Below are 72,089 nucleotides of genomic sequence, written 5' to 3' on the forward strand. Positions count from 1 at the left end.
GGAGATCATTACATCAAAAATAAAATCAACAGAAACTTCACAAGCATCTCTGTAGAAATTTCCCTTTCCTAAGCATACACTTGTCTATGAAATGTGTGAGCCAGCTCATTCCAAAACAGAGCTTGGCAATAGGAATGATGTATCTGTCTCTTATGATAAGGGTGTGAGTTCTTCTTTGCACCCTTTAGATAAATTCACATCTCAGATTCTGCAAAGCATAATAAGAGTAAATATTTATTGAGTGTCTATTCTATGCCAGCTACTGTTCTACATATTTTATTCAGTTAATCATCTCAATCTTAGGAGGTAGGTATTACCTTTATCCCCATTTCACATGAACACTGCAGCTCAGAGAAGTTAGGTAACTTTGCCTACAGTGACAAAGCAATCTAAGTGGGCAAGCCTGGAGCTGAACTCAACCACATTCCAGTGTCTGTGCCCTTACACTGCATACTACCATGGAAATAAGATGTTTATACTTAATCACGTCCAAGGAATTAACTTGTCTTCTGATTTCCACATAATTAAATCAATAGCTGGGCTCCAGAAGAAGAGGGGGAAAAGAAGACACAGGGGAGAAAGAGAGGACTGTGTGAATAGTATCCTAAGCAGAATCTAAGTTGTTTAAGTGGTTCCTCTGGATAAAGTCTCTAAGCTTCAGAGTGTGGACTGCAAGTCCTCTTTTAACTGTGCAGCAAACTTCTTGATTCATGGTTGTGCTCTGAAAAACTGAGGTTGCCAGAGAGTGTCCACTATATAGGGATGACTCAGTCAGTTAAGTGTCCAACTTTGGCTCAGGTCATGATCTCACAGTTTGTGATTCAAGCCTGGTGATGGGCTCTGTGCTGACAGCTTGGAGCCTGGAGCCTACTTCGGATTCTGTCTCCCTCTCTCTCTCTACTCCTCCCCCTCTTGAACTCTGTATCGCTCTCAAAAAAATTAAATAAACATTAAATAATAATAATAATAATAAATAAAAACACACAGTAGTGTTGCCTGGGTGGCTCAGTCGGTTAAGCATCCAAGTCTTGATTTCATCTCAAGTCATGATCTCACGGTGGTAAGATGGAGCCCTGTGTTGGGCTCTGAGCTGGACACAGAGTTTGCTTGGGATTCTCTCTCTCCCTCTCCTTCTGCCCCTCCCCTGCTCACATGCACGCACATGCAAACTCTCTTCCTCTCTCTCTCTCTCAAAAAAAAAAAAAAAAAAAAAAAAAAAATATATATATATATATATATATATATATATATATATATATAAGCAGAATAATGTGTTCCTTGTCACAGGCTAATGGAAAGAAAATAGATGTAGATGTAATAGATAAATCATTCAATTTACACCAAGTTACATGGTAACCTTTCTCCATTCCTCATTCCACCCTGGGCTCACTCACTCTGTGCAAGCTAAACTCATATTGTCCAGAAATGTCAGCTCTCCTAGAAGTCCTTGACAACCTTGTTTCTCTTCCTTCACTCACCATCTGCCCTACATGAAGACTGATATGGTTAACATTTGCATAACCCTTTACAACTTTTTTTCCTTTTTATTTTTATTTTAGACAGACAGACAGCATGAGTGGGGAAGAGGGGCAGAGTGAGAGAGAGAGAATCTTAAGCAGTCTCCACGCCCAGCTAGAACCCATCTCAGGGCTCGATTTCACAACAGGGATCATGACCTAAGGCAGAAATCAAGAGTCGGATGCTTAACCAAGTGAGCCACCCAGGCACCCCCAGTGACTGATCATCCTTGAGTACAGCACGTGGAGCTGGTTTAGGGGCTGAGCTATTGCACAGGATGGATCAGTGAGAAGAAAGTTAGGGAAAAAGAAGGAATGGCTGGCATGGGGCACAGGGCCAGGAGGGAAGAGGTGTTCCAGGTGGCATCACACTACAATCCTAAATTAGCCCTATGTTATCTCAAATTCATTTCAAAACTCACAAGAAACTTTGCTGCTTAAAATGCAGAAGAAGAAACAGAACCAGAAGCAGGAGGAGTAAAGGTAAGTAGGCTGCCTTTCCCATGGGATTGATCCCAAAAGAACTCCAACTAGAATGTGCAGAGCATGCCAGGATGCCTCCTTCCTGTCATTCAGCAGAGGGAGTGACAGATTCAGCCTGCAATGACGCATTTCCAGGGGGGGCTACGGATGGACAGTAGAGCTGAAAACAGCAATTCAGAACTCTGTAACACATCACATATTCCAAATGTAGGTAAGAACTAGGAAATAAGCAGAAATGTGGCTGAACCGCCAATATAGTTTGTCTACTGCACTTCATGCATTTTCTCAGAGAAGCAACACGTGCTCTTTTCTGTATCCACTTACTGGTTTTTTATGCAAAACTCTATCAAGTGTAACATCTACATTCAAGCCCTCAACAGATTAGAAGCAGGAGAAAAACCAACACACTAATTTCCATGAGAAATAGCAGACAAGAGTTTGATATGGTAGGAAGAAAGAAAAAAATCAGAAGCCTAATAGTCTGACGTTTCATCTAAAGGCAAAGAGCAAAAAAAATCTTACACATCTCAATAGTCCCATGACACCATTAAGTTAGAACAAATCATAATGAAAGAATTGCTCAATTTATATACTCAAAAGTATTTATTCAGCACCTAGTATGTGTCAAGAAGTGGGCTAGTTGCTTGAGACATAACCGTAAATGAGACAAAGGTCCTATTCATAAGGAAGGTTTCATCTAAATGACAAAATATAACATTTTAATGCAATACAGTTGATGGTGGAGAAAAGCAAAGAATGCTATTACAACACAGAGGACCAACATAAAACTTCACAGAAGAAGCTCAGAAGAGACTTTTCAGAGACATTGGGGTCTACGCCAGAGCTTGAGGGATACGTAGGAGTTAGAAGGGGAAGGAGAGGAAGGAGAGAGGATATCCCAAGCAACAAGAACACAATGTGCAAAAGTCCAGAGGCAAATAATGGCACAGGGTCAGTTTGATGGGCATGCAACCCGTCCTCAGATTCCCTATTCAGAAGCCTGACCCCCGGCCATTTGGTTTAATATTCTACTTTCACCGTCTTGAAATTCTTGATGATTTTATCTTTGAACTTGCAGACCAATGGATAATGGGGCATGTGCTCGCGCAGAGGAGACACAACATACAGTGGGTGCCCACCATCACTTGCTGCTCCATTCGCCTACAGCATTCATCTGATGAGCACAGAATTTCAGTAGATCCACAAAATGTGGAAGTTCAGCAAGACAAGACCCAAAGCAATTTCAAAATAAGTATGTTAATCTTTGATTGGGTGAGTGAGGACTCTAATGGCCCCAAGAGGCTACATGTTCTGTTGCAACCAGAACTTGCTTCAAGTGGAGAAAGAAGGCAATGGTGTTCTAAGAAATATCACTGACCAAAGACACTTAAGATATCTTTTCTTACTGTTACTTCTCTGTATTAGTGAATGACTTAAGCTGAAAATAACGACGTCAAAAGAAAGGGAAATAAAAGGTAACTCACAGTTCTTTATAATTTCAGTCTTTCCTTACTCGTCAGTAGATGAGTAAGGTGCTGGTAGAATGTGTGTCAAAAAGCCAAAGAGGAACAGTTGAGTTGGTTTTGTGAAGTGTTTCCACTGTACTGAAGAAAACCAAATATGTATGCATGTATGAACTACAAAATACAACCTGTATAATTTCAATGATTAAGTGTACAAGATAAATGCTATTATATATATTTAAAAACTGTCATGACATGATATAAAATGAAAGATAAAAATCATGATGATTCAAAATTTCAATTTTTCTTTACTTACAATGACATTAGGTGGCAAATAAAAACACTGTACAATTGAATAGAGAGACTGTGGAAGAAAGGAAAAACTATATATTTCTCCTGCTTTTGGAAAAAGGACCCCACATTTTCAGTTTGTACTTGGCCATGCAAATTACGTAGCTGGCAGTGACAACATAAGAAGTTTGTGTGATCTAGAGAGGAGACTGGGTGGCTCAGTTGGTTAAGCGTCCGACTTTGGCTCAGGTCATGATCGATCTCATGGCTCGTGAGTTCAAGCCCCACATCAGGCTCTGTGCTGACAGCTAAAACCTGGAGCCTGCTTCAGATTCTGTGTCTCTGTCTGTCTCTGCCCCTTTCCCTGCTTATTCTCTCTTTCTCTCTCTCAAAAATAAACATTAAAAAAAAGGAAGTTTATGTGACACAGAGAATTCTGAGTTAGAGAAATATACAATATGTATATCTGTGGTTGTGGGAAGGAAGGAGAGATTCAAGTCAGGAAAGACCATCCAGCGATCTGGTTGTAAGGGGAGAACAGTGACTGAATATCAGTGAGAAAATACCAATTTTCAGAATCAAATAATGGAGGAAGACTGATAGGAATTTTAGAAGGGCTAAGGTCTTGCCAAAAATTCACCTAAGGGTAAAAGACACTGATTAAAGAAAAACAGTCAAACAGATTTGCAGATGGAAAGACTACTTCCATGGCCACCACAGGGAAAAAATGGTACATGTGTTCCATGGGGTATATACATAAATATTTATAGCACAGTGTTAATGATAGTCCCGAACTGGAAATAATCCAAATGACCATCAACAGCAGGATGATGAATCCATAGCAGCACAAGCATACAGGGGAATGCTACTCAGCAACTAATGGACTACCACTACCGTGCAATGACAAACAATGTTGGACCCCAAAAAAGGAAGTTGCAGAAGAATAATGAAATACAGTAATTCCATTTATCAAGCTCAAGTATAGGCAAAATTAAATTAGGTATTCTTAAAATTAAATTTTTTTAATGTTTATTTATTTTTGAGACAGAGAGAGACAGAGCATGAATGGGGAAGGGTCAGAGAGAGAGGGAGACACAGAATCCAAAGCAGGCTCCAGGCTCTGAGCTGTCAGCACAGAGCCTGATGTGGGGCTCAAACCCACAGACCGTGAGATCATGACCTGAGCTGAAGTCAGAAGCTCAACCGACTGAGCCACCCAGGCGCCCCATAAATTAGGTATTCTTAAGATATGTACATTGACAGTGAGACCATAAAGAAAACAAACCATTAACATAAGTGTTAGGATAATAATTACCAATGGGAAGAAAGGAGGGAAGTCTCAGTGGGCTTCTAAGAGACTTTAACTGACAAATGAGTTGATGCAAGGGTATTAATTCTAATATTGTTCTTTGGACTGTGCATACATACTTTAGAGACTTTTTTCTATGTATGATGTATTTTTCGATGAAAAAGTTTAATATAACCATTTTATTAGACATATAAAAACATTTGCTTTTTAAAAAAATTCTTTCGGCAAGCTAGGTATAGAAAAAAAACTTCTTCATTCTAATGAAAGCTAATCAGAAACCTGCATTAAGCATCACAAGTAAGAACAGAACATTAAAAGCATCCCCAGTAGGGTCAGGGGAGGTACAAGGCTGCACTGTCACTCCTAGTCTTCATCCTGGAGGAGACGCATATAATTTTTTTATAAACTTGAAAACATCTAATTCACTAAAGAGTAGTTGGTACTTATTCCATTTATCATATTGACAAAAAGTAGTCTGACATTCTCATCACAATGTGACTTTGCCTTATTCCCAGGAACAATTACAATTATGCATTCCGACTGCATTGAATAATGAACTAATTGTTCCAACAATACTAATTGTTTGAACTGAGCTTTGTGGACTTGTAATTCTATTTCTCTGCTTCTTTTGACCACGGATTACCTTTTAGAGATCCATGAGATTCATCCAAGATGAAACGGTGAAGCAATTTGGTATAGCAAAAATGTGTAGACCTTGAAGTCAGTCAGGTGTATGTGCAAATCCAGCTCAATCACTTTCGAGTTGGGTGTGACCAAGGGCATATCACTTAATATTTCCATTCTTCCGCTTGATATCTTAAAAACTGAGGATAATAGTATAGACTTCAAAGTCTACTTTGCAGAAATGTCACCAACCTTTGAAATCATACATGGTAATAATACAAACCTAGATATGAAAGATGATTCAAAACAGTGTAGTTGAAAGTTGCCTGGCTCACTCAGTCATTAGAGCATGCAACTCTTGACATCAGGGTTGTAAGTTCAAGCCCCATGTTGGGTGTAGAGATTACTTTAAAACAATAAAATATTTTTAAAAATAAAATAAAGGGCACCTGGTTGGCTCAGTTATTTAAACGATTGACTCTTGATTTTGGGTCAGGTCATGATTTCATGCTTGATGAGACTGAGCCCCACCTTGAGCTCTGTGCTGACAACATGGAGCTTGGGATTCTGTCTCCCTCTCTCTCAGCCCCTCCCCTGCTTGCACCTTCTCTCTAAATAAATAAATAAATAAATAAATAAATAAACATTTTTTAAAATAAAAATAAATACATACATACATACATACATAAAATCATGTAGTTATGATTATTTTCTTAATTTCATAAGAACCAGCCTCCTAAGTTCCTAAAACCAACTCACAAAATGCTGCCTAAGAGTCCTGAACAGAACTCTGCTGTGCTGCCTCTGTATTTGCTGACTTTCTCGTATTCAACATGTTTACCAATAGCGTGAGACATGGATGGAATGGTTATTACATTTCTAGATGACATGAAACTAGACCAGATAAATAAAACAATTCAGTGGTCCCAACAACACTGGGACCAGAACCAATGAGGTAAAATTCGATGTGAGTGGAAGGAAGGCCCCGTGCTCAATCTTTCTGGCATTTGCGCCTCACCCTACACTAGCAGCCAGTCGTGTCTGAAAGACCTACGTGGCTTTGAGTTTGATATGAGCTAACATGAGAGCCCTGTCACAGATGAAAATTTAGACTGCAGTAGTCCTTCTTGTCCACAGGGGTACATTCCAAGACCCATAGTGGATGCCTGAAACCATGGATAGTAAGACCCTGTATATATTATGTTTTTTTCCTATACAGACATACCTATGACAAAGTTCAATTTATAAATTAGGCCTAGTAACAAATAATTATTTTATTATTAGTTATAATAGAATAGTATACTGTAATAAAAGTTATGTGAATATAGTCTCTCTCTCTCTCTCAAAATGTCTAAGTGTACTGTACTCACCCTTCTTGAGATGATGTGAGACTATAAAACGCCTACATCGTGCATGAGATGAAGTGAGATGAATGATACAAGCTTTGTGACATTAGCATCAGGCTACTACTGACTTTCGGATGATACAGCAGTAGGAGGATCATCTGCTTGTGGATCACAGTTGACCGTGTGTAACTAAAGCTGTAAATAAGGAAGGACTACCGTACTCAAGACAGGCAGTGTCCTGGAGGAAGCAACAGAGACACATGATGTGGCAGGCCCCAGAGCAACAGGCAGGGAAGGAAGCTCTCTGCTCATCACAGTCCTATTACTCTCCTTAAAGGTCCATGTAAAATGGTGGTGGGAACATGCAGACTTGGATTACATGGATATCGATCCAGTTTTTAAACTACTGAAGTGTCAGGGGCACCTGGGTGGCTCAGTCAGTTAAGCAGCTGACTTCGGCTCAGGTCATGATCTCACGGTTCCTAGGTTCAAGCCCTGCATCAGACTCTGTGCTAACAGCTCAGAGCCTGGAGCCTGCTTCAGATTCTGTGTCTCTGTTTCTGTCTCTCTCTGTCTCTGCCCCTCCCTCACTCACCCTCTGTCTCTCTCTCTCCTTCAAAATTAAACACTTTTTAAAAATTAAAAACATGAACTACTGAAGTGTCCATTTCAATAACAGCCTCAGGGGGTGCCTGGGTGGCTCAGGTGGTTGAGCACCGACTCAGGCTTAGGTGGTGATCCCGGGGTCGTGGGATCGAGTCCCACCTTGGGCTCTGCACTGGATATAGAGCCTGTTTAAGATTCTCTCTCTGTCTCTCCCTCTGTCCCTCTCCCTCTCTCCTCACTCACACTCTCTTTCTCTCTCAAGAAACAAAAAGAAAAGTTATTAACAGCCTCAGTGAATAGACACTACAAACTATCACAAAACTCAGGTTTAGATTTTGGGGGGTGTTTGTTTTTGTTTTAACACATGGCAGCAACAATATAATAAAATGTCATGAAATAACCAAAGAAACAAAAGCAAAGAGAATGAAAAGGTAAGAAATACAGTCATGGTGATCGCAATGACCTCTTCATATGCCAACTTTGGAATCACCAGTTTCCTCAGTTCATTTCAAAGAAAACTAATCAATTATTTCTAATATTTTCCTCCAAGTAATTTTTTTTACGTTTTTGGCCACATATTGCCACTGGGTGGTGCTCAATGTCCACAAAAGCACCTTGGGGTTGCGGAAAGCAAGTAAATAAAAGACAGCCACTGACTGGTTTTCAGACACACACAAAACATTTAAAACATTTTGTCTCTTGTGTTGATGCATAAAGGAGCACAAACACCAAAGGAGAGGAAGTGGCCATCTTTATAAAGAAAAAAAGCCTCTCCGCTACTGAAGGGGAAAAAAACAAAAAACAAAAAACCAGCCAGCTATGAAAGAGGTTGCTGAAGCAGTTTTCAGAGATCAATAATGTGCAATCTCCTGAAGGTGTGATCGGTGGCTTTCAATAGTGACGGAATTGTGCTTATACAGAGATTTGTTTATTTTTTATTCAGCTTTTTCACTTGCACAGAGGCGCTTGCCTCTTTTGAAGCTATGTTTTGCATATAGACATTGTGTGGATATGTTCTTCTTTTTGAGTATATGTTAAATGCATTCCTGCAAAGAAGGCCAGGGGATGCCCTTGGGGTCCAGACTGTCTGTCTGGCTCCAGTATCTATCCCTTTGGGAAAAGCAAATACAAAATGTCGCCTGGACAACCAATTATTGCACTGTTATAGATGAGGCAACTTGCACTTTCCCCCGTTGTCAAATTCCTGAAAGCAAGTGTTGCAAACCAGAGAAGAAAAGAATAATGAGCTTTTCATTACCTATAGAGCGTGTGCTGAAAGGTCCTTTGACAAAGAGAAGATGGAAGTCGATGTGTCTTCATTGGCTCTCGCGTTTTCTTTTGTAGCTAGAATGACATTTTTCTTCAATTTTCAGTTTCCTTTTATTGTAATGATTTACCTAATAAGGTTTAACAAAATACAGTTGAGTAATAACAAAATGCTGGTGGTGCTGGGTAATAATAATAATAATTTTAAAAAGCTGACACTTAATGAGCTTTTATTACATGCCTGGTGCTAAGCAATTTACTTCCTCATTCCCTTTAATACAACAATCCTATAAGGAAGGAATTATTATCTACACTTTGCAAGTATAGAAATGAAATCTCAGCAACGTTAAGTAACTTATGCAGGACACACAGCTGGGAAATGGCAGTACCTGGCTCAGATGCATCTCTGCACCAAAACACATGCTCTTCCTTTTCTATAAGTCCATTTCACTGAGATTTCAGGATGTCCTAGTTAATGCACTGAGCCTGAGGGAAGGTGTCCTGGTTATGAGCTACTTTGCTGGCCCCACCCTGTCAGCTCCTTGGTCCCACAGAGCAGCACTGTGATCTGAGGGTAAAGGGAAACCTGGCTTTCCGGTAGGACTTTTCTTTTTCTTTTCTTTTTTTAATGTTTATTCATTTTGAGAGACAGAGTAGGGGAAGGGCAGAGAGGGAGGGGGACAGAGGATCCAAAGCTGACTCTGAGGTGACAGAGGTAAGCCTGATGCAGGGCTCCAACTCATGAACCCTGAGATCATGACCTGAGCCAAAGTCAGATTCTCAACCAACTGAGCCACACAGGCTCCCCTCCAGTGGGACTTTTCACCCAAAATAAGCTCCGCATCCCCTTTGCTCCCAAAGGGACTCAGTGGAGTCTAGATTCTGCTGACTTTAATTTCCATCCATTGTAGTCACTGGAGAGCACCTAAATCTAACTAGCTGCAAGGTTACATAACCTCACTTGTGCTTTTCTTCTTTGTTTTTTTTTCCTTTGATTTTTTTGTTTTTGTTGTTGTTGTTGTTTTTTGGGGTTTTTTTTGCTTTTGTTTTCGTTTTTGTTGCGTTGTCATTTTGAGAAAGGGAGGGAGCACGAACAGAGGAGAAGGGCAGAGGGAGAAAGAGAGAAAATTTTAAGCAGATTAATCTTAATCTCCACACTCAGCTCAGAGCCTGAGGTGGGGTTCAATCCCACGACCCTGGGATCATGACCTGAGCCGAAATCAAAAGTCAGACGTTCAAATGAGTGTGCCACCGAGGCACCCCATGTTTTTGTATCTTTGAAACACAAATCATAACAATACCTACCACTTAGGTTGTTGTGAGAATTGAATGAATTAATGTATATAACATTGCCTGACACACTATACAAGCTAACAAATGTTGACCATTGATTATCAGTATCATTGATCCTACATCTCCAGATTTGCATCCCTTTTTCTTTTTATTTTTTTAAGTAAGCTCCATGCTTACTCCCAACATGGGGCTTGAATTCACAATGCTGAGACAGAGAGTCAGATAATTGAGCCACCCAGGTGCCTCTGCACCACATTTTCTAATCACAGCCTCTCTACCTGCCACCTCTCTGCACACACGACTGCTGGTCTACCATGGAAGCATCCACACTTCCAGCCCACCCCCGTCTCCAAAGAATCTTGCAGCTAGCTGACAAGATTCACATCACTAAAATGCCACCAGCTTCCTCACACTCTCCATATTAAGTAATAATGATAATTCTCCATTAGCTGGAGAGTAAAGTTTTCTGTCCTTAGTCCACTACCCAATGCCTTCTACAATCTGCTTCCAACTTATCTTTCCAAGGTTTTCTCCCCAGTTCTTGCTTTATTTCAGTCATGCCTCATGACCATACCAAGCCTTTATACACACCATTTTACATATCTGTATACCCACCCCCATTTGTCAGAAGTTGACTTACCACTTAAGACATAGATTAAATTCTACTTTCCACCAGCCTGAAATAACCTTTTTCTAATAAGAATTCCCAAAGCTTTCTTTTTTCACCACTCATTTATTTCTCTGCACTTATTCATTCACTTTATTGTTATCCTACCCTTGCTTTATGGCTTTTTCCCCAGGTAGATTATAAGCAGAATGAGGGCAGGGACTGTTGAAATTGTATATATTAATTTCCATAGCTTAAAGGTCCCAAGCTGGTATATGAGAAACTCTGAAAGAATTATTTACCAGAACAAACTTCCTCCCCCAGACTAACAGGAGTCAATATTTGTTGTCCTGAGAGCCTGAAAGCATAAATGGAAGCTTCTAAGAAGGTGGATGTGAGTCCAGGACTCTGGATTTCCTGAGATAACAAAGTCTTGTTGGAATTGCCAAAGGGAGAAAATAGCAACCTCTCTGGCATCAAGCACTGAGCCGATTAATTCTTCCTGAAGGCTCTGGTCAACAAAACACTCCAGCAACCTCTAAGGATGTCATAGGAACTGCTGTTAGCAGGAAATTTTAGAAATAACTAAGCAAGGACATACAGCATTTTTTTTAAATGATTTTAACATTCTTGAATATGGAGCTATTCTCTAACTAAGTGCCAGAGTCTTCTGGCCCAAAAGTTTGTGAAATAAAATGTGTGTTATTTTATTTTATTTTATTTTATTTTATTTTATTTTATTTTATTTTATTTTATTTATTTTCATTTTCTGTATCTATGAATTTCATTGCTTTAAGTTGTACCTCCCCCTACAGGTTTCATTTTGATGTTCCAAACACTGATCACTCTAAAGAAAACATAGCAAATGAGCCCATGTCTTGGGGAATTTTTTGGTACCTTATAATGCTTACATTGGTCAAGTCTAGGTAGGCAGTTCTAGTGTGGTCAATCCCAAAATTTCAGTGGCTCAGTAGAACTAAGCTTAATTTTTTTACTCGTGTTACATGTCCATTGCAGCTGGGGAGCCCTGGTGCATACAGTTACCCAGGGACCCAGACTCAGAGAGTCTCCATCATCTGGAAATTCACCCTGGAACAGTCCAGTGGGAGGCAAAGAGAATGTATAGGAAAGTCACTTCACTCCTATTTAATCTATTTAATTGGTCAGAAATGGTCATATGGCTCTACCCACCTGTAAGCATGAAATATACTTGGACCTCTTGGTGGGCATTACTGTATTCATACAAGACACACTGATCTAGATTTCTCCTCTAGTGGATATCAGTTTTTGTTGCTTCTGTAAAAAGGTACAAGAAATTCAATAATGTTACTTCAGTAAGTGAACACAGTGGGGAGAACAGATATCCAAGCAGATGACTTCAGTATTCTTAATTCCTGGATCAAGAAATTAAATTACTTCTGAATCCCACCAGTATGTGTCTCTTTGAGTTAAAATAGTCATCGAGGCCTTCTTTGATATTTTGATTAATGGAATGATCACAGAATGTGACTAAGTGGAACATTTTCTCTTTCCCTTCTAAATAGAGAATGGACAGACAATACACAATTGAATTTATTTGGTCAAGAACAAGGTTAAAGACTTAATATTTTCCTTTGTGCTATGACTTCATGGAGTTGTTGTTTGTGGTAGCAGTGATTTTTTTTTATTTCCTGCAACCTATGAGAAAGAATATGCCTTAATGAGAATCCCCTAACCAACTTTCTTCACATAAAAATGTGAAGTGACATGACAAGTGAATCTACTGGGAAATTCCTCTAATTTGAGTACAGCCAAAAAACTACAGGGACTAAACACAATAATCATTGCTGCTTTCTCTTGCTAAAACTTAGCCCAAGATGTTTATTCAAGAGAGTTAGGGGGGAAAATGCAAAATAAAGGATTTTCAAGAAGTACGTCAAAATTAAGATGGAATGTCCTTGAGGGAAGCAATTTCAGAAATAAAAATAGTTAACACCAGTCCCCATTCTTATTTGCATTCTTACAGCAAATACGACTTTTATAATCATCTGAAACACCATTTTTCAAGAAATGATGGACATTAGAAACACCTGTGGAGGGTTGCCTGGCTGGCTCAGTCAATAGAGCATGCAACTCTTGATCTCTGGGTTGTGAGTTCAAGCCCTGCGTTGGGCGTAGAGATTACTTAGAAATAAAATTTTAATAAACACCTGTGGAGTTTTAAAGTACGCATATACTTGACCTCAAAAAACTAGGGATACTGATTCATTGGGTCTGGGGTTGGGCACCAGGATCTAAAATTTTTTTTAAGTCTTATATGAGATTATGATTTTTTTATTTTTTTACTTTTATTTTCTTTAATATATGAAATTTATTGTCAAATTGGTTTCCATACAACGCCCAGTGCTCATCCCAAAAGGTGCCCTCCTCAATACCCATCACCCACACTCCCCTCCCTCCCACCCCCCGTCAACCCTCAGTTTGTTCTCAGTTTTTAAGAGTCTCTTATGCTTTGGCTCTCTCCCACTCTAACCTCTTTTTTTTTTTTTCCTTCCCCTCCCCCATGGGTTTCTGTTAAGTTTCTCAGGATCCACATAAGAGTGAAACCATATGGTATCTGTCTTTCTTTGTATGGCTTATTTCACTTAGCATCACACTCTCCAGTTCCATCCATGTTGCTACAAAAGGCCATATTATATTTTTTCTCATTGCCACGTAGTATTCCATTGTGTATACAAACCACAATTTCTTTATCCATTCATCAGTTGATGGACACTTAGGCTATTTCCACAATTTGGCTATTGTTGAGAGTGCTGCTATAAACATTGGGGTACAGTGCCCCTATGCATCAGTACTCCTGTATCTCTTGGGTAAATTCCTAGCAGTGCTATTGCTGGGTCATAGGGTAGGTCTATTTTTAATTTTCTGAGGAACCTCCACACTGCTTTCCAGAGCGGCTGCACCAATTTGCATTCCCACCAACAGTGCAAGAGGGTTCCCGTTTCTCCACATCCTCTCCAGCATCTATAGTCTCCTGATTTGTTCATTTTGGCCACTCTGACTGGCGTGAGGTGATACCTGAGTGTGGTTTTGATTTGTATTTCCCTGATAAGGAGCGACGCTGAATATCTTTTCATGTGCCTGTTGGCCATCCGGATGTCTTCTTTAGAGAAATGTCTATTCATGTTTTCTGCCCATTTCTTCACTGGGTTATTTGTTTTTCGGGTGTGGAGTTTGGTGAGCTCTTTATAGATTTGGGATACTAGCCCTTTGTCCGATATGTCATTTGCAAATATCTTTTCCCATTCCATTGGTTGCCTTTTAGTTTTGTTGGTTGTTTCCTTTGCTGTGCAGAAGCTTTTTATCTTCATAAGGTCCCAGTAGGTCACTTTTGCTTTTAATTCCCTTGCCTTTGGGGATGTATCAAGTAAGAGATTGCTACGGCTGAGGTCAGAGAGGTCTTTTCCTGCTTTCTCGTCTAGGGTTTTGATGGTTTCCTGTCTCACATTCAGGTCCTTTATCCATTTTGAGTTTATTTTTGTGAATGGTGTGAGAAAGTGGTCTAGTTTCAACCTTCTGCATGTTGCTGTCCAGTTCTCCCAGCACCATTTGTTAAAGAGACTGTCTTTGTTCCATTGGATGTTCTTTCCTGCTTTGTCAAAGATGAGCTGGCCATACGTTTGTGGGTCTAGTTCTGGGGTTTCTATTCTATTCCATTGGTCTATGGGTCTGTTTTTGTGCCAATACCATGCTGTCTTGATGATGACAGCTTTGTAGTAGAGGCTAAAGTCTGGGATTGTGATGCCTCCTGCTTTGGTCTTCTTCTTCAAGATTACCTTGGCTATTTGGGGCCTTTTGTGGTTCCATATGAATTTTAGGATTGCTTGTTCTAGTTTTGAGAAGAATGCTGGTGCAATTTTGATTGGGATTGCATTGAATGTGTAGATAGCTTTGGGTAGTATTGACATTTTCACAATATTTATTCTTCCAATCCATGAGCAGGGAATGTCTTTCCATTTCTTTATATCTTCTTTAATTTCTTTGATAAGCTTTCTATAGTTTTCAGCATACAGATCTTTTACATCTTTGGTTAGATTTATTCCTAGGTATTTTATGCTTCTTGGTGCAATTGTGAATGGGATCAGTTTCTTTATTTGTCTTTCTGTTGCTTCATTGTTAGTGTATAAGAACGCAACTGATTTCTGTACATTGATTTTGTATCCTGCAACTTTGCTGAATTCATGTATCAGTTCTAGCAGACTTTTGGTGGAGTCTATCGGATTTTCCGTGTATAATATCATGTCATCTGCAAAAAGTGAAAGCTTGACTTCATCTTTGCCAATTTGGATGCCTTTGATTTCCTTTTGTTGTCTGATTGCTGATGCTAGAACTTCCAATACTATGTTAAACAACAGCGGTGAGAGTGGGCATCCCTGTCGTGTTCCTGATCTCAGGGAAAAAGTTCTCAGTTTTTCCCCATTGAGGATGATGTTAGCTGTGGGCCTTTCCTAAATGGCTTTTATGATCTTTAAGTATGTTTCTTCTATCCCGACTTTCTCGAGGGTTTTTATTAAGAAAGGTTGCTGAATTTTGTCAAAGGCCTTCTCTGCATTGATTGACAGGATCATATGGTTCTTCTCTTTTCTTTTAGTAATGTGATGTAACACTGATTGATTTGTGAATGTTGAACCAGCCCTGAATCCCAGGAATGAATCCCATTTGATCATGGTGAATAATTCTTTTGATACACTGTTGAATTAGATTTGCTAGTACCTTATTGAGAATGTTTGCATCCATATTCATCAGGGATATTGGCCTGTAGTTCTCTTTTTTTACTGGGTCTCTGTCTGGTTTAGGAATCAAAGTAATACTGGCTTCATAGAATGAGTCTGGGAGTTTTCCTTCCCTTTCTATTTCTTGGAATAGCTTGAGAAGGATAGGTATTATCTCTGCTTTAAACGTCTGGTAGAACTCCCCTGGGAAGCCATCTGGTCCTGGACTCTTATTTGTTGGGAGATTTTTGATAACTGATTCAATTTCTTCGCTGGTTATGGGTCTGTTCAAGCTTTCTATTTCCTCCTGATTGAGTTTTGGAAGAGTGTGGGTGTTCAGGAATTTGTCCATTTCTTCCAGGTTGTCCAATTTGTTGGCATATAATTTTTCATAGTATTCCCTGATAATTGTTTGTATCTCTGAGGGATTGGTTGTAATAATTCCATTTTCATTCATGATTTTATCTATTTGGGTCATCTCCCTTTTCTTTTTGAGAAGCCTGGCTAGAGGTTTGTCAATTTTGTTTATTTTTTCAAAAAACCAACTCTTGGTTTCGTTGATCTGCTCTACAGTTTTTTGAGATTCTATATTGTTTATTTCTGCTCTGATCTTTATTATTTCTCTTCTTGTGCTGGGTTTAGGCTGCCTTAGGCTGAGAACAGCTAGTTCTCAGTTCTGCTTCTAGTTCCTTTAGTTGTGCTGTTAGATTTTGTATTTGGGATTTTTCTTGTTTCTTGAGATAGGCCTGGATTGCGATGTATTTTGTTTTCAGGACTGCCTTCGCTGCATCCCAAAGCATCTGGATTGTTGTATTTTCATTTTCGTTTGTTTCCATGTACTTTTTAATTTCTTCTCTAATTGCCTGGTTGACCCACTCATTCTTTAGTAGGGTGTTCTTTAACCTCCATGCTTTTGGAGGTTTTCCAGACTTTTTTCTGTGGTTGATTTCAAGCTTCATAGCATTGTGGTCTGAAAGTATGCATGGTATAATTTCAATTCTTGTAAACTTATGAAGGGCTGTTTTGTGACCCAGTATATGATCTATCTTGGAGAATGTTCCATGTGCACTCGAGAAGAAAGTATATTCTGTTGCTTTGGGATGCAGAGTTCTAAATATATCTGTCAAGTCGATCTGATCCAATGTCTCATTCAGGGCCCTTGTTTCTTTATTGACCGTGTGTCTAGATGATCTATCCATTTCTGTAAGTGGGGTGTTAAAGTCCCCTGCATTACCACATTCTTATCAATAAGGTTGCTTATGTTTATGAGTAATTGTTTTATATATTTGGGGGCTCCGGTATTCGGCACATAGACAATAATAATTGTTGGCTCTTCCTGATGGATAGACCCTGTAATTATTATATAATGCCCTTCTTCATCTCTTGTTACAGCCTTTAATTTAAAGTCTAGTTTGTCTGATATAAGTATGGCTACTCCAGCTTTCTTTTGGCTTCCAGTCGCATGATAAATAGTTCTCCATCCCCTCACTCTCAATCTAAAGGTGTCCTCAGGTCTAAAATGAGTCTCTTCTAGACAGCAAATAGATGGGTCTTGTTTTTTTATCCATTCTGATACCCTATGTCTTTTGCTTGGTGCATTTAATCCATTTACATTCAGTGTTATTATAGAAAGATACGGGTTTAGAGTCATTGTGATGTCTGTATGTTTTATGCTTGTAGTGATGTCTCTGGTACTTTGTCTCACAGGATCCCCCTTAGGATCTCTTGTAGGGCTGGTTTAGTGGTGACGAATTCCTTCAGTTTTTGTTTGTTTGGGAAGACTTTTATCTCTCCTTCTATTCTAAATGACAGACTTGCTGGATAGAGGATTCTCGGCTGCATATTTTTTCTGTTTAGCACACTGAAGATATCGTGCCAATTCTTTCTGGCCTGCCAAGTTTCAAAAGAGAGATCAGTCACGAGTCTTATAGGTCTCCCTTTATACGTGAGGGCACGTTTATCCCTTGCTGCTTTCAGAATTTTCTCTTTATCCTTGTATTTTGCCAGTTTCACTATGATATGTCGTGCAGAAGATCGATTCAAGTTACGTCTGAAGGGAGTTCTCTGTGCCTCTTGGATTTCAATGCCTTTTTCCTTCCCCAGTTCAGGGAAGTTCTCAGCTCTAATTTCTTCAAGTACCCCTTCAGCACCTTTCCCTCTCTCTTCCTCCTCTGGGATACCAATTATGCGTATATTATTTCTTTTTAGTGTATCACTTAGTTCTCTAATTTTCCCCTCATACTCCTGGATTTTGTTATCTCTTTCTCTCAGCTTCCTCTTTTTCCGTAACTTTATCTTCTAGTTCACCTATTCTCTCCTCTGCCTCTTCAATCCGAGCTGTGTTGGTTTCCATTTTGTTTTGCATTTCATTTAAAGCGTTTTTCAGCTCCTCGTGACTGTTCCTTAGTCCCTTGATCTCTGTAGCAACAGATTCTCTGCTGTCCTGTATACTGTTTTCAAGCCCAGCGATTAATTTTATGACTATTATTCTAAATTCACTTTCTGTTATATTATTTAAATCCTTTTTGATCAGCTCATTAGCTGTTGTTATTTCCTGGAGATTCTTCTGAGGGGAATTCTTCCGCTTGGTCATTTTGGATAGTCCCTGGCGTGGTGAGGACCTGCAGGGCACTTCCCCTGTGCTGTGGTGTATAACTGGAGTTGGTGGGCGGGCCGCAGTCAGACCTGATGTCTGCCCCCAGCCCACCGCTGGGGCCACAGTCAGACTGGTGTGTGCCTTCTCTTCCCCTCTCCTAGGGGCGGGATTCACTGTGGGGTGGCGTGGCCCGTCTGGGCTACTTGCACACTGCCAGGCTTGTGATGCTGGGGATCTGGCGTATTAGCTGGGGTGGGTAGCCAAGGTGCACAGGGGCAGGAGGGGCAGGCTTAGCCCGCTTCTCCTTAGGTGATCCACTTCAGGAGGGGCCCTGTGGCAGCGGGAGAGAGTCAGATCTGCTGCCGGAGGTTTGGCTCCGCTGAAGCACAGAGTTGGGTGTTTGCGCGGAGCGAGCAAGTTCCCTGGCAGGAACTGGTTCCCTTTGGGATTTTGGCTGGGGGATGGGCGGGGGAGATGGCGCTGGCGAGCGCCTTTGTTCCCCACCAAACTGAGCTCTGTCGTCAGGGGGCTCAGCAGCTCTCCCTCCCTTTGTCCTCCAGCCTTCCCGCTCTCCGAGCAGAGCTGTTAACTTATGACCTCCCAGACGCTAAGTTGCGCTTGCTGTCGGAACACAGTCCGTCAGGCCCCTCCGCTTTTGCAAGCCAGACTCGGGGGCTCTGCTTGGCCGGCGAGCCGCCCCTCCGCCCCGGCTCCCTCCCGCCAGTCCGTGGAGCGCGCACCGCCTCGCCGCCCTTCCTACCCTCTTCCGTGGGCCTCTCGTCTGCGTTTGGCTCCGGCGACTCCGTTCTGCTAATCCTCTGGTGGTTTTCTGGGTTATTTAGGCAGGTGTAGGTGGAATCTAAGTGATCAGCAGGACGCGCGGTGAGCCCAGCGTCCTCCTACGCCGCCATCTTCCCTCTCCGGTAGGCTCTGTACTCTGTCTAATCCTTACAACCCTGCAGAAGACCAAGCATGAAGCCCATGTTGCAGAAGAGGAAACTGAGGCTTGCTCGAGACCACATGGCTTGTTGGTGTCAGAACCAGTCAAAGAAGGATATGGGATGCCTGACTGAGAATCTGAGGTCTGGATTAGCTCACTTCATCAAAACATTTCTCGGGTGGGGAAAAAAAAAATTCTTGCCAGTTTAGTGCTGGGTGCCGAGGACACCAGCCGACTGAGACAGCCCCTTCAAATGTTACACTCCAGGCAGAGTGTCGAGATTATGCTTTTTTTAATTAGAAAACGCATCTAAAGGCATGACCTCTATTACCTAAAGGAACATGGCATTCTGCCTTTTATTCTCCAGTGCAATTTCTAATCACTAATGTATGCTCCATTTATTGAACTAAGGAAACTGAGTCAGGCCACCAAGGGAAATAGTCATTATTAGAGCTAAAATTACACCTAGGATTTTCTTAACCAACAATCATTTACCCATTATTTGCAGCCACATAAGTGATAATTAAATCCTGCTTATCAAAGTTACTCTCTGAACTGTGTATGGTCTTTATCTGGCTATGAGCAGATTGTCAGTACAAGACAACACAATAACTGGCATTTATCTTCTTTCTATACTTGGAACAAAAGCAAATCCTTTGTGATGTGACCCCTGCCTACCTTCACTCATTCCAGCCATACCATCCAGCTTTGGCTATTTCAACATGTCAGCTGGACTTTAAAAGGTGGGGAAGGAACATGGACTAGATTCCCCCTGTGTGGAACAGGTGCCAGGGCAGGGACCCAGCTGTGGCCCTGGGAGCAGTCCTGTCTGGCTGAAAGGACATGTGCTTTACTGAGAAGGGGCCCATCAGTATCAGGACGATCCACCACAAATTAACATGTGTGAGGAGAACACAGTCACCAGGAATTCAGAGGTAATTGAAACCTGGAGAGCCATTAGCAGCTAGACTTTCAGAGTCTGGAAAGGCATTGAATTAGGACCCATGGCTGGTCCTGAGTCTCCTCAAAACTAAGGCGAAGAGACAACAAGCTGATTTTCATAAGATTCATTTTCTGCTCTAATAAACATAGAAAAGTATCTTAGATAGATGCTTAATAAGATTGAAAGTAGCAAGAGTCTGTGATTAAAGAACAATTAAGCCCCTTAATTGAATTTCTTTACTAATCTTTTTAATGAAAACACAAATAATTCTTTCACTGACCCCTTTGCATAGATTGAGAACAAAACTCAATTGAGAACAAAATAATTTCCTTAGAGCAGCCCCTTTGTCATGTCTCCCGTACAGACTTAGCCAGGGCTCCACATTCCCCAGCCCACAGCACCGAACTACTGTGCCAATGTGCCGGACTACTCCCTCACTCACACCAGCTCACAGAGCCCCAGAGCACATGGACGAGCCTTTGCCTCTGGCTGGAATGTCCTTGGTTTTCCTTTCCTGCCTTGTGAAGCTATGTTTCTCCACCAAAGACTGCCTCAGATATTACCACCCATGTAAAGTGATCCTTGCCCCAACCTCCTGTCCCAGGCAGAGCTGAATACCCGACATCACCACATTGTGCTAGGACGCCTCAAGGCATTTTCATGGGCAGCCACAGTTGAGAATCATTGCCTTATTACTAGTATCTAGTATATATTTGTTTGAAAGTCGACAATTCTCTTTTTCACTTAGGTTGAATCCAAATGAAACTGAAATAAAACAGCATATACAGTGTGGCCATGTTAGTATGTATATTTATTCTTCTTTTTATGTACATATTAAAATATCTGATTATGATTATTGTTTCTGAGTGGTGGAACTATGAGCAATTTTTTGCACTGATTTTTGAATTTTCCATATTAACCAAATTGTTTTTTTATATATTTTTTTTTAACGTTTATTTATTTTTGAGACAGAGAAAGACAGAGCATGAATGGGGGAGGGTCAGAGAGAGAGGGAGACACAGAATCCGAAACAGGCCCCAGGTTCTGAGCTGTCAGCACAGAGCCTGACGCGGGGCTCGAACCCACGGACCGTGAGATCATGACCTGAGCCGAAGTTGGACGCTTAACCGACCAAGCCACCCAGGCGCCCCTAACCAAATTGTTTTAATAAGGATGTTTTCATAAAATTAACACTCATTTTAAAAAAGACCTTCTCAGGGGCACCTTCTCAGGGGTGAATCAGTCTGTTAAGCAACTGACTCTTGATTTCAACTCATTTCAGAATCTCATAGTTCGTGAGATCAAGCCCTGCATTGGGCTCTGCACTAAATGTGGAGAGTGGAGCCTGCTTGGGATTCTCTATCTCTGACTCTCTCTCTCCCCCTCCCCAGCTCCTGCTCTCTCTCACTCTGTCTCTCCCAAAATAAATAAACATTAAAAAATCATAAAACAAAAGAAAAGAACCATATGATCCTGTCAATCGATGCAGAAAAGGCCTTTGACAAAATTCAGCAACTTTCTTAATAAAAACCCTCGAGAAAGTTGGGATAGAAGGAACATACTTAAACATCATAAAAGCCATTTATGAAAAGCCCACAGCTAACATCATCCTCAATGGGGAAAAACTGAGAGCTTTTCCCCTGAGATCAGGAAGACAACAGGGATGCCCACTCTCACCGCTGTTGTTTACCATAGCGTTGGAAGTTCTAGCATCAACAATCAGACAACAAAAGGAAATCAAAGGCATCCAAATTGGCAAAGATGAAGTCAAGCTTTCACTTTTTGGAGATGACATGATATTATACATGGAAAACCAGACACACTCCACCAAAAGTCTGCTAGAACTGATACATGAATTCAGCAACGTCGCAGGATAAAAAATTAATGTACGCAAATCAGTTGCGTTCTTATACACTAATAAGGAAGCAACAGAAGACAAATAAAGAAACTGATCCCATTCACAATTGCACCAAGAAGCATAAAATACCTAGGAATAAATCTAACCAAAGATGTAAAAGATCTGTATGCTGAAAACTATAGAAAGCTTATCAAGGAAATTAAAGAAGATATAAAGAAATGGAAAAACATTCCATGCTCATGGATTGGAAGAACAAATATTGTCAAAATGTCAATACTACCCAAAGCTATCTACACATTCAATGCAATCCCAATCAAAATTGCACCAGCATTCTTCTCAAAACTAGAACAAGCAATCCTAAAATTCATATGGAACCACAAAAGGCCCCAAATAGCCAAAGTAATCTTGAAGAAGACCAAAGCAGGAGGCATCACAATCCCAGACTTTAGCCTCTACTACAAAGCTGTCATCATCAAGACAGCATGGTATTGGCACAAAAACAGACACATAGACCAAGGGAATAGAATAGAAACCCCAGAACTAGACCCACAAACGTATGGCCAACTCATCTTTGACAAAGCAGGAAAGAATATCCAATGGAACAAAGACGGTCTCTTTAACAAATGGTGCTGGGAGAACTGGACAGCAACATGCAGAAGATTGAAACTAGACCACTTTCTCACACCATTCACAAAAATAAACTCAAAATGGATAAAGGACCTGAATGTGAGACAGGAAACCATCAAAACCCTAGAGGAGAAAGCAGGAAAAGACCTCTCTGACCTCAGCCGTAGCAATTTCTTACTCGACACATCCCCAAAGGCAAGGGAATTAAAAGCAAAAGTGAACTACTGGGACCTTATGAAGATAAAAAGCTTCTGCACAGCAAAGGAAACAACCAACAAAACTAAAAGGCAACCAATGGAATGGGAAAAGATATTCGCAAATGATATATCGGACAAAGGGCTAGTATCCCAAATCTATAAAGAGCTCACCAAACTCCACACCCGAAAAACAAATAACCCAGTGAAGAAATGGGCAGAAAACATGAACAGACACTTCTCTAAAGAAGACATCCGGATGGCCAACAGGCACATGAAAAGATGCTCAACGTTGCTCCTCATCAGGGAAATACAAATCAAAACCACACTCAGGTATCACCTCACACCAGTCAGAGTGGCCAAAATGAACAAATCAGGAGACCATAGATGCTGGAGAGGATGTGGAGAAACGGGAACTCTCTTGCACTGTTGGTGAAAATGCAAATTGGTGCAGCCACTCTGGAAAACATGGAGGTTCCTCAAAAAATTAAAAATAGACCTACTCTATTACCCAGCTGGGAATTTACCCAAGGGACACAGGAGTACTGATGCATAGGGGCACTTGTACCCCAATGTTCATAGCAGCACTCTCAACAATAGCCAAATTATGGAAAGAGCCTAAATGTCCATCAACTGATGAATGGATAAAAAATTGTGGTTTATATATACAATGGAGTACTACATGGCAATGAGAAAGAATGAAATATGGCCTTTTGTAGCAATGTGGATGGAACTGGAGAGTGTGATGCTAAGTGAAATAAGCCATACAGAGAAAGACAGATACCATATGGTTTCACTCTTGTGTGGATCCTGAGAAACTTAACAGAAACCCATGGGGGAGGGGAAGAAAAAAAAAAAGAGGTTAGAGTGGGAGAGAGCCAAAACATAAGAGACTCTTAAAAACTGAGAACAAACTGAGGGTTGACAGGGGGTGGGAGGGAGGGGAGTGTGGGTGATGGGTATTGAGGAGGGCACCTTTTGGGATGAGCACGGGTGTTGTATGGAAACCAATTTGACAATAAACTTCATATATTGAAAAAAATAAAAATAAAAAATCATAAAACAAAGAGACATTCTGTTTCATAAAAACGTCTAATATACCCTCACCCCATTATTCTCTATCACTTCATGACATTGGTTTTCTTAATAGCCCTTACCACTATTTGTAGTTACATACTTACTAATTTATTTGTTTCTTTGTTTATTTTCTGTCTTTGCCTCTTGCCTATAAACTCCTCAAGGGAAGAACTATGTTATTTCACTCCATGTATACACAAAACCTAGCTCAGTGCCTGGTACAGAGCAGCTGCTCCAAAATCTTTATTGCTTGATGGATGGGTGGACAAACAAATATGATGTAAGAGAAGGGAGTGCAGCATGCCTTCAGGAAAAAAGAAGAGAATGAATACTGTTAGAGAAGATCAAAGAAAGCATCACAGAGAAGACGACACATGAACCGAGTGTGGAACAATTAATAGGATTCGGGGCAGTGAAGAAGGAAAGCTATATAGGCAGTGAGAATATCCAGAGCAAGGGTACAGAAGCATGAAAGCATATAAGTGTTTGTGAAACACAAGTTGGGTGTGGCCGGAAGGTAGGTAGAATTATACAAAAAACTGAGGCAGAAGGGTTGGTTTGGAGCCCACTGTGAAGAGCCTGTCATTACACAGGGGAATTTTAATGGGAATTTTAATTTACAAGGCAACCTTAGAGCCTAGATCTAAAAGGAAAGGAGGGCAAAGGCCAAAACTCTGGGAAATACCTTCTTGAGAGACATAGAAAGGAAATGGGTTTAAATAGAACAGTTGGAGAGAAGGATGTGATGTGAGGAGAGAAGAAAGTGTTATATGACGCAAGGAAAAAGAGGTTCATTTTCAAGGTTTATTTGTTTATTTGGGGGAGGACAGAGGGAGGGACAGAGAGGGAGAGAGGGGATCCCAAGTGGGCTCTGAGGCAGATTCAGATGATCTCACAAACCATAAGATCATGACCTGAGCCAAAATCCAGCATGGGATGCTTAACCACTGAGCCACCCAGGGGTCCCTGAAAAGAAAAAGAGATTTAAGGAGTAAGGGCCCAGAGGATCAGATGTTGCAAAGAGACAAAAAAAAACATTGGACTTTGGCACATAAACAAATCGGTAATGACCATAAAGAGACTCAATACAGTAGAGGAGGGGATACAGGACTATGATCCTAAGAAGGATTTCTGTGAACTTTTTACTAAAATAATTTAGATCGGCAGAAAAGTAGGAAAGTAGAACAGAGTTCCCATATACCCCTCACTCGCCTCCCGCTAATGTACATCTTGCATAACCATAGTGCAATTATCAAAACCAAGAAATTAACATTTGCACAATACTATTAACTGAAGTACTGACTTTATTTGGATTTCACCAATTTTTCACTAATGTTCTTTTTGTGTTCTGCAGTCTAAGCCGAGAACCCCACTTTGCAATTTGTTGTTGTATCTCCTCAGTCTTCTCCCATCTGTGATGGTTTCTCATCTCTCCATGACTTTCATGACCTTGACATTTTTAAAAAGAACTGGTCCGTTATTTTGTAGGTTGTCCCTCAATTTGGGTTTGTCTGATGCTTTCGTATGAAAGCAAAATTCAAGGTTATGAATTTTTGGCCCTTCTCAGCACGTCATTTTGGGGGCTTTGATATTGATAACACCTGATTACTGGTGTAAAGTTATGACTTTCCCCTTTGTAATGAGTAAGTGTCTTTGAGTAAATACTTTTTGATAAAGTAATATCCTGTATTTCCTCAAAGTTCTGCCCACTAATTTTAGCGTCCAACAGTGGACCTACCTATGATTATTACTGTGGTGGTGACTTTCTATTTTTATCATTCTTTCCTCATCTATTAATTGGGATTCTGCCATAAGGAGAAGCTGTTTCTTGTCCTCATTTACATACACAGTTAAGCATTTGTATTAGCATGGATTCATAGATATTTGTACAATGGGTTTAATCAATTATTATTGTTATTTATTTTGTTACTCAAATTCTTCCAGCTTTGGTCATTGGCAGTTCTTTTAGGTTGGTTCCTGTGCTTTTCAAATGCTCTATCAGGTGGAGTTTCTAATCTAAAGATTTGATTTCAGCTTTTAAAATAAAATCAGCTTTTGGGCATGTGGATGGTTCAGTTGGTTAAGCATCCAACTGCTGATTTCAGTTCAGGTCGTGATCTCAAGGCTATGAGATCGAGTCCCACTTCGGGTTCTGTGCTGGGCATGGAGACTGCTTAAGATTCTCTCTCTCTCTCTCTCTCTCTCTCTCTCTCTCTCTGTCTCTCGCCTCTCTACCTCTCTACCTCTCTCTCTCCCTCCCCCCTACAGGCTCTCTCTCTCTCTAAAAACATAAAATCAGCCTTGTAGAAAGATTGCACTATAATGCTCTACTCTGATAAAACTCTCCACTCATTTCCTTCCCAAACCTTAGGACAGATTGACTGGGAGCCTTGGATAATGTCGAAGGCTGTTATAAAGCAGCCAGTATGATTTTAAATTATCTGCTTCCATCTTACAGGTGGATGAGAGGAGGCACATTCTCCCAGAGGGAGGGTCAGAATCACCTGTGGGGCCCCAACCACAGCACCTCCTTCAAAGCTGCAGTGAGCACCTGTTACTAATGTATGTATACAATCCTTCATGTCAGTTGTGATGGGCAGGAGAGTAAAGGTAGAGAAACACACTAATATAGGAAATTCTGGAAATGAGAACACAGTTGTTTGTTGTTAAACCCCCTTCTAACCTGCCTTTGGCCTTAGATTTATTGTCTTTTTAAAACATAACTTTAATCTACAACTCTCTTGAATTCCCAGGCTCATCAGCCCTCCTACGGCAATTCTGAAAGGCAAAGGGACCATCTGGGACGCAAGTGGACCTGTCTGGGGAGCCAGAAGAGCTTCAGAGATTTTAATATTCCTGGTGTGGGGTAAGCATCAGCCTTCAGGAAGTTCTCCTCCACCCCCAACTTTCACCACAAATTGCTGCTTCCCATTTTTATGATGAAACTGGTCATGCCAAAAGGTGAAAGTACATTGTTTTTATTCTAAATTTGTGATAAAAAATTTACTGAGGTTCTGATATCTGGAATAAAACAGCCTAAAAATTTCAAAAGTTATTGCAACTGGAGATGCCCTTAGAGAAATTATGGAATTGATAACAGAATTTCTTCCAAGACATGGGGTAGAATTCTTTGAGAAGGAAGTTTGTGACGTGTCCAGTGAGAGCCCATAAACCTGCCCAACTTCGGTCTTTATCTACCACTCCTTTACTTCCTTTTCCTTCTCTTCCCTTCATGTCCTGAGGGAGTAGGAATGGCCAATTAGGGCAGCAAAGGGGTCCAGCTATAACCTCTCCCCCCCTAGCAAACAGTGGATAGGTGGAGAGAAACTATTCCCTTCAAAGTTCAGGAGTTAAATAAATCCTGGGGATGTAATGTACAGCAGGGCAACGAAGTTAACAATAATAACAATACTGTACTGTGTATTTGAAAGTTGCTAAGAGAGTATACTTTAAAAGTTTTCATCACATGCAAAACATTTAACTCTGTGAGGTGATGGATGTTAACTTACAGCAGGCAATCACTTCACAGTAAACATGTATCAAGTCATTATGTTGCATACATTAAACTAATTCAATGTTTTATGTCAAATATATCTCAGTAAAAGTGGGGAAAAAACAAATGAATTAAAAAGCATAGTGGTTTTCAACAATATCTCCTGAATAAACTAATTAAGAATTTAATGTTATGAAAAAAAAAAAAAAAGCCACGATCACTGGTCACAATTTATCTGTTATTTATCTGTACAGTAAACTGGGCTCAGAACTCTCTGAATTCTGGGGTGCCTGGGTGGTTTAGTTGGTTAAGTGCCTGACTCTTGATTTCAGCTAAGGTCATGACATCACAATTCATGAGATCCAGCCCCTTGTCAGATTCTGCACTGACAGAACGGAGCCTGCTTGGGATTTTCTCTCCCTCTCTCTGCCCCTCCCCTACTTGTGCTCACTTGCGCTCTCTCTCTCTCTCTCTCTCTCTCTCAAAATACATTTTAAAACTTTAAAAGAAGAACTCTCTGAATCCTTGTTAACAAGTCATTCTCACCATCTTATCCAAATTCAGCTCTCAAATGAGTAAATGAGCCCATAAAGATGAAGAGATATTTAGTGGCCCTTTTTCCAGCCACAGAGAGAAAATGGACTTGGCAGAATGAACGTATGAAGGCACTTAATGAATATTTTTATGTTCACTAGTGTAAAACAATAAAGACAGCAAAACAAATGAAGATAATGTTAATGGCATTTCACACATCTTAAATTATCTAATTTAAATTATCTAATTATATACATTACTATAGAATTATTCTATTTCCCATCCTTATCTTGCTAAACATTTTTCAGGATCTCTCCTGAATGTTCAGTAGATGCATTTGTGTATGCTTTGTTATAGATGACAACCAGTCTTTCTTTGTCTTTTTTTTTTTTTAATCTTGTCTTTTATCCTACTGCTTCCTAACCTTTCATGTCAAGCAAGACACACAGAAAAAAAAAGTAGGACGAACTAGGGCATTTTGGAGATGCCCATATGGGGCTTGATTTTTAAAAAGGTGGGGGGGGGGCACCTGGGTGGCTCAGTTGGTTGAGCGTCTGACTTCGGCTCAGGTCATGATCTCACGGTCTGTGAGTTCAAGCCCCACTTCGGGCTCTGTGCTGACAGCTCAGAGCCTGGAGCCTGCTTTGGATTCTGTGTCTCCCTCTCTCTGCCCCTCCCCCATTCACACTCTCTCTTTCTCTCTCTCAAAAATAATAAACATTAAAGAAAATCCTTAAAAAAAAAAAGGTGGAGGGCATCTGGGTGGTTTAGTTGGTTAAGCATCTGACTCTTGATCTCTGTCAGCTCAGGTTTGATCTCAGGGTTGTGAGTTCAAGCCCGTATTAGGTTCCATGCAGCCTACTTGTAAAAAATAAATTAACTAAATTAAATTAAAACTAAAAGAGGAAATGTGAAATTCATCATCAAGACTTTTTCATGAAAATCTCTTCAAATTCTTGATAGTCCTCACCAAATAAAAACTTTGTTCATGTAAGGAATTTTAAAAAATTTTAAGCCATTATTTCACAAGCATGCAAAATTTTATAATAATTTAAACTAAATGTAAAGGACCCAATGGCTTTTCCTTTTCTTTCATTGACAATTGTCACATTGAAATTCATGTAATAATGTGAATAGATTTTGAGCTTTAACTTTAGCTCATCAAATATTTCTGAAGAATGTTGAAGCTACAATTTGCTGAGTGCCCATGCATTGAAGCTGTCCCCCTGCAGCTAGTTGAATGTGTCTAAAAGGGCACATGAAGAGGTAAATGAACAGAAGGATCCCATCAACATAAAGACAAATGTACCCAGTCAGCTGGACCCATCCTGCCAGGCCTCCCTGGAAAACACACAGGCTCCCTCCCCAGCCTCACCCACCAACTCTTCCAAAAGCTCAATGTGCCTCTTGTCCACTAGGGCCAGCGGCACCTCTGCTTCTGATTGATGGACTGGAGGAGTCCACCACGTAGGGGAGCACCTCTCTTTGGTCAGGCTCAGCTTCATAACGCTGTGGTGAGCACTTGTGTCTTCAGCTTCAGTCCCCACTAGGGCGCACCTTCAGAGGTCTCTCTGTCTCAGCAAATGGTGAACACATCCCTGATGTTACGACCGTCTTCCATATTACAGAGTGATACTAGAGACACAGTCACTAGACTAACCATACTTTAATTTAAATAGTTAATAAGTTCTATCCTTATTACCCAAAGTTAAGGCTTTAATTCCTCCCACCATAACTTCAACCTAAGCTTCTGCCAGCAACCTCTTCCACGCACACACACACACACACACACACACACACACACCACTTCCTCCATGCTCACAAAGCTGCAGTGCATTTGTAGGTCAAGCCCTGGTTTCCTTTCTTCCTCTTCGTTCATCCCTCTGAAACTATCCTGGGCAAACCACCACTTCTGCTTTGCCTCCCCGTTCTCCTGTTTCCTCGGCCTAGCCCTAATGCTGCCTTTTTCTAATTACTCTGAACGTGAGTTGCAACTGAGAAAAAGGTGTGTGTCAGGAAATCTGTACATGCTGAAATCCTACTGTCAACTCAGTTGAGAATCAATTACTGTTACAGACAATTTACAGATGAATAAGTGACTAGAAGTCAAACACACTTTCTGATCAAGAGCGTTTAGAGAAAATTAATACAGCTTCTTGTGCTTTCCCCTTTACTATCCTACTCTTCTGCGACAATTTCATTAATGGAAATGGCCTTAAGACAGCAGAACATCTTCACTGGAAACATTCTTACCAATTTTCAGTTGTGTGCCAAACTTTCTGGTTGCTTCTTCAAAGAGTCCTCCCTGACCCCCATTTTCCTCATTCTCTTTCCAAAGCTTGCAAATCCTTCAGATGAGTGAGCTCTGGAAGTCAGGTTCAATAGGAAAGTACTTATCAGAGCGTGAGCTTCTCTAGGGTTCAGAAGGGAAATTCATTAAAAAAACATCCAACCATCATTTCCTTTTTATGTCTCCCATTTTGAAGTTTGATGCAATAATTAACTTCTCTCTTTGCTTCAAGCAGACTCAGATTTGGCTTCAGTTCTTTACGAAAACAGCATTTAATATTTACAATTCCACATGCTACACAGTTTTGAATAGGAGAATATGGAAATCCTACTTGGGTTTCAGAAGAGAAAATCTCTTTGTGTTTCTCCTAATCCAGTTCAAAAAGAAAGTGTCTGGAGGATATATTGAATGAACCAAAAAGTGTAATAAAGGTAAAACTGAAGTTCAAGCTTCCAGACAAAACATCAATGGACGATTCATAGTTCAGACTTCATTTCTTTTAATACGATGGCTTTTCACCTTGGGCAATCTGCAAGAGAGTTCTATTCAGTACCCAGGGAGAAATAGGTTCTTTGTAGTTAAAGCAAAAACTTCATACCTTGAGAAGAAATTGGAATTCGAAAGAAGCAGCACAAAACTGGACATGGGGAACCCCGTTGGTTCCATACATTCTCAGTCCTGTACAACTAAAGTTCCTTGTGCCTCCATTTATCCAACTGTCGGATAGAGACAGTGCCACCAGCCTTGACCTGCAGTCCACAAGAGGCTGAGTCAGACTCACCGATATTAGACACAGAAATCTCTGAGAAAGTAAAAGTGCTATACTATTGTCAGGTGGTTTGATGTCGATTAACTTTTTATCAAGTAAGGGGACCTCTCTGGACCTCTTGAGGTTTGTGGTCCTAACCACCTTCGTCATATCAGCTCCATGGTCATTTACACGTGGATTCTTTGGTTTTACCTTCCTATTGGACCAGATTATGAGCAACTCTACTAGTTTCCCTATAGCTAGTAAAAGTGAAACCAAACTATTTGGGGCAATATTTTCTCCAGAAGCCTCCCAGCCGTATGTAGATAATTAGGAATCAACAGTTGGAATCTCAGATGTCAACTAAGATTCTCACCAATTTAAGACATGATCTCCCATGGTCATATTAGGATAAAGAGATTGTGATCAGGGCTGCCATGTAAGATTGCACAGTGTGTATGCTACACAAAGATGCCCAGCCAGGGATTAAGAACTGACTAATACTCACTTTTCTGTGCCCTTTAGTTATGAAGCCATTTACTCAAGGTGCTCTGCCTGCCCAGAGAGGGTGTCTTTGTCCATTTGCACAAAGGCTCCATATAGGCCAGAGGTCTTGACTGTGGGTGATTACTTAGATTCCGGCAGTGGTGGGGGAAGAGGCGGAGGTATGCAGAGCCATGGCTTTCTCCTCTTGCCCTAGTCCAGGACAGCCACCTCTGAGACCGCAGACTCCTCCAGCACCTTTTCTTGCCTCTCCGCCTTCCTTCTTACACATTTTTCCTGCCCCGTCTTTTTCTGTCCCCTCATTCTTTTTTTTCCTCTTCTCTTCCCCCTGGCTCTTTTCCTTTCATCTTTGCCTGCCCTTTCCTCCCACTCTCAGGGGACAGACTGATGCACAGGAGCCATCCCTGTTCCCTTGACCTCTTCCTTGAGCCCTAAGCATCAGTGACATCGCTGTAATCACTTAGGGGTCAATTCTGGACACAACTACAAAGTAACAGAAGTCTTGCTGCTTTGTCCTTTTATCACTCTGCCTGACACCCCTCTCTCCCTGGTGACCAGGGTCCCAGACCCATGCAGACAGACCTAGTGGTCCGTTTCACTTATCTTGTGGTGTTACCTCAGTCAGATGCGTTATCATTTTGTTTGTTTGTTTGTTTGCTTGCTTTTTGGGTTTGTTTTTTGTTTGGGGTGTGTGTGTGTGTTTGGTTTTTTAGAGGCGTTATCATTTAAAAGCAAGGTGCCTGGGATACTGTGTTTTAGTCCAAAAGAGAGAATCTCAAATGGGAGAATTTCAGGCAGCATTCTGGCTGAGATAAATGATTGAGAATTTTTTGATAGAATAACACCTCAAACACCTCATTCTACCTCTTTCTTTCAGGAATTTTTCAGATAGACTTTTAAAAAATGCCCAGCCTTGGGGCGCCTGGGTGACCCAGTTGGTTGAGCATCCGACTTCGGCTCAGCTCATGATATCACATTTCGCAGGTTCAGGCCCCATACTGGGCTCTGTGCTGACAGCTCAGAGAGTGGAGCCTGCTTCAGATTCTCTCTCTCTCTCTCTCTCTCTCTCTCTCTGCCACTCACCTGCTCACCCTGTCTCTCTCTCTTTCTCAAAAATAAATAAAATATTTTTAATAAATGTTTAGATGTCCAGCCTCTACACTTGTCTCTCTTTCTCCTTGCTACTTATATACTTGAGGGTATAATCTTTTCTCTAGAGCGCTCATATCAGGGCTTTCAAATTGACTGTCCCACAAGACAACAATCATTTTGTCAGCCAGGCTGGCCCATGTCTATCCTCGGTGGTTCAACATCTTCTCTTCTCCACACCTCTCACACCCTCCTGAACAATCCTAGCCACCCCCTGTGCTTTTGGCACCACCGACAACTGATAAGCCTCAAGCCTGTACCTCCAGGCTGGAATTCTTTCCTTAGCCTCCTATCACTGTACATGATGCTTATCAAACATGTTCACCTGGTACTTCTTAGACACTTCAACTGAGAAGGCTCCAGAGTGAACGTCATCTTCCCACTCTCCTACCATGCAAACTGTTTCCATTTCCCAGTTATTGACATGATCATCCACCAGCCACCAAAAAACAAAACAAAACAAACAAAAAACAGGAGCCACACCCACAATTACTTCTTCATTTCCTCCCAATTCCTCCCAAATCTGTCCCTTTCTCTTATCCTCACCCTCACTGCCAGTAGACCAAGACATCTCTCTTGCCAAGACATCTCTTGCCAAGACAACTGAAAGGACCCCAACTTGTGATCCTGTGCCCAGTCTCTCTTTTTCAAATCACCCTTTGCTTGCTGCCAGAATGATTTTTCTAAAGTGTAAAGCTGACCAAATTATTTCTTTAATAGTAGCTTCTCCACTTAAGTATTCCTAAAGAAGAAAAGTGCAGGAGCTTCCAACAGTCTTCAGAGAGGCAAGATCTTGGATGCTCCACCTTGCTTTTTTAATCCCATTTTTGCAATTTTGCATTCTATTTAAAATGTATCAGTTTTTGTTTTAAAATTAAAATAACATCTTCCCAAATCTTCAAGCAAAATTGATCCTGTAGAAAAGTGCATGTTTGGGGCTCCTGGGTGGTTCAGTCAGTTAGGCATCAGGCTCTTGATTTCAACTCAGATCATGGTCTCCCAGTCCATGAGATAGAGCCCCTCATTGGGTTCTGTGCTTACAGCGTGGAGCACGCTTGGGATTCTCTCTCTCTCTCTCTCTCTCTCTCTCTCTCCCTCTCTCTGTCCCTTCCCTGCTCCCACATGTGTTCTTTCTCTCAAAGTAAATAAACAGAAGAAGAAGAAGAAGAAGAAGAAGAAGAAGAAGAAGAAGAAGAAGAAGAAGAAAGATGCACGTTTATTGTGTGGCTTCAGGAAACTTCAGGCCCTCCAGTTTGAGAAGCTAGGATCCCCACTGGAATGCACGTTTCTCTGCATATTATACAAGGAACTTCTTGACAGCTATCTATTTGTCTCTGCAGCTCCAGCCCTCCACCCATCTCCTAGCAATACAGTCACACTGAACTTCTTGCAATTCTGTGATCATCATACTGGTTACCATCTCAGGATGTTTTCTTATGCTCTTTTCCTCAAACTAAGCTGAGCCCCTCTCCCATCTTGCTACTTAGCTTCTAGACCCAACTCAAGTATCACCTGCCCTGGGAAGCTCTCCATGACAAACCCTACCAGGCTGAGTTAACCATCCCTGTTTCTGTGCTACCAAAGTCCACACCTCTCCCATAGCATGCATCTCATTAGATTATAATTCTTCATTTATGCCTCTCTTTCCCACTGGACTATGGATTGCTTCAGAGCAAGGTCTGTGTCTTATTCATCTTGACCTTCCCAAGACCAGCACCATACCTGGCACATGCTCAGATAAGACATCAGTATGGCCAATACATTTCATCCTAGTGCTCTCCAGGGTTGATCTGACTTATCTGAATGACCTTGAAGATGTCTCCTTCCCCTCTGTCAATTAGATGATCCCAGATGGACAAGGACACTCTGATCAAGGCTTTCCTCTCCTGCTGAATCCTCCCTTGAGCTCTCAAGACCTGACACATAGTAGATTCTCAATGAATATCTATTAAATGTCTGGATGAACTAATGATCAGCACCACTGTTCTCTCAATCAAGCTGCATTATATTTTCTCAATCTTATCTTTCAAAGAATCCTGTTATCTCTGAATCCCCATGATGTAGCAATGTGCCAGCACTTACTAGACACTAAAAAAAAAGTGTAACAAATGAATGAAAAAATGAAGTAATGTCTTCATCTGTTTTTCTTTAAAAGTATATGCACTCATTCTCGTTTTTCATCCTGACACCTGGTGCATTTACCAACCTGTTAGGAACTAGCTTTTCACTTAGAAATGGAATCTTGACAAATTGGTGATAACTGAAAAATTTTTTGAAAACCTTATCTGTGACCAGTGTGAATTTTTTTTAAATTTCAGCCTCCTTTAGAAGTAGATTTTTTTGAGTGGCTTTGATCTCTTCCATAGCTAACATAATTTAATGTATAAAACTATAATCCTCAGAGTAGGGAGTATCTGTTTTTAAAATATAAATTCTCAATAAATGTGGCACTGCTCTTATGCATTTGGATAGAACTACACAAAATTCTACTAAAGTAAAAAGCTTGGCACCCTACCTGGCCCGCAGCGAGTGTTCAGTGAGTATTTCGCTCATCATTTATTCATTCCCACCTAGGCTTGAATGTGGAGTATAAGAGCCAATGCCTCTGGAATATCAGAGCAACGCCCAATTTTAGTTGAGGACAACAATGCCCTTTCCTTAGCCACTATTCGATTATAACCTAGTTGCCAGAGACTAATAAAATGTGCTTCTATTTGGCTAGATATAAGCCAAGTGGATAGAAATTTCAGGGTGGGAAGGATTTTTTTTGTCTTGCTCAAAACTTAGAGCAGTGTTCTCTAATTTTTTTTTTATTTTTCACACTTCTACCAGTAAAAAGTACCTGACCACATATCCTCAATATGTGCATAATTATTTATTTATAAATTTTATACGTTTATTGTCATACTCATGTATATGTACTTTTACAAAAACTCATCAGAGGGGAATATAATAACGAATAGCAGTAGAAGTTCTTGTTTTCTTTCCTCACTCAAACAAATTGCTTTATAACTAGACCACTGGCTAGGGTGCTGGGGTGGCTCATTAGGTTAAGCAAACTGCCTCCTGATCTAGACTCAGGTCATGGTCTCACAGTTCATGAATTCAACCCCTCTTGGGATTCTCTCTCTCCCTCTCTCTCAAAATAAATAAACTTCAGAAAAAATAATAACCAGACCACTGGCTGAAGGATATACAGCTTGTTCTAGAAGCCTTGGTAGGGGCAAGGTCTTCCAGGGTAAGTTCACTGAGTGCATGGGACCCCCACTCACCCATTGACCCACTCCCTTCAATTAGTCCTATCAAAAGTAACTGACTTTAAACTCTTAAGGGATGCCTGGGTGGCTCAGTCAGTTAAGTGTCAGACTTTAGCTCAGGTCATGATCTCATGGTTCATGAGTTCAAGTCCCGCATTAGGCTCTATGCTGACAACTCAGAGCCTGGAGCCTGCTGCTTTATGAGTTTGAGTCCCACATTGGGCTCTGTGCTGACAGCTCAGAGCCTGGAACCTGCTTTGGATTCTGTTTCTCTCTTCTGTCTCTGCTCTTCCTTCGCTCTCTCTCTCTCTCTGCCTTTCTCTCTCTCTCTTAAAAATAAACTCTTGAGAAAAAAATTAGAATCCAGACATAGAATGATGATTTGAAAGGCTTTATTTCCAGAGGAACCAGCTTTTTATGGTCACACTAAATGCTGTATTACACTCCAAATGAAAGAAATTAGACTTCTGATTATACTGTAGGATAAAGAGACAGGCAACAAAGCCGCAGCGCATCCTTGAAGCATGCCAAAGTCGTTTAGTGAGGAAAAGAGGGCTTTATCTCACAAGGCCATAAACGCTGAAAAAATTAATTTTTCATTCCAGGAAATCAGCCGTCATCAACACGCACTTTGCAAAATATTTAAGATTTGTGATAATAACAAGTACTGCAGTGGCACTCTGTGTGATTCTCCACTTTGGCATTTCCCATTACCGTGGCCTAAAGAGAAAGGGGGGAAAAAGTGGATGGATGGATGGACAAAATTGAAAAATGCTAAATACAATTGTCTGTAGTCATCTGTACTAAATAGATGTTTGCTACATTTGTACATTCTCCATTTCAGCTAATATTTCATTCTAAAACATTGGGTTTGCACTATGTATGCTATACTCTCTTCCAGCCTACCCATTATCACCTCCACAGCTATTCCTTTCATTCTGAATAAATCCAGCCTGTCCCCACAAGGTTATTCTTTTGATTAAAGGGGAGAAGTCTTTGTACAAATGCCCAGCAAAGATGGGTCATTAGACAACTGTGACATTAAACCCCATGGGTGTGTTCTGAGGACATTTCTCTGGCTGAACTGTTAGAAAGCTGCTGGGGCCCTTTAATTCTCACCTTGGTAAAGGCTTTGGCCACACAGCATGTGGCTTCTGAGGTGATGTTCTTTGGGACCAACATTGTCTTCTTGGACCTTGCTGGAGTGGGGTATGCTCTGGAGAAGCAGCAGCCCATGCATTGATAAATTGGGGCACCCAACTTGGAGAAGTATTTGTTTTCCTTTAGCTTGCATTCTGGGCACCCTATCACCAAAAAAAGGCAGAGTAGAATAATCCAAGGATGATTCAAAAAGAAACTGAGGAACACCTGGCTGCATGTGACTCTTGATCTCGGGATCATAAGTCCAAGCTCCACACTGGACATAGAGTTTACTTAAAAAAATTTTTTTAATAAAATTAAAAAAAATAATAAACTGAATGTTTCCTTATTATGAGACAGTAAATATTCTTTTTCTATTGTAAATAAAAGGAAAATAATAAACACTGTTAATCTTCATGCATATAATCTATTTGTATTGATTATAGTTATTTTCATGGGAAACAATTTTTGCAGATATGTGTAGGAGATCTCAAGAGTAGTAGTTTCTCATATAAATATTTAAAAAAGAGTAGTGGTTCCTCTTTCTTCAACCATAGATTCTCTATCCCAATGCTAACGGCATGCCTATAGGGAGCACAAAATATGACAGATGAAAACACCATGTTCATCTGAAAGGAGAGTTTTGCCCAGAGGCGAAATATTTTCCCCTTTAGAATCTGCTATTGTTTTCCCCATGGAAACTCTAAATATTGACAGAGAAAAATATGTCAGAATTAAGAAAGCTTGTTGAGTGTAGAGAGCTGATATTGGATGGAGTACCCGCACTTGAGAACTGAGATTAAAATATTACCACTTGTCTAAGAAAAACCATAACCAAGAGTAGGTCACAGTTTCTTAGCAGATGGACTTATATCAGCTTCTATGTGAGATTTTTCAAACAATACAGCAAAATAAATGTACTGCACAAAATGGTTTTGTTTTTCTCACTTGTTAACTGATGTGAAAATTCATCAACAAAAGTAATGCTGAAATCTTCTCAAATCTGAGAGAACTGTAAAAAAAAAAACTGAGCTAACTGAATAAGGAGCATTTTCTGCTTGTAAAACTCAGATAAAAAATAATATGAAATCTGTTTCATATGACAATGTATATGCTGCTATTTAAATGGACATGTTAGATAAACTTCACTATAGATTTTCTGAAACTAATTTAACTTCATGTTTACAATCTAAAAGTGCCTAGGTATGTATCCAGCAGCAAAGATTTATCACATTTAAAAAGGAAGTAGAAATGTAATTAATGGAGTTATTGACATATATCTAGAAATGTGTGTTTTCCCTATTGCTGAAAATCTGTTTGGTCACATACCCTGCATTGTAAACTCTCCATCAGGAAAAGAATGGAGAATATGCAGAAACACAGAGAGTATGGCCAGAATGACAGCTGCATATTTTCTGTAGTAATCCATGGCTCTCCTGCAAAACAGAAGAGGAAGAAAAAAGTTACTCTAAAATTGGCTTACCAGTCATTACAACAACTAGTAGTTTCAGCATTACTACTAATAATAGTCATCGGTGTCTTGACCCCTCTTCTTACAGCTCCCAATACACTCTGGAGCCAGGTAAAGAAGAAAAAAAATTTCCTAGGGAAGAAACTAAGGCATCTAATCTTTCCATTTCTCATATAAACAAATAGAATTGGACTTGATGCTAATAAAAAAATTCTCTTTTTAAATATATCATTCTGTCAAGCCTCAGTGTCCTTATTTGTAAGACATGAAACTTAAACTAGATAATATCTAAGAATACAGACAGAGAAATAATAGATGATAGATAGATAGATAGATAAGCTCATATAAAATAAATAAGCTTATATACAATGTATAAATTGTACAAGCAGATGAGTTCATCCTTCCCATTCCTATATTGTCAGGTGGAAGAATAGAAGGAAAGGACAATGTCTGCCCTTCTTTTTATTCACTGGTGGTAAATGAGCTCTAAGTTTCATTATCAGTGTGCAACAGAAAATGCTAGCCTAGCAATGTGGCAAGAGTAGACAGCAGAGAATATTTATCAAAGTTTTCCTAACTGCACTTCTTGACTTATTTGTACCTGTAGATACAGCTTTACCTGAGCATTTTTAGTGCTTAAGGTCAGGCTAGCCAAAGTCATCTGAGTGACTGACCATATCCAGCATTGACAGCACTGCACCTGAGAATGGGAAGACAAGGAATTGGACTGTGTTCCCACATGTCCTAGAAAATTTTCATGTAAGATAAAATGGGCAAGTTTTTATTCCTATTTTTTAAGTGAGAGTGTTATGGATTGCCTATGTTCAAACCATGAGAGATAAGATGAACAGAGCATCAATTACCAATAAAAAGACAATTCAGAATATTTAAAGGAGAATTAAAACCAACTTTACACAATCTATTTTAGAAAATAGAGGAGGAAGGAATAGTTCCAACTCATTTTGTGAGACCAGGATTACCCTGACACAAAAGTCAGACAAATTCAGAAAGAAAGAAAGAAAGAAAGAAAGAAAGAAAGAAAGAAAGAAAGAAAGAAAGAAAGAAGAAAGAAAGAAAGAAAGACTAGTATACATCATGAAATTAGATGCCAAATCCTAAACAAAATAATAGCAAATTGAACCCAGCAATGTATAAAAAGATTTATACATGACCAACATGGAATAATTCACATATGCAAGGCTGGTTCAGTATTTGAAAATCATTTAATATAATCTACCATATCAACGGGATAAAGAAGAAAAAAGTCATATGATTTATCAGTTGACGCAGAAAAGCATTTGACAGTATTCAATACGCTTTCATAATAAAAAGTATCAGCAAACAAATGTTTTTCTCAGCTTGATAAAGAGCATTTATAAAAAACCTGGAGGTAATATCATACTTAATGGTGAAAACTGAATGTTTCCCCCCCAAGATCAGCAATGTGGCAAGGATGTCCACTTTCACCTCTGTTATTCAATACAGTACTGAAAGTTCTAGCCAGTGCAATATGGCAAGAAAAAGAAATTAAAAGCACACAAATTGAAAGGGAGAAATACATCCTTATATGTAGATGACATGATCATCTATGTTTAAAAAAAAAAGGAACTTACAGAAAAATTCCTGGAACTAAGCAAAGAGTTCAACAAGATTGCATGATATAAGATCAATACACAAAATGAATTGCATTTCTTCATACTAAAAACAATAATGTAGAAACAAATTTAAAACACAATACCATTTGCAATTGCTCCAAAGAAAAGAAAATTACCTAACTATAAATCTACAAAAATATGTACAGGACTTGTATGCTGAAAGTTACAAAATACTGATGAAAGAAATCAAAGACCTAAATAAATGGAGAGACATATCATGTTAATGAATTGGAAGACTCAACATGATAAAGATGTCAATTATTTCCAAACTGATCTTTTTGTTAAATGAAATGTCTATCAAAATCCCAGTACAGCTTTTATAGACATAGACAAGATTATTATTATTATTGAAAGGCAAAAGATCTACAATAGCTAAAACGATTTTAGAAAGCAAGTGGGAGGAATCACTGTTCCCAATGTTAAGACTTAGTATATAGCTAATCAAAACTGTGTGATATTGGCAGAAAGATAGATACATAGGCCAAGAGAACAAAATAGAGAACCCAGAAATAGACCTACACAAATATGACCAGCTGCCTTTTGACAAAGATGCCAAAGCAATTTAACAAAGAAATTCAACCTTTTCAACAATGTCTGCCTGTACAATTGGACATCCATAGACAAAAAAAAAAAAAGAAAAAAGAATAATGTAAACTTCATACCCTGTATGAAAACTACTGAAAATGAGTCAAAGACAAATGTAAAATGTGAAACTATAAACATTTTTTGGAAAAAAAATAGAAAAAAAATTGGGGGGACCAAGGTCTAGGTTAAGAGTTTTAAGAGTTAACAATAAAAACATGACCCATAAAAGAAAAATTGATAAATTGGACCTCATCCAAATTATAGGTTAATCCTTTGTTAAGAAGATAAAAATACAGGGGCACCTGAGTGGCTCAGTCAGTTATGCATCATTATGCACTCTTGATTTCAGCTCAGGTCATGATCTCGTGGTTCTTGGGACTGAGCCCCACATTGGGCAGTGAGGAGCCTTCTTGGGATTCTCTCTCTCTCTCTCTCTCTCTCTCTCTCTCTCTCTGCCCCTATCCCCCTTGCTCATTCTCTCCTTGTCTCAAAATAAATAAATAAATAAACTTAAAAAAAAAAGAAGATAGGGGCGCCTGGGTGGCGCAGTCAGTTAAGCGTCCGACTTCAGCCAGGTCACGATCTCGCGGTCCGTGAGTTCGAGCCCCGCGTGGGCTCTGGGCTGATGGCTCAGAGCCTGGAGCCTGTTTCCGATTCTGTGTCTCCCTCTCTCTCTCTGCCCTTCCCCCGTTCATGCTCTGTCTCTCTCTGTCCCAAAAATAAATAAAAACGTTGGAAAAAAAATTAAAAAAAAAAAAAAGAAGATAGAAACACAAGATACAGGCTTGAAAAAAATATTCACAAGCCACATATCAACAAAGGGCTAGTATCTAGAATATATAACAAACTCTGAAAAGTCAACAGAAAAAAATCCAATTAGAAAATGGGTGTTGCAGCAGAAAGGATATATGGATGGCAAATAAGGACATGGAAAGTATTCAACATCATCAGCCATCAGTAACAAGCAAATTACAGTGAAATATTAAACTACAGTGAGAAATAAAACTACAGTGAAATATTATATACCTACCAGAATAGCTAAAATAAAAGACAACGATAATACCAAATGCTGGCGTGGATGCAGAGACACAGGATAATTCAAACATTACTCATGGGAATACAAAATGGAAAATCATTTATAAATTTCTTATAAAACTTACCATATAATCCAGTATTTGTACTTAGACATTTACGTCAAAGAAAGGAAAATTGTGTTCGTATAAAACCTGTATATGAAGGTTCAGAGCAGCTTTATTTATAATAGCCAAAAACTGGAAACAATCCAAATGCCTTCAACAGATAAATGGTGATACATCCACACCAAGAAAGGCTATGTAGCAACTAAAAAGGACACATTATTGATATAGATACACATGTAACGTGGATGGATCTCAGATATTGTGTTGAGTGAAGGTTGCATACTGCATGATTCTGTTTATGTAACACTCTTGAAATAGTAAAATTAGAGAAATGCAGAATAAATTAGCAGTTTTAAGGAGTTAGTATTGGGAAGGGAGTTGATGGAGGAGAAGTGTGGCTATAAAGAGGTAGCACGAGTGAGCTGTGTGGTGATGAAACAGTTGTGAAGCTTTATTGTGATAGTTGTCACACTAATATATAATGGGATTAAATTACATGGAACCACACACACACACACACACACACACATACTACCAGTGAAATCTAAATAAGCTCTGTGGGTTGCACGAACATCTATTTCCTGGTTTGCACATTGTACTAGAGTTAGGCACAGTATTATCTTTGGGAGAAACTGGCTAAAGTATACCCAGGACTTCTCTGTACATATTTTTACAACTTCTTGTAAATCTATAATTCTTCAAAACAAAAAGTTTACTTTTTAAAAAAAAAGGCATTCTAAAATAAAGTTTAAAATTGCATGAGTCAAAATTTGTGGTTATTTTTCATGTAGACTGACATAAGACCATATTTTTGCCAAAAGTTTATATCAACCTATACATCTTTTAAGAAAAAATTGTCAGACAGCAGAACTAACAGTTTAAAATATAGAAAAACAAACTGCATAAATATAGGTAAGGCTAAAACAAAGGTATGTTATTATTTCTACCTGATGTATATACTTATACGTAAGTAATTATGGGTTTTATTTGTCTCCATACGTAATTAGAACTAACTAAATATTGTTCTAGATTGGTGGTTCTCAAAGTGTGATGTGGGGACTCTAAACACTTTTCAGTGGATTTGTGAGATCAAAATGATTTTCATAGCAATACTGAGATGCTACTGAGTGTTTTCACTCTCAGCCTCCCAGGAGTCTTCAGAGATATTTTGTAGAAGCTACATGACATGTACATTGCAACAGATTGATTAAAGATATACATGAAAATCCAACTATTAGATCAGTCTTTTAAAAAATTATGAAAAAAAATTTTAAATGCCACTTTTCTCACTGATTTTTTTTGTTTGAAAGTGATCATTTTAAAAAATTAACGTTTATTCATTTTTGATAGAGAAAGGCAGAGCATAAGCAGGGGTGGGGCAGAGAAAGAGACACAGAATCTGAAGCAGGTTCCAACCTCGGAGCTGTCAGCACAGACCCAACACAGGGCTCGAACCCATGAACTGTGAGATCAGAACCTGAGCTGAAGTTGAAGGCTTAACCGACTGAGCCACCCAGGTGCCCCCCGAAGTTGGCATTTTTTTTTTTTATAAATATACAGTTGTGTTAACATGTGATAGGTTAATTGTGGTTGTTTTAAAATGAGTAAATGAGAGCCTGGGTGACTCAGCTGGTTAAGCAACCAACTCTTGATTTGGGCTCAGGCCATGATGTCACAGTTAGTGAATTTGAGGCCCAAGTCAGGCTCCATGCTGACAGTGTGAGGCCTGCTTGTGATCCTCTCTCTCCTTCTCTCTGCCCCTCCCCTGCTTCTGCATGCACACACTCTCTCTCTCACTCTCTCTCTCTCAAAATAAATAAATAAACGTTATTCTTTTTAAAATGTTTAATGCTTGGGGCGCCTGGGTGGCGCAGTCGGTTAAGCGTCCGACTTCAGCCAGGTCACGATCTGGCGGTCCGTGAGTTCGAGCCCCGCGTCAGGCTCTGGGCTGATGGCTCAGAGCCTGGAGCCTGTTTCCGATTCTGTGTCTCCCTCTCTCTCTGCCCCTCCCCCGTTCATGCTCTGTCTCTCTCTGTCCCAAAAATAAATAAAAAATAAATGTCAAAAAAAAAAATTAAAAAAAAAAATGTTTAATGCTTATTTATTTGTGTGAGAGAGAGAGAGGGAGAGACAGCAAGGGGGGAGGGGCAGAAAGAGAGGGAGACAGAGGATCTAAAGCAGGCTCTGTGCAGACAGCAAAGACACTGATGAAGGGCTCAAACTCTCGAACAGTGACGTCATGATCCCAGCCGAAGTCAGATGCCTAACTCACTGAGCCACCCAGGCACCCCTAAATAAATAAACTTTAAAATAAATTAAAAAAAAAAATGAATAAATATGCTACAACTTTTTCTAACATAATTTCTAAATCAGTAAATATTGACAAATATAACTTCATAAAATAATTCTTTGAACTCTTCAACAATTTTTAAGAGCATAAACAGTTTTTTGAGACCCAAAAGTCTGAGAACCACTGCTTAAGTGATACACAAAGCCACAAGAAAATTTTCAGAATTGAAACTAGTTTCCTTTTTTAAACTAGTATCATTTTTGTGCTTTGATATTGCAGCTCATATATTATGAAAATTCAGCATTATGCAGTGAACAATTATATCAGAATTAATTCAGAGAGAAACATTTATAACAAGATTGCAGAATGTGAGAGCATGAAGTCAATGCACATTTTAGAATTTGCTTTATGATAAAGTGAAAAGAAGATTGAAAAGGCAGAACCAAAGTCACCATCAAAGTCCCCATTGCTGTAGCGTTCAGTAACAGAAGTGACTTTATTTTGAGAAGAAACGAGATTAACCAAGCAGAAAAGGATTAACCTCCAAATCTTGAAAACATTTTAATAAATGTTTTTATCATTCTAATCACCTTTAGATCTTTCTGTTTTGGAATTTGGAAGGAAAATATTAACAATCAAGACAGGGAAAATAATTACATTTGGCTGAGATTTATGCTATCTTGCAAGATGTGCTCAAGCGAAATCAGATTTACTACCCCAACCTCTTCTGGCATTCCAAGCGAGTACCTTGCAGACATCACAGACTGTGCACATCTGACCCCACAGTGCACCTGCAATGTCCACTCGACATGGTTTTACCTCCTGCCCCCTGACACATCAGAATGATGTCAGTCCAAGAGAATGTGTGTTTTCTCAACTTGGCCCAGTGCCTTTCTCCCCCTTCTCAGTCCATCCACCTCAGTGCTTTAAGGATCCGCCAAGCTGCCAGCTTCCCTGTGAAGGTTTTACCCAAGCCCAAAGCCAGAATACATAATTGTCTCCACTGCATCCACCTATCACTTTGCTCAGAATTCTTAGACGAAGTTCCACAATCTGCCCTGATCTCTAGCCCGTTATGTATATGTTTGTCTCTCCATTTCTGTGAAAAGCTCCTAAGGGTAGAAACTAGGCCCCTCTGACCTGCCACCACCCCAGCATAGGTCCTTGTACAGACTAGATGTAAGTATGTTGCACTGGGAATTTAGAACAGTAATAATAATATAACTCAAAGTTGCTAATGTAGAGTTCTCGTTAAGGAACAAGATAACTCTTGAATGAGGACTTTGAGTACATGTTTAATAAAATAAAATAATTTCAAATAATAAATTCATTAGAGGCCTTATGTTCTCACTTAGTTCTACAATTTGTAGCTGGCTAACATGTGAACCTATAAGTGGTAAATATGCCACAGCTAGAAGCCATCTCTCTCTCTTTTTTAAGTTTATTTATTTTGAGAGAGAGCAAGCACAGAGGGGAGATGGGCAGAGACGAGGGAGAAAGAGAATCCCAAGCAGGCTCCCCACTGTCAGCACAGAGCCCGATGCGGGGCTCAAACTCACTAACCTCGAGATCATGCCCTGAGCCAAAATCAAGAGTCAGATGCTCAACCAACTGAGCCGCCTAGGTGCCCCCAAGCAGAAGCCATCTTATGCAAAGATATAAAAGTCATAAAAGTTCAAAAGAAAGCATTCATAAAAAGCATACATAAGAGCTTCAAGGTTTAAACTGGGCATCTCTTAGTTTATATCAAACTATATGTGTGCACAGATTTGGATTCTTGATAAGACTGTGGGGAAAACATAGCATTCTTAAAAGTATAAAAGAATATTATTGCTATAATTTACTATTATTATTTAATGTTTTCATAGTATTATTCATTGTGATTATATATAATATATTAAATGACTTATGAAACAGGTAAACGCTCTATCAGCATACCATACAAGCTAGTTAGATAGACCAAGTACCCTACACATACACACACACACACAATTCACATACCACTTTTGGAGATGCAAAGCAGACACACCTCTTTTTGATATGGTAATGGCACACGTACTCTCATACTGCAGAGCGAATTTAGTCTAAGAGATATTTTTGTGGCCTTCTTTGGAACTACAACCTGCTATCACATGAAAACTTAGGGGCAATGAATAACCAGGGGGCTTCTCTTTGCCTCCTCTGCTCTGTTTTCATTACAGAAAAAAAACCTTATAAAGTAAGATGCCTGTCTATCGATAATCCTGGCCTATCTATCCTATTATGGAAAGACTTCAAGGCAAATTGAATATCTTTTCACATACTTATCCATGGGTAGATGTGCACATCTATATGTGTGTACCTATCTGCTCACATATGTATACATACACATATGTATACACATATATGTAGATGTACACATATGGAAGAGACTGCGCCAGGAAGACTACAAGTGCCTGGTACAATGTGACATCCTGCCCTTCACTTGCAAAGATGCTGCCATTGCTCCCCCACTGCCAGAGTAAAATTTTCGGTTTTTCTAACGTTGGTGACGGCAGGGGTGACTCATCCATACTCTCCACATGGGGAAGCCCATCTGACTCATAGCACACTTTCGAGATGACTGGCTACGATTAGAAGCACAATTCTTTGTTAACAAAACAGTAGAAATCTAACTGACTTCTAGACGGTTAACCTAAGGCTTCTCCTCATTAGCCCCATCTAACCCAGCTAACTACCAAGGAGGGGACAAGTAGGCTGCCTTCAATGAACATAACTAATGAAGGGGAACCCTGAAAATAAAGCCTTTAATCCCTAGCACATTGCCTGGAATGAGGTGGGTATTCAATAATTGTTTATTAAACAGAGGATAGGCCTGTAAGTTTTAGCATCTTGCCTGGTGCCAAGGACATGGCCATAGTTCACCTTGATGAAAGATTTGAAGGAGAAAAGCCACAAGGGAAAGTAGAAGGTTTGGAATTCATCTTCCCACAACTTCCACCAAGCATCCACCTCCCGCCGAGTGACCGTCTCTGCCTCCGGGTGGATGAATTTAAAGAGCCTGCAGTCAGTAATAGGGGATCTCAGGTTGGAGTGACCCTGGCAAGTATTTTTCTTTCCTCGTGTGCTCTACTTGCAGTAATTGAGTTTCTACCTTGTTATGGTAGCATGTTCTGCACCGTGGGTCCAGCATGAGCGCCTTTCATGATCCGATGCTCCAGCCCCTAGTCTCAGTAAACCTCCAGCTTCCCAGTTCTTCCACGTAGACATTCAAACACTGCTCCCAGGTACCACAATGACCTTCAGACCCCTTAACACCTTCACAGATAGTTTTTCCAAAGGTGGTGATGTGGATGGCTGAGCAATTGGGGGAACAAGAAGAGACTGCTCGATGCTCCCTCAATGTGTCCCCAGTCATCTCATCCACTCTTGGGTATAGGTAATTACTGTTTTCTCTATCTTATAAAAAGATGAGTTTGGGAAAAGTTGACGGGAGCTCGGTGTTATTAAGTGCAACATTTAATGTCCAAATTGAACACGTGAAAGATTTAAAGACTTTGAATAAGCCCCTGCTACCTGCCAGCACTATGCCAAGTATGGATGACACAAACAGGAAGAAGTCTCCCACTCTCTGACCCAGATACAAAGGCAAGTCACCATGAGAGGGAAGAAAGGTGGAATGAGAGCATCTGTGGACATGGAGGCATTTGCTGGGCTGAGGACATGAAAAGGGAGAGATGACAAGCAAATGACAATAGAGAGCATCCACTTGATGGAAAAAGAATCACTACAGCAGCAAATATATACATTAGTATCTTGACATTTGTCCAGGAACTTCATGGATTCGGTGGTCCTCAAAATTCACACAGCAGGTAGAGGTCCCTGTTCCTCAAAGTGCCCCAGGATCCAGAGGAAAATAAGGCTTAGGGAAGCCACACAGTTTGCTGGCAATATTTGGGATGGATTTCTCTCTCTCAGTCACTTAACAGTGCTTTGTGCCTCTTTTGTCTGGGCTGCTGACACGCCATCCTGACTGAGGACGACCCAGAAACTTCAGGACCACGTCAGGCACGGCCAGGGCCACATGGGCAAGCACCAAAAGCACCCAGGAGGCCAGGATAATGCTGGTGGCACCACCACAGGATCAACTTCCACAAATATCACCCAAGTGACTTTGGAAAAGCTGCTATGAGGCATTACCACTTAAAGAGGAATCAGAGCCTCAGCCCAACTTTCAACCTTGATGAACTTCGGACCTTGATCAGTGAGGGCACACGGGTAAATGCCGCCAAAAACAAGACCAGAGCCGTTCCTGTCATTGATGTGATGAGGTTGGGCTACTACAACGTTTTGGGAAAGGGAAAGTTCCCAGAACAGCCTGTCATTATGAAGAAGATTCAGGGCCAGGCCAGTTGGAGGGGGGGGGGGGGGGGGGGGGGGCGGGGATTGGGAAGAGGAGCCTGCGTCCTGGTAGCTTGAAGCCATGTGGAGGAAGGTTCATTAAATGCTAACAAGTGCTTTTCAAAAAAAAAAACCAAAAAGTGTTTTGTGCCTTCACTAAAGTTTTGAAGGGAGCAGCTTGTTTTCCAATTGAAATGGAGAGAAAAGGAATGGGAAACAAGGATCTCATGGACAGAAGAAATATACAACACAACTTATACAACTATGCTTTACCAAACACAGGTGTTTCCATAAAGAAACACTGAACAAAAGATGACCTTAAAACTCATTTTAAAAGTAAAGGGAAAAATGTAAGCAGGAATTAGAAGAAAACTGAAAGGCTCATGGATTTATAAAAATGATTTCAATCCCTTTATGACCATTCTTGTAACAATCATATCTTGAGAAGTTTCTTTTCTTTTTTTCTTTTTGAGAGAGAGAGAGCACACAAGCATGAGCATGGGGGAGGAGCATGGTGGGGGCACGGTGGGGTGGGGACAGAGAGAGAAAGAGAGAGAGGGAGCTCATAGGGTCATGACCTGAGCTGAAATCAAGAGCTGGACACTCAACCAACTGAGCCATCCAGGCAGTTTATCCTCATCCTGAAAGGTTTTTTTTTTTTTTAAATTAAATAAATTTAAGGGTCATATAGTAAAATGTGTACTTTCTACTTCGTTATTTAAAGGCACTTTACAATGTTAACTTAATTATGTAATTAAAATCTTGGTTTTTCCATTACCCTCTGGTTTTCCTAGCACATCAGTCTGTTTTTAAATTGTCTGCATACTACGGGGCGCCTGGGTGGCGCAGTCGGTTAAGCGTCCGACTTCAGCCAGGTCACGATCTCGCGGTCCGTGAGTTCGAGCCCCGCGTCGGGCTCTGGGCTGATGGCTCAGAGCCTGGAGCCTGTTTCCGATTCTGTGTCTCCCTCTCTCTCTGGCCCTCCCCCGTTCATGCTCTGTCTCTCTCTGTCCCAAAAATAAATAAAAAACGTTGAAAAAAAAATTTAAATTGTCTGCATACTAAATCATAGAAATAAGAAATTTTGATAGGACAAACTCTATGCACCATAAAATATTGTTTTAAATGAGAATTTCAAATGTTTGTTGTTTAAAAATACCCAATTTTTAAGATTAAGATTATCGTAGTAATAAATGCTGTCAAGGATCAAATACTGGATAGTATCAATTTATCACTCAGAAAAGTAAGATAGCCAAAGGCTAGAAAAGTTTTATACGGAGCATGATTAGAGTCATAGAAGAATGTTTCTTATAACTTTTAAAATTCGTGCATTGTATTTTCTCATGTTTATCTGAGCTATTTTTATGCAGTCTTTTGACACACAAACTTTAATTCCCATTTAAAAGCATTAAAGCAGGGGTGCCTGGGTGGCAGAGTCGGTTAAGCGTCCGACTTCAGCCAGGTCACGATCTCGCAGTCCGTGAGCTCAAGCCCCGCATCAGGTTCTGGGCTGATGGCTCAGAGCCTGGAGCCTGTTTCTGATTCTGTGTCTCCTTCTCTCTCTGCCCCTCCCCCGTTCATGCTCTGTCTCTCTCTGTCCCAAAAATAAATAAACGTTGAAAAAAAAAATTTTTTTTTAAAATAAAAGCATTAAAGCATTAAAACATATTTCATTTGCCTTGAAGTTTTTCAATAATGGAATAGACAGACCAAGATTATTGATTTCTCCTCCCTCACACCTGACTTTATAAGGATTTTTTTTCTGTGATAAAAACAGCAGAAGAACTTCAAAGAGAAACTCCTTTATTGTTCCCGGCCCCTAAGTTTCCATTGCTATGGAAGGTTGTGCTTCCCAAACATGGCAACAAACATCTCTCTCAACCTACGTTCCTTCTGCAGTATGGCCTTGCCACTTCCACATCAAAACATGGTGTGTCTATTTTTGTGCCCCATTTGATGTTGGTGGATCCTCTGACTACTTAACCAATAGAATATGGCAGGAGCAACATTGTGCCAGTTGTGGTGTATCCCTGCAGTTCCTCCTTCCGGTCTCTTAGAAGACAGTTGCTGCTACTCTGAGCCCACCATCGGTAAGAAGCCAAGCCACATGGAGAGAGAAAAGAAGGCCAAGAAGTAAGAAATGAAGAAGCCATCCTGGATGACCAGTCCAGTGGCGCCTCCAGATGACTCCAGCCCCAGGCACTGTCTGATAGCAAATACACGAGAAACCCGTTTCTCACCCTGCCCAGGTGAGCCCAGGCCACCTACAGAACCATGACAGAATAATAACTTGTTGTTTTACCCAATAAGTTTTTGGGTAGTTTGATGCACAGCGATAGATAACTGGAACAATTATCTATCGCTCTCTCTTATAACAAAAATTTTTCCTCCAGGGTCTGAAATATAGGACTCCAATCTTGCTTTTCTGCTTTCTCCTCTTTCTACTTTCTCCTTACTTTTCCTCTGTGGATGGTTATTTATATAACACATATCCAGTTACTCTATTTGGGAAATGTAGCAATGTGTGAAAAAATGTTGGAGTTAGCGTTCTACACAGTATCTGCAATACTGGCTTTGGTAATAATAATAACTATACTTTAAAAATAATGCCTACAGTTAATGGAGCACTTGTGTGTGATAAATATTCCTTTGGGCACTTTGAACACACAAACATATTCAACACTCATGACAATCCTGTGAAGTGTTATTCTCATTTTGGCAGATAATGAAATTCTTGAGGCAAAGTAACCCATACAAAGTCACAAAATGTTTTGCTGGTGGAGCCAAGATTTTAGAACATCTCTTTATAACTCCAAACTCGAAGCTCTGAACCACACTTCACTATACTGCCTGCAAATCTTTATATTTTACAATGAAGTTCTTAAATGATTTTTTCAGATGGTATGTCCCTAAATAAGATGCTGACATTTTTTGTTTAGAGCAACATTATATTGTGCCAGCTTAAATATAACTTGCCAATGCAATTTTTTATTTTACATATTTGTCTGACTTCACCTTCTTCAGAACAGCCTTAAGAAAGCCATTTCAGGGGTGCCTGGGTGGCACAGTCGGTTAAGCGTCCGACTTCAGCCAGGTCACGACCTCGCGGTCCGTGAGTTCGAGCCCCGCGTCAGGCTCTGGGCTGATGGCTCAGAGCCTGGAGCCTGTTTCCGATTCTGTGTCTCCCTCTCTCTCTGCCCCTCCCCCGTTCATGCTCTGTCTCTCTCTGTCCCAAAAATAAATAAATGTTGAAAAAAAATTAAAAAAAAAGAAAGCCATTTCATTTATATCGAGAGGCATTTTATACTTGATCAATTATGAGGACTAGTGTCTGAGTGTGGGAGAAAGGGAGAAACATTGGCTTTCGCATGCATTCCCTTGTTTGATTCTTTTTACACCTCTGGGAGGAAAGCATTCTTATGGCACCTATTTTATAGACCAGAAAACTACACTTCAGAAAATTAAAAAGATCTGCCAAAGTCACTTGGAAAGTGATCTGATCCTAAGATCGTGCTTTTCCACCTGTACTACCCCTACAGCCCAGAGGTATATAGTTAATCCATTACCTCCTTTAGGACATTGATTTACACATAGATCATGCTGTTACAAATGTCTTTTGCATTTTTTTCCAAAGTTTATTTATTTTTGAAAGAGAGAGCACAAGCAGGGAAGGAGCAGAGAGAGGAGAGAAAGAATCCCAAGCAGACTCCATGCTGTCAGCCCAGCCGATGCAGGGCTCAAACCCACCAACGGTGGGATCATGACCTGAGCCCAAATCAAGAGTCAGACGCTTAACCGACTGAGCCACCCAGGTGCCTTGTCTTTTCTATTTTGACTCCCAACACTGCCCTTGGTTCCACTCTCAGTTCAGCCTAAGCCCCATCTAAACCCTCACTTCCTCTTAGACCCCAGCGTATTAAGGAAGGTAGAGCATTTTTATAATGCTATCTCTGAGTCTGATGAACCGAGGAATGACCAGATTACTTTGTGCAACATTACAATAGGTAATGCTGAAATGTGATACACCAAACCCAGAATTTGCAAGGGTCACAAATTGATAGCAAACTACCCTAGGATTCACAGTCTGTAAAAACAGAAGTTTGGTGCTATGGGTCATACTGTTCTCAATGGAAATCTTGATTGCTCTACATTTTCTCTCTGTGAAAGTCAGATTTATCTTGATCTGTTTTTGAGCAAGATGCACATTAACCTTCTAATTTTGCTATTTCTATTTCCCAGCTCTTACTTTGAGTTTTCACGTAAATTTGAGTCCCACATTTATAAGAAATGTACAATGAAACCAAGAATCTGTTCTGGAACATAATCAATTGCTTTTCTAACATTGTTCGCATGCTATCTTTTTCAGCAGGAAATGGTAAGAAATATGACTCAAAATTTCAAAAACTCTGTTACCGAAAAAAAAAAAAGAAACTTAAACCAAAACCAAAGTTAAAATTGAAATGAAAGCACATGAACCTTTCATAAATGGTAACTGTTCTTATCTCTTTAAAATAATTCAAGACTATATAGCAACATATTACAATGCAGTTTGGGTGACTAATAGTTTGAATAATTAATTTGGTATTAGGTCAAGTAATTATTTAAAAGACATCTTCAGAAAATTAAGAAGATTCCTTTGTTCTAATATAAAATATCTCATTTTTTTTTAATTTTTTTTTCAACGTTTATTTATTTTTGCGACAGAGAGAGACAGAGCATGAATTGGGGAGGGGCAGAGAGAGAGGGAGACACAGAATCGGAAATAGGCTCCAGGCTCCGAGCCATCAGCCCAGAGCCCGACGCGGGCTCGAACTCACGGACCGCGAGATCATGACCTGGCTGAAGTCGGACGCTTAACCGACTGCGCCACCCAGGCGCCCCTAAAATATCTCATTTTTGAGTGAGGAAAGGATTGGAAGTTCTTAGGGAATGAAAGTTCCTATGCAGATTAAATGGAGCTTCCACATTCCCAAAGGACCCATAATTCTTCCATGCGCCCAAATCCTATTCCTCAACACAAACAAGAGAGCACTTTTATTTTCTAGTCTCAATTTCTCAGTAAGCTGCCATTTCAACTAGTGCTCATGTAAATATAACTAAGGTTAGCAAAAGTGTCCAGAAACTCTCACTGGAACAAACCAACTGGATTTGGTCAAGAGATTCAGAATTACAAGGTCATCAGTAATAGTTGGAGAAATAGCACTGACTCTTATTTTTGTAGCATTTTATGAAAGAAGAAAATGGAAACAATGTTGTCCAAAAATTGTTAGTGTTGCTATATTCAAGTCTACAGGAGAACATGTACTCAAAAGATGTCAGAAGCTATGGTCCTTCAGCTGAAGAGGTGAGCTGCTTTATCACTGGTCAGCTTGAAGATATAGTTAATGCATCATTTAAAAACTTATGGTAAAACAATATCAGCAACTTACATAATGTCTACTCTCCTTCTACCTGACCCCTGTAAGCCACTCAAACAAATGTCTTTCAAATGACATCCAGTATTTCTTAAGGAAATTTTTTAGATACTGACAGGCACTTGCACATCTCAGCAGGAGACATTTGGTTTCTGGTTTCTGTTAGATAACATCTTAGCCTGTGATCACAGACCACAGTTTTGCAGACTTCCTCCCAATTCAATCATGAGTGTTGAAAAGAGAATGTGTAAATGTCTGTCTCTCTCCTCACTAAGGCTTATGCACAGTTGCCCTATATTATTGAATATTTCACTCTGCACTCAATTAAAATCTCAAAAATTGTTTCATTCATATTACCTTCCTCCGGACTTTTTGCAGGATGTGATCAGGGCAGTTGACCGTGGATCTGAAGAGGGATTTTGGCTTTGCCTTGTGATTTCTCAGTAACTACAGTTAATAAAGTCCTCACTTGTCTTTTATACCAGCAGAGTAATAAAAACTGCATGTTCCCACCTGCATCTAAGCCCAGGGATCAACAGTAAATTCCACCCAATGATTGAATGGTCCTTCATGTAATTACCATGACATCAATTTGATCTTATCTTGTTTCAATCCTCAGATCATTTTTTGTTTTGAGCCATTTTCAAGCGGTGGTGACTGCAAGGTCAGCCTATGAAAAGAGGGTACACTGTCATTTTCTACGTAATTTTATCAAGACTTGCACACAACATCCTGAAAGCTGACACTTTCCTATAAACAAGATCCTATGAGTATTGCATTTAATTAGCTAAGTACCTGATGTTTACTTAAAATAGGAGATGAGCTGTAAATTTCAGATAAAGATACAGAACATTTCCAGGCTTATGTTATTCTAGGAGGAAACAGAAAAATAAAACCCATACCTATTTAGACTTTTCTAACATTAAATATGTATTTGGATTTGATAAGGATGCATAAAGAATGAGATGATTCTGAGAAGGACTGATTGGTTCTTAATATTGTGCCCTTTTTTTTTTCCACTTTGATAAAGCTGTATTTCTTCTTAAACAAAAAAATACATGTTACGGCTTGCCAGCTATGGGACATTTAACTCCAAGATTCCCAATCCATGACTCTCTAAAACTACCATGCTCCTCAGGACTCAGCTATGGCTTTGACCCAGAGATTATATAATCCCTCAAAGGTCCCTCTTTCCATTTCTGTAAGAATTGGCATTAGATATAAACCACCAAGGACCTCCCCAGGGGAGGGTTTAGAAGATTCTTGTGATACAAAAAGCAACTCTTGTTTAACAAAAAGACACAGATCAAAGAAAGCAATGTTGTTCTGTGATTTATTATCTGTGATAAGTTGATTGTTTCAGTTCTTACACCTTTTCAGATTTCCATTATCTCCTTCCAATGGTTTCTCCTAGTATCCACTCTATCCATTTACCTTTGCCTGGTGACAGTTGCTGTCACCGTTATTCATGAATTTCTATCATTTACATCTTGAAGGATTAGCAGTACATTCTCAAAGTCGCACACTTATTGTGGAAATCTTGAGTCTTTATAGCTCCAGGGGAAGGAAATCTCTCTAGTCTTAGGGATAGCCTCCTTTTCCCTCCATTCAGACATTTTGTTCTATTCTTTCTCCTCCATTTGTGCCTTCTTTTGATCATTCTTTTTTTTTATCTGCATGATTAAGTAAATAGCATGTTTCTTGTGTGCTGTTATGAAATTGTTTTCATTTGGTTTATGATTTAGTAATGGGTTTCATTTTTATTTCATGTTTCTGCATAAGAATGAGGCATATTAGAGGATTCATATGAAAGTTTTCATAGTGTTTTTAAAGTTTACAGTGCTTTCATATTTTAAAAAAATGGTGTGGCAAATAATAAATTAGACAAAAAAAGTTATTGAAACAGTCCCTTCCATGTGTGACTTCTCCCCCTCCCCAGGCCCCCAGTTTCCCTATTCAGGAGTCACATTTGATTCACTACATCCTAGACTTGAAACCAATATTATCCTACACGTTATTAAACTACAATTTAAATAAGAACTTGAAGGGTGCCTGGGTGGCTTGGTCTGTTGAGCATCGACTTCGGCTCAGGTCATGATCTCATGGTTCATGAGTTCAAGCCCCGCGTCAGGCTCTGTGCTGTCAGCTCAGAGCCTGGAGTCTGCTTCAGATTCCACGTCCCCCCCCCCCCCCCATCTGTCCCTCCTCGGCTCATGTTCTGCCTCTCTCTCTCTCTCTCTCAAAAATAAACATTTAAAAAAACTGAGACAAAAATAAAAGGAGTGATGTTTTCAGTTTTTATATATATTTCTGCTTTTATTCTATGTATGTATATATAAGTAAATTATATCTAACTCCCCTTCCCCATTCAAATTCTCATTAACAGGATAAACAGAATACAAGTTGGAGGAAATTGAATTTGTGCTCATAATTTAGGGATATTTCTTTCTGTTAACATAGTATAAATTATAGTTCTCCATACCTTCAAAAATGAGCATCTATTACTTTTCATTATAATTGGGGAAATGAATTTTTAGTTAATGGGGAAATAACACTCTTCAATTACAACTGGGTCAAGTACCAATAGCAAAAATATGTTCTTAAGTCTCATTGTTTTATGTAGCTGCTTTCCTGTATTATTGACAGTTCTATCCCGTACCTGGCAGCTCGATTTTCCCTCTTCTTGGAGAACTGGTAGGGCCTGGTGGGTAAGAGATCCAAGCCACTCCTCATTCATTTATACTTACCCCCCAGATCCTAAAATTTGGAGTGCCCATTTCCAAGAAGGTAGACTGGCTGAAGACACTGGGATGACAAGGCAACTAGCCACCCCTACTGGGCAAGGTGCTGAAAGCCTAGCATGGTATGGAGACTATGTCAGGATCTTTACATAGTAGCAGGACACAGTGAGTTTTATGAGGTTATGCTAAATGCATGAATTTTTCCCAGTGAAGTTTTGTCATCTACGCACTGAATTTTTTTAAGTAACAACCTTTACAAGTGTTTCATATACTTACTTGATTTGTTTTATTAAACCTAATTTGATCTTTCTAATAGCAAAGTGTGATATCACAAACACTGTGCTATAATCAGAAGAACAGCTGAGGCATGATAAATGCTTGCTTTTTCAAGTAGTGTATTTTTCAGTAATCTCAATAACAAATTACATTACATGATTTTAAAGTTTCAAGCAACCCAAGAGTAGATACAATGAAAAATAAGTCTTCCTTCTACCTCAAAACCTTCACTCCCTGTCCTAAAGTTAATTTTTAACAATTTCTTGTTTGCTGACATTTTCTATGTATATAGACATGTTTTCAGAGATTACACTGTGTCAGGGAGCAAGAATTCCTGTCCTTTCAAAGGTACTTCTAACTGGACTAAGAATCAAATTGACATGAGACAGATTAATAGGAGAAAATAAAATTTAATGGGCATTTGTACAGGGAATCCACATAGACATGGAAATTCCAAAGACAGTCAGGCAAAATGAAGTATATACTGTATGTCATTCTGAACTAAGGAGAAGGAGATAGGGGCCTGGGACTTTAGAGGAAAAGAATGCACTTTACAGGCAATAAGGAGAGCACATGTTTGCCCTGCAATACAGATGGGTCACTCAGATAAAATTTATCTCCGTTAATAATCCTTCTTCTGGGAAAGACTCACAATTTAGATTCTTCTGTGTGCTTGAAGGAAGGGGGGCAGAAGTTTCTCTTGACTCCACAGGGTCTCAAGTGCCTTCAGTGCCTTCAGCTCAAAATAATCCACATGCCAAAATGGCACATTCTGGGGCGGAGGGCTGTACTGAACCCCTCCAACTGTAGAGAAATATAATATACGTATTGTTTAGTGCCCTGGCTTCTTTCTTCTTTTTATTTTCTTTAACATTTGTTTGTTCGTGTATGTTTGTATGTATGTATACATTTTAAGTACTCTCTATACCCAGCATGGGGCTCAAACTCACAACCTCAAGGATCAAGAGTTGCATGCTTTTCCAACTGAGCCACCCAGGCGCTCCTTTCTTCTTTTTAAACCTAATGATGTATTTTAGTGGGTTTTCCCACATGCAGATATGCAGATCTAACCATACTTTTTTAAATAACACAAAGGATTATGGACCATTAATTATTTAACCAGCCCTCTGTTAATGATCATTTGCATCATTTCCAGTTTTTTACTACTGTAAACAATGCTATAATTATCATCCTTGTTCTGGTTGCACATACAATCATAGTTCTAGAACACATTTTTATAAGTGCAATTGCTGAATCAAAGAATATGAGTATTTAAAACTTGTATAGAGATTACTCAAGTGCTTTGCACCATTCTTCAAAGCCAGTGCTCTAAAATATGTTAGTTTTATGAAATACATAAAAAAATAATTTTATTTTCATTTGCATCTATATAATTTTGAGCAGGGTTCAGCATCACTTCATAAATTATAGTTCAGGTGTGCCTGGGCAGCTCAGTCAAATGAGCATCTGACTCTTGATTTTGGCTCAGGTCATGATCTCAGTGTTATGGGATCAAGTCCAAGGATAGCCTCTGCCCTGAACACCGAGCCTGCATAAGATTGTCTCCTTCTGCCCCTTCCCCCTGCTCACACACATTCTCTCTCTCTCTCTCTCTAAAAAATAAAACATATAATTAAATAAAAATAAATTATAGTTCATTCATGGGTTATTTTTCCATGAACTCCCTGTTCAAAAATCTTTCTCAGGGCACCCAGATGGCTCAATTAGTTAGTTGTCCGACTCTTGATTTGGCTCAGGTCATGATCTTGGTGTCATGAGATCAAGCCCCATATAGGGCTTCATGCTAGGAGTGAGTCTGCTTAAGATTCTTTCTCTCTCTCGCTCTGCCTCTCCTCAACTCGTGCTCTCTCTCCCTCTCTCTCTCTCTCAAAAAAAAAAAAAATCTCAAGCTGTTAATTTCATCTTTAATTTTAAGCCTGACTTTTAACTCTTTTATGGTACTTTTACCATACAATAGTATATGTAGGCAAAGGTATCTATCTTTAACTTTTAGACTTGTTGATTTTATGTAATGCCAAGATACTAAAAAGAAGTATTCATTCTTTACTCCAGAATGTGTACAGCTTTATTTATTTTCAGTTTAGATCTTTAACTCACCTATAACTTATTTGGGAATGAAGAGTGAAGTAGAAATCCAGCTTCTTTTTAAATCTAAATAGCAGGGAGCCTGGGTGGCTCAGTTGGTTAAATGACTGACTCTTGGTTTGGGCTCAGGTCATGAGATCAAGCCCTGCATGGGGCTCCACCCTGAGTGTGGAGCCTGCTTGGGATTCTCTCTCCCTCTCTCTCTGCCCCTCCCCAGCTCATGCATGCATTCTCTCTCTCTCTCTCTCTCTCTCTCTCTCTCTCTCAAAAATAAATAAATATACTTAAAAAAATAAATCTAAATGGGAAATCAGTTGTTATAATACCATGTGGGGGAGGAATAATCAATCCTTTTTCTTTCTGGGCTAATTTGAAATGTTACTAAATTCTCAAATATTTGGGGTCTAGTTTTGGGTTTTTTGCTGTGATTCATATTAATAAAAATTGTTCCATAAATGATAATAGATGTTCTAATTTGGTTAAGATAATTAAGTATTTTATTTCATTACTTAGTGCCTACCTATCAAGTTTACCAAGCAAAGTACATCACCAACCAAAGAGAAATTAGATGTAAATCATATCCTTAAGTTGCTAACCATTTGGTTGCTATAAATTGAGGTATTGGGACTTTCCCTCAACATTTTCTTTGACTTACCATGAAGCTACTAAGACAGAATCTTGATTTCCTAACTTCCACTCAGCTCTTTGATGCTGTGTAGCTGTATTTCTTGCAGTATGTCCCATTTCTCCACTAAATCAGAATTTTCAGGCTGTTTAAGATACGTATTCCTGGGTCCCATCTGAGACCTACTGAATCAAAATCTCTGTCAGTTGAGCCAAGAAATTTGCATTTTACATACCAAAGCTTGAGAACCATGAGTGTACAACACTGTTTAGTAAGCCAGAAACATAGTTAAGAAACAATATGGTTTGTTTTCATCTTCGGCTGCCCCTGTAGCATAACTAAATTGAAAATGGTAAAGTCATTTGTTCAGCTATGTGAGTCTCCATTCCACAAAAACAGCTGAAACACGCAGCCATGGGAATCTACAATAAAGATAGCCCAAAACACCAAACAACTACCCCATGGTCACAGACACAAAAACAGCAGCAGAGTTTCTTGGTTGAGATAAGATTTTTAATCAGCACAGCAGGTAAGGTGACTGACAGTCTGAAAGAACAACCTGAGATGTGATATCTAATACATGCAGCAACAAAATCTCCCCAGACTTGATGGACAAGAAGCAGACCAACTGACCCATGCAAAGCAGCCAAGAATATTCTCCACTATTTCAGTCAAAACAGCATAGCCTAATCAATAATGCAAACATCCTGTTTCTCAGGCTAACAACCCCTGTCACTCGAACCCTCAGAGAGATAAAGAGCCTGCTGGTACAATTATGCGTAATCTTCCTCTAGTCTGAAATGTCAATAGATGAGGCAAATAAGGCTGCGGAGAAAGGGAGAAAAATCTCACAGGTGAAAAGTAATTTGTTTAACAATTTCCCATTTCTTTCTGATTTGCACATATCTTCTGCTTCCATTCCAGAAAGCTTTTGGTGATGGACTATCAATGAAAAGCTTCACAAAAGAAACGGGTTTTGTACACAACCAAAAAAGAAGCAATGGTACTGATAGAGAGAGGTTCAGTTGTATTTATAGTGCAGTATGGGAGACAGGCAAATGAGGTCCAACAGAACTTCCTACCCTAATTTTTCAGGGGAAGTCTTAGGAGACATTAGATGTCATGTGGGTTTGCCTAAAGCATCTCTTCCCTAAAGGGCTTGGCTATTTTGCCCTGAGGAGCTAGGGTGCTACATTCAGAAATCTACGTACTTTCCTTCTGTGGCTATATGAATGACCATGTGCAGCTTTAGAGACAGTGAAGAACTTGGTGGGAGAGAAATGGAGCCACTTTTATAAAGTAAAGGAGATTTCCTTTGGACAAGGTTTTTGGTGTGGCTAACAGAAATCCCGTTGTTCCTACAAAAAGGAGGGGCCAGCAGTGCCAGTTTTCCTGGCCTCAAATCTTGGTTTCTATTCAAAAGAAAATGTGTTTAAGGAAAAAGAGACCCTGTCACAAACATTATCCTGACATCCCCCTCCCCACATACCCAACCACCCTGGAGCTCAAACTGAATCGGAGGATGGAAAGAGTCTAATTTCAGCCCTTAATTGCTGCCAAACCCTTATTTGAGCTGGTGTGAGTCCCAGTCATCATTCATTGGGAGACTCTGCCTCCCACAGAGGCATCCCTCCATGTTTCGCCAGCATTTTAGAGGCCATGTGACTCAGCCATTACCCACCAACCCTTCTCCACACCCATATATTGCCCATAGTCACATCTTCAGGATAAATGTACTCTCTTGGATTTGGGGACCAGTTGGAAATAGGGGTAAAGGTTTCCCCACTTCATCCTTCTCTATGCCTGACCAGATTCCATGGGAGCCGTTTTAACTTGGATCACTCCATGAAACACTAAAGCTGGATTCCAAGGATAAAAAGAAGAAAGAGAAGGGGGAGGAAGTGCGGAAGGTAAAGAACTTTACCTGAAAAATACCTGAAAATTGTCAAAAGAATAGAATGTCATAAAACATAGCATTACAATTGTTGATAAAGAGATGGAAAAAACCAGTGTGGAGACTGACACCTAAAATTCAGAGAGTTGAGACAACACAATCGTTATTTGAGTATGTGGCCCCCCAAAACTGTATTTTTTTAAATTAATTTTGTTTTGAAAATTATTTATACCCTTTGAGATAAAGATATTCTGGATGCGGTCCCAGAGCTAGGGTGGTAATCTCTGACCTCAAGAATAATCCATGCAAAACTAGTCCTCTCTTATAGTTCCACATGAAATCTCTATCCCAGACCTGGCATCTCTGTTGACCTTCATGACAGTGTCTTAGTCCAGTGTACGAATTATCTATTGCTGTATAACCATTTACCCCAAACTTAGCACCTTAAGACATTTATTATCTCACATAGTCTCTCAGGGTCAGAATTCTGGGAGCCTCTGAGCCTGGAGGTTTCAAATCAGGGTCTTTCATGAGACTGCACCCAAGTTATCAGATGGGGCTGCGATCATCTCAAGGTCCGACAGGAGTGAGGAACCCACTTTTACACTCACTCATGTAGTTCCTGGCAAGCCTCAGTCCCTCAACGGCTGCTGGGCAGGGGCAGGGGGTTTACCACATAGGCGTCTCCATGGAGCTGCTAACAACTTGTAGTTGGCTTTCCTGAGAGAGACAGAGAGAGAAAGAGAAGACACCCAAAACAACCACAGCCTGTGAGGATACAGAGGAACTGGACTCATACATTATTAGTGGGAATGCAAATGGTACAATCACTATAGGAAACAGTTTAGCAATTTCTTATACAGTTAAATATATATTTATATTATGATCCAGCAATCTCCCTCCTAGGTCCTTATTCAAGAAACTTTTAAACATATGTCCATGCAAAGACCTGTATGTGGAAGGTTATAGTAACTTTAAGCATAAAGCCAAAAACTAAAAATAATTCAATTGTTCTTCAACTAGTGAACGTATACATACAAAGTATGGCACACCTATACATAGAAATGCTATTAAGCGATCCAAAGAAATGAACTGCTGATACATACAACACATGAATGAAACTCAAAATCTTTATGCTAAGGAAAGAAGCCAGACACAAAAGACTACACAAAGTATGATTCCATTTATATGGCATTCTGGAAAAGACAAAAGTTTGGTACCAAAATCAGATTAGTGTTTGGAAGATGGGATGAGGGGATTGACTCCAAAGAAACACACACAAAAATGTCTATATCTTGAGTGTAGTGGTGATTACATGACTGTATATTTTTGTAGATACTCAAACCATACATCTTAGAAAGGATGGATTTTATTGTACATACATTATACATCACTAAACATGACTTTGAAAAATAATAAAAATAAGTGTAGGAAGGACATTTCATCAGAGACAACAGCAAAAGTCATGGAATTATGCCAGTATGGTGCATGCAAAAAGAGACTATAATATTACCGTATTCAATATTACAAGGACATAACATTCAAAGCAAGGAGTTGCAGGCAGTGAAATTCTGACCTTTTCACATGCATCTCCAGCTTTCACCTCAAATTCAATATATCCAACACTAAAGTCTGCTTCCCTCTCTCCCCCAAAGGGTACCATCTTGTCTATTGATGATGTCATTTTCCTAGTCACTGAACTTCTAAAGCTTAGAATCATTCTTGACTACTTTCCTTACCCATCCTACCAAAACCAAAATCCATGCTACTCTCTTGCAGTGCTTTGGTTTTTGTGGTATTTGTGGTGGTGCAATGATGACAGTAGTGATTTTCCATTTCCCTCATATACCATTCTTTCTTACTCCACTGCTGTCATACGGTTCAGGCTTTTATTTCTTCTCACCAGGTTTGGCATGGCTGTCCTCTGACCTGTCTTGGCACACCTGGTCACTCTCTCTTCTTGCCAGATGAGTCTTCTAAAGATACCAATCTAGGGGCGCCTGGGTGGCTCAGTCGTTTAAGCGTCCGACTTCAGCTCAGGTCATCATCTCATGGTTTGTGAGTTCTAGCCCCGCATTGGTCACTGTGCTAACAACTTGGAGACTGGAGCCTGCTTTGGATTCTGTGAAGATACTAACCTCCTCCCACTATATCCTAATCAAACACCTAAGGTCCTTGTCGATGAAAAGACCCTCTCCACTTAATCCCAATCTACTTTTTAAGTTTACTCCTCAATACACCTAAGTCAACAACCTGCTTCAGAGGCAGCCAGCTTGAGTTGTTCATTCCCACCTGTGTGCATTTTCACATCTTACAGCTCTTTCTGAGGTGACCACTGCTCTCCTCTCCATGTATTTAACTCCACCATGACACTGCACAAATCCTACCTCCCCACTCTCACTTCTCGCTCTCAAAGAGATTCCTCAAATCACACTATCTTCCTTCTCCAAACTTCAGCACTTATTGTTACATCATTTGGGGTTTTAGGGTAACATTGATAATGGTAGCCAGTATTTCTACAGCCCTTGACAGGCTTTTCAAAGCCCCTTCCTATTCTTCGTCCTCTTTGAGGTCTTCTCAACAAACCTATGAGACTATTCCTATCTCAGAGATAAAGAAGCTACAGCTCTATAGTGCACAGTAAGTTGCCCAAAGGCCCATGGCTAAGTAGACAATTTTTAATATATTTTTTAAGTGAACAAATGAAAACAGAGCCAGAATATTGACTTGGCAATCAAGAGGAAGAGGCAGGATGTGTTTTATTTGCTGTTTTGTTTTGTTTTGTTTTGTTTTGTTTTGTTTTGTTTAATAGTATCTTCTACTTAACCCAATGTATCCAAAGAGGCAGGACTGATTTTATTGGAGAAGAAACTATTTTAAATCCAAAAAAGACTACATAAAGTCAAAATGTGACCATGATTACATTCAAACTGACCACTCTGTCTGCTCAGTCTTTGTGAGACTGATAAGATAAAGGGCAGAATTTAATCTAAACACTTCAACAGATGAATTTTTTAAAAGCTTAAAACTGGGAAACTGTACCCTCAGCAAGCATATTTCTGCTTTTGCGGCTGTTGGAGTTGACTGTGTGGGAGAGTTAACTGCTGCGTAAAAAGTGAAATTAAAATTAAAAAGTTCTCATGTATATTTTTAGAGAACAGAAACAATTAAGATTAAATGTAACTCAAAATCCAGTTAGTAGAGTTGGCATTTAAATTGACTGTTTAATTAGCTGAATTCTATATGATTTAAGTAGTCACTTGAAAATGTCTTTCAAAGCAAAGCATTTTAATATGATATGCTTCAGTTCTTAGATGACCTGTATTACTGGATCTCCGTGTTCCCCTCTGGAATTGGCTTGTTCGGCAGTCTGAGTTAAGGAGCTCCTGGACTAATGATTTCTCAGAATGGAGCAGAAAGTGAATCTTGACAATAAAACACACTAGGCCTTGAAAAACTTCAGCTATCGCTAGTAAATCAAGGATTATAGGGAGAAACCTTTTTTCCATATTGAAGGCTTAGACTCCTAGCCTACATTCCATCTGAGGCACCAGGTGGGTGACTACCTTTGAGGGCATTGTTGAATCAGAGGATTCTTCAGATTGTGCTCCTGCTCTAAAGCACTTTTGGGGTGCCTGGGTGGCTCCCTCAGTTAAGTGTCCAACTTCGGCTCAGGTCATGTTCTCACAGCTTGTGAATTTGAGCCCCATACCGGGCTCTGGGCTGATGGTTCAGAACCTGGAGCCTACATCCGATTCCATGTCTCCCTCTCTCTCTTCCCCTACCCTGCTCACAATCTGTCTCTCTCTCTCTCTCTCAAAATAAATAAACATTTTTTAAAAATTTAATAAAATAAAACACTTTTTAAACAAAGGACGCACTTTTAAAAACCCTCATGCACAACCATAAGAAGGCCTTTGAGAATGGATATCTAGTTCAATTCCTCTTTTTCATTTAGAATTAGACCAAAACCATAACCAGCAGATAAAAATCCAAACAGTTGTTTATTTTTTATTTATTTTTCAAAGATTTTATTTTTAAGTAATCTCTAAGCCCAAAGTGGGGCTCCAACTTACAACCCCTGAGATCAAGAGTCACGTGCTCTACCAACCTGGTAAAGCCAACCAGGTGCCCCCAAATACTTTTTTAAAACTCCCCATGGAAGAGACTATCCAGATATTCACCAAATGTATTTCCTTTTCCTGTGCACCCTGATAAGCTACATTTTATGGACTTCCTTATACCTAGAAGTGGGATCATATGATCTCTTCTTGGGAATGAAATGTGAGAAAGGCTGTGTTACTGTGCCATCATGGCAGTCAGGAAGGGCATGCCTTCCCCATGTGCTCTTGCTTTTCCCTTGTGTGCCACCTGGATGATGCCAGGGCCTTGAAGGTGACACGTTGAAGCTGGCAGAGCCAGAGCATGGAAGGAGCCTAATCTAATCTTTAAAGGCCTGTATATAGGAGACCCTCCCACACATTGTGTTGCATAGCCCCATACCGCCCCACCTCCCACCACTGACTGCATTGATCTATGAGGTGAGGCAGAAATAAATTACACCTGTGATAAGGCACTGGGGTTTGGGGGATTGTTTATTAGACCACTGGGTATTGGCCTACCTGCTAACCCTACACTGACTTGAAAAGAAATTCCCACTCCCACTATAATTCACAACGCAATGTGTAAACAATGTTGCTCCATGTCCTTTTGAACTAGTTGCCTGTCATGGAGGCAAGTGGATCCTAACCTTTGCAGAGTCAAGGACTTTTTTGAACCTGGTAAAAATTCAAAATCCATTTCCCTTGGAAAATAAATACATGTATACTCAAAATTTTGCCTAAAATTTCAAGACATTTTAAGAACTCCCAAGAAACAGGCGCCTGGGTGGCTCAGTCAGTTAAGTGTCCAACTTTGGCTCAGGTCATGATCTCACCATTCATGAGTTCAAGCCCTACATGGGGCTCTCTGCTGTCAGCACAGAGACCACTTGGGATCCTCTATCCCCCTCTCTCCCTGCCCCTCCCCTACTTGTACTCTCTCTCTCTCAAAAATAAAATAAACATTAAAAAATCTATTAAAAAAAAACTACCAGAAGCTCATCAATAGATTCCCAGCAAAGATCCTTGCTATCAAAAACTAGTGCATCAGAAATATAGAGGCTCTTTGAGTATGTATTAAATGTGTATTATTTCCAAGCTTTCCAATTTTACTCATCACTCCTTTCATATACAGCTTCCCTGTCATATTCATGCCTGTGATCTTTAGATTTTAAAAATGTAGAAAATTTAGTGTTTTCACATTGATGTTTCTCTCCCAAAGCAAAGATGTCAGTATAACAGTCCCAGTGCCAAACATCAATTCTGTGACCATGCCTTTTGATGTCTGGATCGATTGTGAGCAGCCTCTACATCAGAACCATCAGCAATGTGATGGTCAATAATATTTTATGCCAGGCACTGTGCAATTGCTTTTGGAAACAAAATCTTAACTACCTAGCATGACCCTTGAGACCTTTTCAATTTTGCCTTGCCAAGCTCCCTGACTTCATTGCCATCACTCCCCCACATACACTTTTTATTCTTTTAATATCACACTGATTATGGCACACTGAATCTACCATGTTCTTCATGTCCCATGACTTTGCCCTAAATGTCCCTTCCTTTATTGTCCAACAACTCCTGTTACCCTCTAAGATTCAGTCCAAGTATCACCTTTCTGGTAATCATCCCTGGCCTGACCTCTCCTGAGTGAAGCGTCCCCAAGAGTGCTCCCACAGTGCTGTCTAACCCCTGCCATAGTACTCATCAGACATGGTGAGGATTTACTGCTCTGCCTCCCATTGAACTGTTGGCTCCTTTAGGGTAAAGACTATATTCTATTGCATATTCTTTATGTAGCACAGTGCCTGACACAGACTGAAGCATGTCACCCATATAACATGTTTATGTTCCAGGTTACACTGGAGAGTCCACAGTTGTGAAGTTATTTTTGTTTGATTAAGCTACTAAACTCCATTGAGTACCCTCAACACCTAAGATTTCTTTGTTGCAATATGACAAGTTGGTAAATTAAAGGTAAGGATTCTAACATGTTGACCTTCTGGGATACATACATTCTACAGATTCTATGGATAGAATAATATATCCATTCTAAAAAGAACTTAATTTTATAACATACATAAAATTATAACATAGGATGCAACTGTATATTCACAACTTTCATTAATATCTCCCATGTACCAGACACTGTCCATCCAGACACTAGTGATGGATGAACAAAAATTTATACATGAGTAAAATATGTATGATCCTTGCTTTCCCAGTGCGGTATAGTTGTGTAGGGGTGATAAATGCTACATGAACACAAGTAAATATATAATTACAAATTGTAGTCATGTTCTGAAGGAAAAGAGGAGACAAAATGTGAGACAAAATTTAAAGGAGATGATATTTAGCTGGGAAATAGGCCAGAGAACTTCTACAGTTTTTCTCTCCAGATTAAAAAAACTCCATCAGAAATAGGATGAATTAGCCACATTTACCTCTTTCATCCTTAGGTAATATAACACTTACATTTCCCTAGTATAGGCCCACCCTGGATTTTGGATGTATAGCTTCTCTTTCATGTTCTTATTTTATTTTTTCTAAATAGCCCATGAAGGATTGGGGGTGACTTCCTGAGGAGCCCTATCTTAAGCTTTCTGGTGAGCCACTCCTTAAGATTTAGACATATTTATCTGAAAGGAAAAATTCTCTCTAAATGTATTTAAGCCCAGAATCTGGGTGTGTTGAAAGGTAGCAAGTAAGATAAATCTAGAAAAAGTTTTGGCCATATCTCTACCTTGGATATATTACAGATGATATCATGTTTATTTTCCCCCTGCTTTCTCTCAAATTGACTATTTGGACTGGGATAAAGTGATTATTTTTCCTCCCCTTTTCCATTCCTTTACATAGTTTGTCTAGAAGCTATTTACTCTCAGGATTGTATGGCAAAAAGTAAGGCCCAGTAGTTAAAGGGATCAGGAATCCTCCTCCTGAGTCTATGGGTGGCTTTTTGCTATACAGTGTCTTCTAAATTCAGCATTGCTGCTTCAAGGGCAAGAGCATTGCTCCTCTCAGTCTTATCTATAGATTGCTGATCACACACACATGCCATTCTCTCAAAACACTGGGCTCTCCCAGCAAGCAGTTTGATAAAGACGGCAGGAATAAAAAAAAGCCATAATTAGTAACAAGACATCTGAAACAAATTGGAAGATGCTTTTGACTTATTATTCACTAAAAATGATTAATCTCTTTGTATTTTTTTAAGGAGGAAAGAACACATACAAACACACACTCAAACTCATCTTGTATTACAGCAGGATCTGAGTTTAACTATCGGATCAGATAGTATAATGAGGGCAAGTTCTGGAGCCACGTTATTCAAGGCATGCATTTTTGAATTAAATTGTGGAGCCTCAGATTTTGGTTGTTGAAACTATCACCATTATCATCAGAGTTATAAGTGATTTCTGAGGGTCAGAACCCATAGTAAGCATTTGATATATAGAGTATATCATACACATACAGTACATATTACCATAATATGATCATAACAACTCTGATCAATAGGAACAACCCTGAGATCTCAGAAATTTTATCCCCATTTTGCAAATCAGTGAAAAGACACTGAGGAAACTGGGAAGCAGTAGAACCAACATTTGAACTCAAACCCCAACTTCCCACATCCTAGGATGCTCTCTGATTAGGTATCGGTATTGTCTTCATCTGTTGTATATTGACTTTAAAAGCTCAACCTAAATGAATAAAAGAGTAGTAGCACAAGATTTTGTGACTGTAAATTATCAAGACTGAAGCACTGGTTTTGAATGCATGCTTATCTGTTTACCTTCATTAACTTTACACATAGAAACCTGTCACTTTACACACCTTAATCTCATTTTTCAGAGGGCAATTCTTTAACCTGCTAACTTACTACATCTCCCATCCAATGTGTATGCTAATACTGTGTTTTTTAAACCAATGCTGGTTTTCTCAGACCAATGTTTGCTGTGAAGAGCAGGCATTCTTGTTTAGAGAAAACCATTTCCCTATTAACATTATTAAGCTCTCCAATCATCTTGTAGAGAAATCTATTACAAAAAAAAATCAATTAGGAATGTGGAAGAAAAACATGTGTTAGTTGAAAGCTAGTACCTAGAGTATCATTTCCACCTTCCCTTTCATGTAGGGTCCAACAGTGATTCCTATTGATAGAGACTCCAAAGTTGTCACAAATCTGTTCACCTGTCTGTCTCTCCCCCACCTCCTCCCCCCGTGGAACTCTGACCGTCTGTTCTCCAGCAGTGCCACCAAGAATCTTTTAAAGCACATCTACCCTGTCCACCTCCTGCTCACAACCCTCTTGTCCCTGCCCTTGCCAACTGGGCAATGTCCCAGCCCCATCCCAAGGTTTCCTGAGCCCTGAAGGGTCTGCCTGACTCAGGCCCACGTCCTAAGGTTTCTCTTTGTGCACCCGATCTTGGAACATACCAGTGTCTCTCTTGCCTTTGCATGTCCTGCCCTGCTAAACCTTGACTTGCATTTTGCTTGTCATCCCCACCACCCACACTTCCTTTTCAGGGATGGAACAAGACCATCCACCCAAACCTTTTCACACTGGCCCATTTCCATCCTTCTCTGTGACCTGAACTACTCTCTCCGTTGTTCTGTCCTCTCCAGCCATGACATTCTTTCTGATTCTAGAGATAGCAGACAGTTTTCCACTTCAGGGCTATGCCTTCTGCCCCAAAAACAATTTCCTCAGACACAGCTCATCTCCCTACTTCACATATGTTCAGTTATCATCTTTCAGTGGGGCCTTCTGTAAGCATTACAATTAACATCACATCCCCTTGCACATCCTACTCCTCTCCTTTTTTGTTTCTCTCCAAACAGCCATCACCACCCTCTAATACACTGTCATCAAAGTAGCAGTCTTCTCTTTCATTCCATAACAAACTCCTAGTAAAGCTCAATGATTTAATCTAAACATTTACCCTAGTATGAGAATTAGGAAGGAAGATGATTAATTTATGGGATGTATACTAACTCACACATTTGATTCAAAAAATAAATCAGATTTATTCTGATGGAAAGTAGGTGTGATTTGGCTCATCAGTTGGACAAAAGGATTGGTGTGGCCATTTTACATGTTGGACATTTCTCACAGATTGAATGAACTAAACCTAAAGCTCCAAAGATTTTACAGCACACCCCCCCAAAAAAAAGTAAATTGCATATAAGGTAAAATATATTTGCAAAGGTAAATCGACATCAATAGTTTCTCAATTTTCCCAACCCTTTCTGAGTATACTGACATGCCTCAAAGTGAACAAGAGTAACTAATACTCATTTCGTAACTCTTAGTGAAGCCTCTTTGGGAGACTTCTCAGAAATCAAAGGACTCTAATGACTGAGTAACAAATACTTTTTAAGTTAGGTGGCTTCTAATTCTGAGCTTTCAACAAAATTGAAAGAGCCCCTAATCAAGTTGTCAGTTGCAATATTTTTAGCACATAAGTGGAAAGAAGTTTGACAAAATGAGTAATATTGCCACAATAAAACTTCTTCCATTCCCATTACTTATGGGGAGCTTACCTTATTAAAATAAACAAAAATAGAATAGAATTAATGCTAAATTCCCATCTTCTAGTGATAACAGTTGCCCGTAGATACACGTAAAATATAAGTGGTAAGAGTCATCATACAGCATACCATTGGTGTAAAAAGTACACAACACAAAAAGGGCTTAGACAATATGTGGCACAAAATGAATGGCAATATATATGAACCATGATTATCATCATCATCGTCATCATTACCATTGTACATGGCATAGAGGTGACAGTCATGTATCACAGCTATCTCTACATGCATTTCCAAATGTTTTTTGTTAATATTTATTAATCAAGTCATAATATGTGAATGCTCTTTTGGTAAATTGCACTGAAAATAATTTTTGTGGCATAAAAGGATGTTAGAATTATCTACTAAAGATTTTTCAAATATTGAAATATATTACATTGGTATAAAATGATGTGGGGAGGTGCAATAGAAAGGAGTTTGAAAAGAAAAGGTGACAATGGGGGCGCCTGGGTGGCGCAGTCGGTTAAGCGTCCGACTTCAGCCAGGTCACGATCTTGTAGTCCGGGAGTTCGAGCCCCGCGTCGGGCTCTGGGCTGATGGCTCGGAGCCTGGAGCCTGTTTCCGATTCTGTGTCTCCCTCTCTCTCTCTGCCCCTCCCCCGTTCATGCTCTGTCTCTCTCTGTCCCAAAAATAAATAAAAAATGTTGAAAAAAAATTAAAAAAAAAAGAAAAGGTGACAATGTAAAATTCCTTTATTAAAGAAGAATTTGTTCATATATTTTTTAAATGGCTTATGATACATATCAAATTGGTATGGCATTTGGATTACATGTGATACATTTAAAAGAGTGATATTATCATTTTAATTTAAAATGTCAAACTTAGAATATGCAGGAAGTTACACACTTTGCAATACTCCAACTTATGATGGAAATTTTTTTAGAACCTAAAAAATATATTGACTGAGCACAT

The 72,089-nt window shown here is 39.7% G+C and overlaps 1 protein-coding gene across 1 annotated transcript; it reads right to left on the bottom strand.

The window, feature by feature from the left end:
* Positions 1–36,408: 36,408 nt before the first annotated feature.
* CGA (glycoprotein hormones, alpha polypeptide) lies at positions 36,409–54,289 on the bottom strand. The gene is given in 4 exon segments (NM_001048158.1): positions 36,409–36,486; positions 36,886–37,070; positions 38,236–38,342; positions 54,198–54,289. Coding segments are annotated over 3 exon segments (363 nt in total). The 5' UTR covers positions 38,336–38,342; positions 54,198–54,289.
* Positions 54,290–72,089: the final 17,800 nt, after the last annotated feature.

Source organism: Felis catus, chromosome B2, assembly GCF_018350175.1.
Source record: "Felis catus isolate Fca126 chromosome B2, F.catus_Fca126_mat1.0, whole genome shotgun sequence".
Lineage (NCBI taxonomy): Eukaryota > Metazoa > Chordata > Mammalia > Carnivora > Felidae > Felis > Felis catus.